This window comes from Pseudophryne corroboree, chromosome 3 (genome assembly GCF_028390025.1).
Source record: "Pseudophryne corroboree isolate aPseCor3 chromosome 3, aPseCor3.hap2, whole genome shotgun sequence".
Classification (NCBI taxonomy): domain Eukaryota; kingdom Metazoa; phylum Chordata; class Amphibia; order Anura; family Myobatrachidae; genus Pseudophryne; species Pseudophryne corroboree.
Window position 1 is genome coordinate 591572707 of NC_086446.1, and position 72089 is coordinate 591644795.

At 46.4% G+C, this 72089-nt stretch overlaps 1 long non-coding RNA gene across 1 annotated transcript; it reads left to right on the forward strand.

Annotated features, from left to right (window-relative positions):
- Positions 1 to 9439: 9439 nt before the first annotated feature.
- LOC135058056 (uncharacterized) lies at positions 9440 to 60695 on the forward strand. Its single transcript, XR_010244568.1, has 4 exons — positions 9440 to 9542; positions 12057 to 12155; positions 48104 to 48175; positions 60534 to 60695. It is a non-coding gene; the product is annotated as an uncharacterized LOC135058056 (long non-coding RNA).
- The last annotated feature ends 11394 nt before the right edge of the window (positions 60696 to 72089 follow it).

Genomic DNA, 72089 nt, shown 5'->3' on the forward strand with positions numbered 1-72089 from the left:
CCTTTTTGCCCCTAAGATGTTCTTTCTTCTCACCAAGGCCCAGATTTATCAAGCCTTGGAGAGTGATAAATTGCACGGTGATAAAGTACCCGTCAATCAGCTCCTAGCTGCCATTTATATACACAGACTGGGATTAAAAAATGACAGTGAGGAGCTGATTGGCTGGTACTTTATCATTGTACACTCTCCAAGGCTTGCTAAATCTGGGCCCTCATGCGCTACTTCAGAATTGTTGATTTTTTTTATTTACTGGTGTTGCCACATCCACGCATATAGTTTTGTTCCCTTCAGTAATCGGTATTTTTCATAAACCAATATTTTCATTGTCATACCAGGAGCTTGCTACTGTATCTTACTAATGGTGTGTACACACGGTGAGATCCTTGCTATGCCCGATATTCACTTTGCGATTTCCCCTTAACTCCCCGGAGCCCAGCACCACTGATTTTGACTAACTTTTCTTGAGATATGGACTATGTGTGTTTACGATTTTGGCTTATGTGAGATTTTGGCTTATGTGAGATGTAATTGACATGTGAGATGAACTAGATAGTACACCGATCTAGCAAGGATTGACTTGCCTGCACAGTCTATCTTTTCTTGCGATACCGACCTGGCGGGACTGCGCATCGGGATTGCAAGTGGCATAACACCTTGCGATTTGCACTAACTTTTCTTGCGATTTTGACTATATAGTCAAAATCGAAAGAAAAAATTTCACCGTGTGTACACACCATTACTGTGTATTGTTAACTGAATATGTAAGTCATGTGTGTCAGAGCTGGATTAAGGGGGGGGGGGGGGGGATCCAGGGGTAAGTACCCCAGGCCCCCCCTAACTGAAAGGGCCCCCCATCGGAGATCGGATCTCTAATCAGATCCGCTCCGCGGCAGTGCGCTGCGCTTCCCTCCCCACTGCCTCCAGCCGCCGCTCATCACAGCTGCCGGCGCTGCGGCTGCGTGCACAGCTGGCTGGGCAGTTTGCTGAGCGACGGCTCAGCCGCCCAACAGGAATTCAACAATGCAGCCTGCGGCTCAGTTACTGGCTGAGCACGCAGGCTGGAAGAAGGAAGTTCCCCAGCTGCGTGGGGATTTGTGCCGGGGCAGGGTGCAGAGCAACATTCAAGCTCTCACCCTGTATCATTTGTAAGTATGGCTATATTGATGTTTTTATTTAAAGTTATATATTAAATCGAAAATTAGGCTCTGAACTGTGTATGTGTATATATATATATATATATAGTAGAAGTATCCTTCCCCACCTGTGGCTCAGGTGATTAGCAGCGAAGGAAAAGGCGGCACTCCATGGACTTGTGAGAAAACTTTTTAGTGTTTAAGACATGATGGCAACAAATAACATTGTGTCAAAAAAAAGCAAACAAGATGCAGGTATCTTACAACGTTTCAAGGCATGGCAGCCTTTTCATCAGGTAAGTAAACCCTAGTGCTGTGAATAAAACAAACACAGCACTAGGGTTTACTTACCTGATGAAAAGGCTGCCATGCCTTGAAACGTTGTAAGATACCTGCATCTTGTTTGCTTTTTTTTGACACAATGTTATTTGTTGCCATCATGTTTTAAACATTAAAAAGTTTTCTCACAAGTCCATGGAGTGCCGCCTTTTCCTTCGCTGCTAATCACCTGAGCCACAGGTGGGGAAGGATACTTCTACTATATGATTATTAGGAGGGCACCCTGGCATTTTTTCATTTAATCAGAGTGCCGGATGTTTTTTTCTGTTTTTTTCTGTATATATATATATATATATATATATATATATATACACACACACACATTAGTTGAGATACGGCACTCCCAGCTGACTCAAATAAGACACAATACCACGGATACCGTATCAACGTTTCAATTCAACAGAATTGTCATCAGGATACGAAAAACCCTTGTATTGAATTGAAACGTTGATGCGGTATCCGTGGTATTGTGTCTTATTTGAATCAGCTGGGAGTGCCGCATCTCACGTATGTGTGTATATGTATGTATGTATATATATATATATATATATATATAAAAATTGAACGTCACTCCACATACCGTAAATGTTATAATACCTGGGTGCCTTCCCATGCAATGTACTGAAGGAAACGGGCGGCACTCCACGGTTTTTTAACAAATGTTGTAGCTGTCTTCATTTCTTGCAACACCATGGAGTGCCGTCCGTTACCTTCAGTACAATACATATATATATATATATATATATATATATATATATACATACATATGGGATCAAGCCTGGATCCTGGTGGTCGGGATCCCAGCAGTCGACACTGATGCCGGAATCCTGACATTGCTTGAATCCCGAATGAATGTTTGCCGAAACACCGGAAGGTTAAGTCACAGGAAGGGGGAAGGGGGGGGGGGGGGGGTCTAGGTTAGGGTTAGGCTGCGGTGGAGGATTAGGTTTAGGCTGCGGAAAGGGGAGGTTAGATTTTGGCACCACCCAGGAAGGATTAGGGTTAGGCTGCAGGGGTGGGGGAGGGTTGGTTTTAGACTGTGCGAAGGAAGGGTTACGGGGGCATTGGGGAAAGGTAAGTGCCATGATTGGTATTCTGACTGCCAGCATATCAGACCCAGCCCATATGTGTGTGTGTGTGTGTTTGTGTGTGTGTGTGTGTGTATATATATATATATATATATATATATATATAATCAGTAGCAGATCTTGGTACGGGCACACGGTACTTTTGCCTGGGGCGCCGCCTTCCGGAGGGCACCCTGCCGCCGTGGCAAGATCCGATACTGGTGGTCCCCCCCTCCACCCGTGCCGGTACTGCTGTGCAGTGCGCAATGCACCGCACAGCATTGTGGGAGCGGCACTTCGACACTAGGGGTCATGATTGACCTCTAGTGTCTATGCGGTTCTATGGGAGATACGTCATGACGTCTCTCCCATAGATCAGAGGAGCGGCGCCAGCAGCCAGAGACGGAGGGCAGCAGCGGTCGGGAATCTGGAACGGGGATGGTAAGTATTATTTTTTTTTATTTTTAAAAACCACACAAATGGGGGCAATACTACTGGGGGCACAAATGGGGGCAATACTACTGGGGGCACAAACGGGGGCAGTACTATTGGGGGCACATTGACCACGCCCATTATGAAGCAACGTCCCTATTTTCGCCCAGGGCGCCACAAGGGATAGAACCGGCCCTGATATATACACACATATATATATATATATATATATATATATATATATATATACACTGATATATATACACTGCTCAAAAAAATAAAGGGAACACTAAAATAACACATCCTAGATCTGAATGAATGAAATATTCTTATTAAATACTTTGTTCTTTACATAGTTGAATGTGCTGACAACAAAATCACAGAAAAATTATCAATGGAAATCAAATTTATTAACCCATGGAGGTCTGGATTTGGAATCACACTCAAAATGAAAGTGGAAAAACACACTACAGGCTGATCCAACTTTGATGTAATGTCCTTAAAACAAGTCAAAATGAGGCTCAGTAGTGTGTGCGGCCTCCATGGGTTAATAAATTTGATTTCCATTGATAATTTTTGTGTTATTTTGTTGTCAGCACATTCAACTATGCAAAGAACAAAGTATTTAATAAGAATATTTCATTCATTCAGATCTAGGATGTGTTATTTTAGTGTTCCCTTTACTTTTTTGAGCAGTGCCCAGGTGGCGACCTAGGGTTTTCAAGTAGAAGAGAGAAAGAGAGTTCGGCACTCACGGGTCTTGTAACATTGGTGTAACCGCTCAAAAAGTTAGCATTCCAGCTAAAGAGACAGCCTCTGTTAACGTTTTATTTTAATTTGATAAAATTTTGTGAGGACATACCAAATGCTAACTTTGTGAGCGGCTACACCGATGTTACAAGACCCGTGAGTGCCGAACTCTTATATTGGGGAAAGGTAAGTGCCGCGATTGGTATTCTGACCGCCAGCAAATCAGACCCAACCCATATATATATATATATATATATATATATATCTAAAAACAAAGGAAGAAACGAGAGAGCGCCTATGGTGTAGTATTCGTCAATAAGTTCTGTCACACGCAAGAATAATATTGCGTACCGGATTACGGCTTGACATAAGGCTCGTCAGTCCCCCATTCTTTAGTCCAGGTCTCTACTGGGATCTAAATATGTTTAGGCGACATAAAAAATCGCTATATAGCGTAGTAGTTTTCCGTATGTAGGGTTAAATTATCACACAAATTTGCATGCGTACCAGATGAATAAATAATTTATGCATATCCAATACAGGTACTGTGTCCAGGTATTCGTCGCGGAACTGGTGACTGGACAACAAGAGGTCACAAATATAAAGGCTTATCTGTCCAAGGTGGCATTCCTGGATACAGCAAAAGTCCCAATGCGTTTTGTCCTTAGTGTGGACTTCATCAAGAGGATATATATATACAGTGGGGATTCTTTTTGCACATTAAAATGAATTTTTGCCTGGGGTGCCCAAACTTTCAATCCCCACTGTATATATAGCATAGAGAGACATGCAAGAATAAGCTCAGATCGACACACCTGTCTTCTTTCAACGTTTTGGTTTATTTCAACCTTTGTCATTCCTGATGAAGGTTGAAATAAGTAAAAACCTTGAAAGAAGACAGGTGTGTCGACCTGAGCTTATTCTTGCAAGTCCGTGAGTGCCGGCAATACTCTATGCTATATTGCTTCTGCTGTGGAGGGCACCAGGCGAGGTGGAATTTATTGTGCGGGAGTGCTGAGCATCTGCTTTGTATAAAGTATAATTTATCCAAACTACCCGATACGCTATACTTTTAATTTTAGACGTTAGGGCCCCCCTGTCTTAAGTAGCCCGGGCCCCCCAAAGCCTTAATCCAGCTCTGATGTGTGTACTCCCCTGACCCTAGCCTTCCCCATTTTTATTCTGCACCCTTACTGCCCCTTTCATTATATCTTCAATAAAAACGAATATTGAACAAATAATAATTGTAATATTTCTTCTGAGCAAATGCCACACCATAGAAGATAATCAGAAATTATAAACTATCTGTTGACTCTATGGTAAAATGCCAAGAACCAGAGACATGCACTGCAGTTAGTTAATATGCCCAGCTGTCTTTAGAAATAATGAATATTGTTGTTTTCCTTTCACACCGTATTCTTTGATTTCAGGATCACTAAAAACTCTCCCTTTTGGAAGACATCAATAGGAATCCACAGGGGAACATAGCAAGGATAGGAATACATTTGCTGGCAGATCCTTCACAGGATTAAGGGATACAAACTGACAATACAAATGCTTGAGGGCAAAACGAATAAAGAAGCATAAAAACAGAGCATCAATCTGTCAAAGGATTCTTCATTCTTCAAAGTCATATAGAATGAGATTTTCAAACTCAATGTTATCTCTATTAGAAATGACTTTTCACTCCAGTCAGTCACAAGCAGATTCTCATTGGATGACAATATACAATTAATAAATTGCAAAAAAAACTTTTTTTTTCTTTTTTTTTAACGCTTTGCTCTCTAAGATTTGCTTGTTGTGTGCCCAACAATAACAGGATATCAATATGGTCATCATCCACAATGTAGCATTCTCCCAACAATAAAAAGTAATTACATTATTAAGATATTTTGGATTAGGACAGTGCGTATAAGGATTACGGAGTACATGTGAGTGGCCAGTTTATAAGATATGTGAACATTTTGGGCCTGATTCTGAGTCATATGCAAGTGCAAAGGCAACACATCCTGCAAATTTCTGCATGTGGCACATGCATAGAAAACAGCAGAAGGGTCTATGTACTATGGGGTCTATGTATTAAGCCTTGGAAAGAGATAAAATGAACAGAGATAAATTACCAGCAATTGGCTCATGCCATTTTTTAAACCCATCCTGTAACATGGCAGTTAGGAACTGATTGGCTGGTACTTTATCTCTGTCCAAGTGGTTCTTATCTGCCATCAAATTCTATTACCACTTTATCTCTCTCCAAGGCTCAGTACATAGACACCAGAGTCTGTGCATGCATCACACAAAGCATCTGCAGTGACAAAGAACTCAGGGGGTCATTCCGAGTTGATCGCTCGCTAGCAGTTTTTAGCAGCCGTGCAAATGCTATGCCGCCGCCCACTGGGAGTGTATTTTAGGTTAGCAGAAGTGCATACGTTTTTATCGCAGAGCGCCTGCAAAAAGTTTTTGTGTAGTTTATAGAGATGAGCGGGTTCGGTTCTCAAAGAACCGAACCCTACCGGACTGTGCCTTCCGAGTCCGGATCTGAGCCGGCCTCGGATTTTCCCTCCTGACTCGGAAACCCGAACTCGGCAAAACGTCATCATCCCGCTGTCAGGTTCTCGCGGGATTTGGATTCCATATAAGGAGCTGCGCGTCCCCGCTATTTTCACTCCAGTCTCGGAGAGTGTATAGAGAGGACGTGTCCTCAGTGTTCAGTGTCTGTGTGTTGGGGCGGGAAAGTGGGGTGGCAAGTGTTGTGCTGCTCAGTCCAGTCCAGTGTAGTCACTCAGTGTATTGTTGTGCTGCATCAGTCCAAGCAGTCACAGTGTTGGTGTTCTCTGCTGCCATATATCCAGTGTAGCTGTAAAGTGGTGCTGTATTGTGCAGACCAGTCCAGTGTAGTCAGTGTATTGTGCTGTATCAGTCCAGGCAGATATATCCAGTGTAGCTGTAAAGTGGTGCTGTGTTGTGCAGACCAGTCCAGTGTAGTCAGTGTATTGTGCTGTATCAGTCCAGCCATTCACAGTGTTGGTGTTCTCTGCTGCCATATATCCAGTGTAGCTATATAAAGTGGTGCTGTGTTGTGCAGACCAGTGGTAGTATTCTGTGTCATCAGTAATTCCAGTGACGATATACGCTGCTGCTATATATCCACTGCTGCAGTATAACAATTATAAAAACCTGTTGGGCTGCATCAGACCAGTGGTAGTGTCCTCTGTCATCAGTAATTCCAGTGACAATATACGCTGCTGCTATATGTCCACTGCTGTTTGTTTCTATATGTCCATGTGCTGTTTGGGGCCTATTTTTTAAATCTGCCATCCTGTCTGCCACTGCAGTGCCACTCCTAGATGGGCCAGATGTTTGTGCAGCACACTTGTGTCGCTTAGCTCAGTCATACAGCTACCTCATTGCACCTCTTTTTCTTCTTTGCATCATGTGCTGTTTGGGGCCTATTTTTTAAATCTGCCATCCTGTCTGTAACTGCAGTTCCACTCCTTGATGGGCAAGGTGTTTGTGCCGCTTAGCTTGGCCATCCAGCTACCTTATTGCACCTCTTTTTCTTCTTTGCATGATGTGCTGTTTGGGGACTAGGTTTTGAATAGTGCCATCATGTCTGCAACTGCAGTGTCACTCCTAGATGGGCCAGGTGTTTGTGCCGCACACTTGTGTCGCTTAGCTTAGTCATACAGCCACCTCGGTGCAACTTTTAGGCCTAACAAAAATATTGTGAGGTGTTCAGAATAGACTGGAAATGAGTGGAAATGATTGTTATTGAGGTTAATAATACTGTAGGAGCAAGATTACCCCCAAATTCTGTGTTTTTAGCTGTTTTTATGGGTTTTTAAAAAAAAACAAAAACATCCAGATCCAAAACCAAAACCCGAAAGGGTGGTTTTGGCAAAACCAAAACACGAAAATGGAATTAGAACCAAAACCAAAACACGAAAAGTGCCCGCCGCACATCTCTAGTAGTTTCAGAGAAGCTCAAAACCTACTCAGCGCTTGCGATCACTTCAGACTATTCAGTTCCGGATTTGACGTCACACACCCGCCCAGTGTTCGGCCAGCCACGCCCAGGGCCGTCTTTTCGTATGGGCTCAATGGGCACTAGCCCAAGGGCCCCAGGAGTATAAGGGCCCTAAGCTGATAACTGAGGGTCCCCTCTTTCCAGGGGTACCAGATTTTTGAAAATCGGCCCTAGGGAACCGGAGATATCTGACTTCAAAGCAGTGGTCCCCATCCGAGTCTGTTAATTGCTCTTTCCAGCCAGATCTCTCAGGCTCTGTCTGACTTACAGTTTTTCTGAGGGTATACTCCAAAAGATGAGACTCTCCACTTTCGGTGGACGCTGGCAGCTTGACTCTTCTATGCACAGAACAAAAGATATCAGCCTTCCAGCAGCTGTTCCCTGCTCCAGCTCCACACGCCTAATATGCAGTTTTATATATTCGTTAGTGGATTACTCTGGCTCCTGAACTCTGATCCCCAAGTCCCCAGTACATCCTGAAAGGTGAGACGCTCTAATTTTTTTATCCCATTCAAAGGTAAGAAATATTTTTTCAGAAACTTGAGATACTGTATCTGTAGTCAAGCAAGCTGCCCTCTCACCAGAAAATGAAGACTATTAAGCCCACTCCACTATCGACCCCTCCCCTACGTATTAAACACCCCCTACCACCCTGGAAGTCATGTACCTGGGCCCCTTCATTCAGCCCAATGCCCCCTTCTACAGTTTAGTGTTCTCCCTCCCACCCCATTTCCCACCATCTGTGCTGTAAAGGAGTAATTAGCAGAAATTACTGCTCCAGGTCCTACATGCTAAGCGTAAGATAGAACACGCCCTACCGCCCGCGGGACAACAAAGCTGCCACTGATAGCACCTCCCACCCCTACCGCTGGAGGATGGGTAAGGGTACCAGTGCTTTGCTGTGCCCAGGGGCCCACACTGCTGTTAAGATGGCCCTGGCCACGCCTGCATTTTCCCTGGCACGCCTGCGTTTTTCCGAACACTCCCTGAAAATGGTCAGTTGCCACCCAGAAACGCCCACTTCATGTCAATCACTCTGCGGCAACCAGTGCGACTGAAATGCATCGCTAGACCCTGTACAAAACTGCATCGTTCGTTGTGCCCGTACATCACGCGTGCGCATTGCGCCGCATACGCATGCACAGAACTGCCGTTTTTTAGCCTGATCGCTGCGCTGCGAACAAATGCAGCTAGCGATCAACTGAGAATGACCACCTCCGTACGAGTTCGATCTCGAGCAGACTTCTGTGAAATGCCCATTTTTGAGCAGGAACTGGGCAGATACCATGTGGATGCATGGAAAAAATTTAAGTTGTGGGAGCTACTTTGTGTTAGGCCGACTTCCATTCTTGTTTGAGGCATGCTGCTACAGACGGGATGCCTGGATTAGATGGATCGTTCGCAACTGGCATGTGGTGGGAACAACTGGCAATACTAAGGATGACAGCTGTGTGTATAAAAAACAGTGAGTGATGTGAACATATGCATCGAGCTACATGGATGCTCGCACTAGCATAATGTATCAGACTTTTGGTGCCTAGGCAGCAGGCATATGAGAGAATGGTTAAATTCAGTGGTGCAAGTATGGCAGTATGGGCCAGTATGGTGTACTATTAAGAAATTGGCAGCTGGTACACCGTACAGCCTGTCCCCCTTGCAGCTGCTGTTTATATATCACCTCCAAGCGACGTGCTTGGTGGGTGCATGGAAGCTAGCTCAGCCTCCAGCCAGGGCTGCATTGTCACAACAGGAAGGAAGAGCCTGCTGCCTCCATCTGCCGGTGCCTAAAGCCTGGAGGTGAGAGGCGCAGAGTGAAAAGGGGGGGAGGGGGGAGACGCAGGCTGAGAGGCACAAAGTAAAGGAGGGGGGACGCAGGCTGAGAGACACAGAGTGAGGGAGGGGAGGCACAGGCTGCGAGACACAGCGTGAAGGAGGGGGGATGCAGGCTGGGAGACACAGAATGAAAGGGGGCAGACTGAGAGACACAGAGTGAAGGGGGGGCTCAGGCTGAGAGACACAGAATCAAAGGGCGCAGGCTGAGAGAATCAGTGAAGGGGTCATGCTGTGAGACGCTGAGTGAATGGGGGGCAGGCTGAGAGACACAGACCTAAAGGAGGTAGGCTGAGAGATGCTGGCGGAAGTTGATTGTGTGGCTGAGAAATGCATGGGGAGATGACAGTGTGGCTGACAGTAGCAGGGGGGAGATGATGGTGTGGCTGGGAGCAGGGCCGGTGCTAGGGTGTTCGGCGCCTCCCTGCAAACTATTAATTTGCGCCCTCCCATGTGTTTGATGGTGCAGTGGTGGCAGGTCCATGAGGCTACTGCCAGCGGCTCTGTGCCCACAGTGCATATGCACTGTGCCAGGCACCATTGGCACAGTGTTAGTTACGGCCCTGTGCAGGGAATCTAGGGGAGGGCGGCACAGTGGCTGTGAGAGAACACGTGGGGGTGGGATCGACACAGCAACTGAGTGACACAGTGACTGAACACAGAGGGGGGGATTGTGACACAATGACATAACACAAACTGGGGGAGGGGGGTGACAGAGTGACGTGACAGGGCACAGAGGGAGGTGTGACATAGTGACAGAACACGTGGGGGGGCACAGTGACAGAACGTTGGGGGTGACAGAACACGGGGGGGGGGGGTCGTGACACAGTGGGGGTAATTCCAAGTTGATCGCAGCAGGAATTTTGTTAGGAGTTGGGCAAAACCATGTGCACTGCAGGGGTGGCAGATTTAACATGTGCAGAGAGAGATAGATTTGGGTGTGGTGTGTTCAATCTGCAATCTAAATTGCAGTGTAAAAATAAAGCAGCCAGTATTTACCCTGCACAGAAACAAAATAACCCACCCAAATCTAACTCTCTCTGCACATGTTATATCTGCCTCCCCTGCAGTGCACATGGTTTTGCCCAACTGCTAACAAAATTCCTGCTGCAATCAACTTGGAATTACCCCCACTGTGTCACGCCCCCCCCCCCCCCCCCCCCCCGTGTTCTGTCACTGTCACCCCCAACGTTCTGTGCTGACACAGTGACAGAGCACGGGGGGGGGGGGGGGGGTGACGAAGTGACAGAACACGAGGGGGGGTGACGCATTGGCAGAACATGGGGGAAAACACAGTGTGACAGAACACGGGGAGGGGGAACACAGTGACAGAGCATGGGGGGAAACACAGTTACAGAACATGGGGGGGATACACAGTGACAGAACACGGGGGGGGGGTGACACAGTGACAGAACACAGTGGAGGAGAGGGTACAGCGTGACATTAGGGTGTCTGTAATATCACGAGATCCTGGAGTCTCAGTGAGTATGTTACCCTAGGAGCTGGCAGCCCGGGCCGTACCCTCCCCCTGGCGAATGACCTGACCGGCTGTGCATCGCTCAGAGCCGCCCACTCGGGATACCAGATATCTGCCTCAGCGCTGCCTGTCTCTCTCTGCCCACAGCGGCCACCACAATGCTGGTCTACTTACATGGGGCCAGGCGAGCACGTTTCCCCTTGTGCGCCGATCACTGCAGCTGTAAAGACTCTGGGGGGGGGGGGGGGGGGGGGGGTGCTTCATGGCGGCAGCGGAGGGGCACAGCATGGCTGATTGCAGCAGCAGCAATATGAGGTTCTTGAGGGGGCGGTGCTTGCTGCAATCACACTGGGTGAGCTGGAGGGGTGGGGTTTGCTGAATGCTGACCTGGCCCACTCTGGACTCCGGAGAGGACATGGTTTGTTGTAAAAAAAAAATACATATCACACATAGCTGTCGGCCCCCTTACACACACACCCACACCCCTCCCCCCACATACACACACACACACACACCCCACACACACACACACACACACACTTTTTCAATCACTCTCCCCCAATTTACCATTCTGTTTGTCCTCCTCTGCAGCCTGGTCCCATGTAGCTCCGCCCCCTTTTCGGGCTGGCCCGTGGAGTGTGACATAACGCTGTCATAGGAAGGAGGAGGCTTCATCATGCTGCCGGCAGCAGCAGCAGGGTCCCAGGTGCAGCACAGGGATGCAAAGCAGGCAGAGCGCCTCTCCTACTCGGCGCCTACCTGCTTTGCATCCCTTTGCTGAGCGGGTAGCACCGGGCCTGCTGGGAGACAGCGGGACGAAGATGATGTTGTGGCTGGGAGATGCATGGGCAAAGATAATGGTGTGGCTGAGACACGCAGGTGCGAAGATAATGGTGTACTGTATGTATCTGAGAGACGCAGGGGGTAGAAGGTGACAGGCGGCATGAATCTGGTTGAATCTCTGTTTTACGATTATGACTTTTATTCTATTCCTACACAAACAGGCATCTTCAGGACCATGTGAATACCGACTGAAGACGCCTGTCTGACCAGGGAGGATACATTTTTTCATAGGATCCCCTTTGTGAGAAACCACCATATAGGTAAAGTGCATATGGATTGAAAATGAATGTTCTCAGAGTGACGAGAAATGGGGGCGCATTGGCCACGCCCTTTGTGGCATGTGGTCACTCACATTTTTTATGCGCGATGACGGCCCTCACACACAGTACCACTAAGAGATTTTTTCTACTTGCACCACTGTGTGTCACGATCCGGACTACTGGACATTATTTTTTACCTTTCAGGTGTCTTCTGAGGTGGGGTCTTCTTAGTGTTCCAGGGCCGGGTCTCAGTCATGTTGTTAATGTCCTTACTTCATATTTCCTCCCTATTAGTCTGCAGGTGCTGTCACAGGTAACTCTTAAATGGAATGGCGTTTCAAGCTCATTGCGGCCTCCGCTGCCATTGCCGGACTCTCAGCATTTGGACGGCTCTGCATAGCATCCCCTGACAGTTGCGGCCTCTGCCGCCTTTGCTGTGCTTCCAGCTTGTGGACGGATCTGTGTGGCGTCTCCTGTCAGCTGCGGCCTCTTGCCGCGATTACTATGTAAAGCACTGCAGGTCCGTGCGGCGCCTCTCGCCTGCTGAGGCTTCTGTCGCTGGCGCTGGAAGATGCTGTGCAGTCTTAACATTCTCTAGGTCCTGCGGCCGCTGCCGCCATTACTGTGAAAGTTCCATATAGAATTACAAGCCAGGTTTCCCTCCAAGAATCAGTATGGGCGCAGCCATGTTGCTTCTGATCATGTGATACTGTTTCTACCAATCTACAGGCCTGCTGAGCTCAGCCTGATTGCTGATCCAATCCCTGCACTGCTGAGGGTATAAAGGGACTGATCTTAGACCAGGAAATCGTCAGTGCTTTGGTTGTCATCACCAAGTGTATCCTGTCTCTGCTCTCTGTGATTCTAACTGTGTTCCAGGTATTTCAGCTCCTGAAGTATCCAGTTCTACAGAGACCTGCACCAACTACCACCCTGCGGTGCCTGCCTGACTTCATAGCCTTCTCAGTGTATTCTGCTATTGGCAGTGCTCTAAAAAAACACACACTTCCAGCATTGGGCTTCCAGTGGTGTTCAAGCTACCTATCATCATCGGTGCTCCGCCATCGGTGTTCCTATTATCTACAGTATCAAGTCATCTGTTTCTCAATTCATCGTTCTCTAGCATCATCAGTGTTATTCAACCTCATCATCCATTTCATCCGGATCTGCACTTCATTCACAGTTCTTCAACATCCGTTCCATCCGGCAAATCCGTCAGTTTCAAATACCATTCATTCTGCAGTACGCTCAGCCTCTGTATTACATCTGCTGACCAGTTCCAGCTTTCATCCATTCTACAGCATCTAGGTGTTGGTAAAGACTGACCATCTCCTTATTTCCCCAGCTAGTCTTGTGCGGATACCACACCTAAAGGAACATTACAGCTGTTACTGTTTGTGGAACTATGTACTGTTTTTAACCATTTCTCATATCATCTTGTTCAACTGCCGGTGTACCACCAGAACTGTGTTTAATAAACAAACATTTATTTTATCTTTGTTGTCGTGGTCACATCTTCGGGCATTGGTGGAAGAAGTCCTTTATGTCTAGGAGTCCTATTCAGCCACCCAGATTCATCTTTACACCAGCCCCTACAACTGAGGTAGTCTCACACCATACCAGCCCTCAGTTGTGACACTGTGGTTAATACAGTACAATTGAAAGCTACATCTTACATACAGTTAATAACATAACACTCTAGCGTTAAGTCTCTATAACACTTGACCAGGTATACAGTCCTCTCTCATAATGACCAGATTACTATCAGGCAGGCCAGTACTAAAGACAGTGCGACCGATGCTGCAACCCAGGGTTTGAGGCCTATGGGGCTGCCCATCCATAAATAGAGGCTCCCTGCTTTCAGCCGCTGGCTCATTACTCCCTTCATCACAATGCTGTCCATTGAGAGGAGCAAGAAGAACATCAAGTTGGAGTGAAGGTGCTGGAAAGAAGAATAGGTGGGGGAGAGATTTGGTGCCAGGTACTTTTGGCCTATTTCATGTTTGCACGCAAATGCAATTGCGATTTTCGAGGCTGTGGAGCTGATAATGTTAAGTGAAGCTGCCATCCATGAATGGAAATAGACGCCCACTGGATCCATTGTAAACCCATTCGCAGCTGCGTACATATTTGCAGACTATATACAAATACAGGGAACATCGGGGCTAAGGGTTGGTCTATGGCTATGCAGACTGGACATGGCAGTAGAGACGCAGCCGCCATTTTTTAGCACATATACGAGTTTGCAGCTGATGATAGATACACACACCCGTAAACACATTGTTAACACTTCCAAATGGTCACTTCCTGTCAAGGACTTTTCCTTTAAATCCTCATTGCTAGTGAGATCGCAGCGGCATCTTGGCGCATGTGCAATGCAACTGCAGCACATGCATAGTCTGCCGATAATTGCGCTATTGCGTACAAACTTTGTCTGACTGCCAGAACCGACAGCTAGGGATTGTGCATTCAAAAAATAATATATTTATATTTTTTAAATACAGTCACTGGTGCCGCTGGGAGGATTTGACCGGCACATGTGCAGTACGCATGCAAGCGCAGTTACTGCCAGAGACCCCACTAAAAGAGGGAGATTGGAAATAGCCAGAGAGGTGAATTAACACTATCCCTCTTTAGCAAAATACATAATAATACATGCCACCGACACAGGAACCTGCTTCACCACGCTAAATGTGCGAAGCCGGCACTGTCAGATATCATCAGAAAGGGAAGAGATGATACATTTCCCCTATTGTTCAGAGTCCTGACTAAACTGCACACAATACCTCCACATGACTGTACAAGGGGGTTTCTGTGGTCAGAGAGACATTCATAGTGTTATGAGTGATCATATTTGCTCATAGCCATCAAATGAATAGAAGTACAGGTTGAGTATCCCATATCCAAATATTCCGAAATACGGAATATTCTGAAATACGGAATTTTTTGAGCGAGACTGTGATAGTGAAACCTTTGTTTTCTGATGGCTCAATGTACACACACTTAATACACAAAGTTATTAAAAATATTGTATTAAATTAGCTTCAGGCTGTGTGTATAAGGTGTATATGAAACATAAATGAATTGTGTGAATGTACACAAACTTTGTTTAATGCACAAAGTTATCAAAAATATTGGCTAAAATGACCTTCAGGCTGTGTGTATAAGATGTATATGAAACATAAATGCATTCTGTGCTTAGACTTGGGTCCCATCGCCATGATATCTCATTATGGTATGCAATTATTCCAAAATATGGAAAAATCCGATATCCAAAAAACTTCTGGTCCCAAGCATTTTGGATATGGGATACTCAACCTGTAGATGTATTGTTGGCTAAAGGTAATTCAGAAATGGGACAGTGAGAGGGAAATTCTCTGTGCAACTGAATTGGATGCACAATGGGGGATGTTACTGCAAAAGGTTGATTCCTATGCTATCGGCGAGGGGGATCTCTATGGCCTTCATTCCGAGTTGTTCGCTCGCTAGCTGCTTTTAGCAGCATTGCACACGCTAAGCCGCCGCCCTCTGGGAGTGTATCTTAGCATAGCAGAATTGCGAATGAAAGATTAGCAGAATTGCGAATAGAAATTTCTTAGCAGTTTCTGAGTAGCTCCAGACTTACTCCTACATTGTGATCAGTTCAGTCAGTTTCGTTCCTGGTTTGACGTCACAAACATCCCCAGCGTTTGCCCAGACACTCCCCCGTTTCTCCAGCCACTGCCGCGTTTTTCCCTGAAACGGCTGCGTTTTTTCCTGAAACGCCTGCGTTTTTCCGCACACTCCCAGAAAACGGTCAGTTTCCGCCCAGAAACACCCACTTCCTGTCAATCACTCACCGATCAGCAGAACGATGAAAAAGCTTTGTTATGCCGTGAGTAAAATACCTAACTTTTGAGTAAAATAACAAAGCGCATGCGCTCTGCGAACCTTGCGCATGCGCAGTAAGCGACTAATCGCAGTATATCGAAAATCGGCAACGAGCGAACAACTCGGAATGACCCCCTATGTGCAATGAGTGAGGGAGGACAATGTGCAAATAGTAGGGTGTCTAGATTAGGGAGATTCCTGTGTGGGAATTGGGTATTTGTGCAATAATAATAATAATAATAATAATAATAATTTTATTTATATAGCGCTCTTTCTCCAATAGGAATCAAGGCGCTTAACAGATACATAGCCTAATATAGTACAGAAAATAATGAAGTACATTTTCATAAAATACAGAAGCATGAAGATACTAAAAGGACATTATGGAAATGCTTGAGTAAACAGAAAAGTCTTGAGTCTACGTTTGAAGGATTCTATAGTTGGGGCCTCTCGCACTGTGCGGAGAAGTGAGTTCCATAGAGTCGGAGCCGCATGACTAAAAGCTCGACCCCCAGATGAATTACGGTAGATTCTAGGTACTGCTAAAAGTCCTTCATCTACAGATCGCAGTAATCGAGTGGGGCAGTATGGGGTCAGAAGCTGTTTCAGGTACCTTGGGCCTTGGTCATGTAATGCTTTGAAACTCAGTAAGCCAATCTTGAAGATGATTTGCCATCTTACAGGCAGCCAGTGAAGGGAGTAGAGGATGGGTGTTATGTGGCTAGAACAGGGCTGGTTGGTTAATAGCCTGGCAGCTGTGTTTTGCACCAGATGTAAGCGCTGCAATTCTTTTGCTAGTAGACCAAGGTAGAGGGCATTACAGTAGTCTAAACGAGATGATACAAATGCATGTATGACTTTTGGCATATCATCTGAGGGAATTAAGTGCTTGATTCTGGCTATGTTCCTCAGGTGAAAGAATGAGGATTTGATTGTGGCTGATATCTGATGTTTAAGTGTCAAGCCACCATCCAGGACAACGCCAAGATTCCGCACTGGTCTGTAATTCTGAATCCCCGAGTGTAAATCCAGTTGGTTGGCTATGCTGCAGTCTTGTCTTTTGATGTTGCGGTCGTATCATAAGGACCTCTGTTTTATCCGGGTTCAGTCGCAGCCAACTGGCGCTCATCCACTCCTGTAGTTCAGCTAGACAGCCATTTAGGGTTGCTATTGGGTTATCAGTGCCCGGAGCAAAGGACAAGTACAGTTGTGTATCATCTGCATAGCAGTGGTAGACCAGGCCATGGCGCCTGATTATTTCACCCAATGGGAGCATGTATACTGCAAAAAGCATGGGGGATAGTATAGAACCTTGTGGGACACCACATGGCAATGGCACTGGTGGTGATGAGTATAATCCAGATGATACTCTCTGTGACCTGCCTGTGAGAAATGATTTGAACCAGCTTAGGACTGTGCCATCCAGACCACAGAAATGTATCAGTCGCTCAATCAGAAGCCCATGGTCCACGGTATCAAATGCTGCTCCAGAAGGATTAATATTGAACAGTCACCTCTGTCTTTTGCCATCAGAAGATCATTTAACACACACACCACGGCTGTTTCAGTGCTATGTCTTCTCCTGAATCCTGATTGAAATGGATCATAAATATCATGGGTTGTCAGGCGGGTTTCCAGTTGATTTGCAACGACTTTCTCAATAACCTTTCCTAGGAAAGGAAGGTTTGATACAGGTCTGTAGTTGGTCATGCAGTCGGGATCTAAATTAGGTTTTTTAAGAAGCGGTCTAACAATTGCTTCCTTTAGGGGTCCAGGAAAAATGCCTGTCTGCAAAGAGCATTGAACAATTTTTGTAAAGACAGGACCAATTATAACCATACAACCTATTAGAAGCTTGGTTGAGGCTGGGTCCAGATCGCAGGTGGTGGGACGCAAAATCCGAGCAATTTCAGCAGTGTCCTTTACATCCACTGGATCAAAGCTGGTCCATGAAGGCAGGTAGCTTATATTGGCAGGCTTTGTAGTTTGGCACTCCTTTGATGGCACTGTGGAGATTCCAGCCCGGATGGGGGATATTTTATCTGCAAAGAAGTTTGCAAACTCGTTGCATCTTGCCTGGGAGAGGGTCTCATCAGTCTGCAGGCATGCTGGCTTGCAAAGCATCTCCACTGTGCGGAAAAGTTGAGCTGGCCTATTGTTTGCTGCTGTGATCTCATTTGACAGGAACTGTGCTTTCTTACGAGTGATTGTCGATTGATATTCTTCGTTATGCTTTATTAGTTTTATTTTGTCATCCACTAGGTTAGTCTTCCTCCATCGTCTTTCCAGTCTACGCCCCCTTTTCTTGAGCTCACTAACACTGTGTCACGATCCGGGTATCTGGACGCCATTTCTTACCCATCAGATGCCTCCTAAGGCTGGCTCAGCGCTCCAGGACCGGATCCCATCTGTTATCCTGATGTGTACATTCCTGTATCCTCTCCTGTCACTCTGGGACGCTGTCACAGTAAACGCCATATTACACCTGGCATGGCGTCCCCCGCGGCCTCCGCCGCCGTCCCTGAACTTCTGCATGCAGAGTGTCTGAGTGGCGATTACGTCAGCCGCGGCCTACGCTGTGTCCGCGTGGTTGGATGTGCATCTGTCAGCCTGGCGCCTCCTGTCTCCGGTGGCCGGCGCCGCCATTACTGTTTTCATTACCACATGGATTACAAACCAAACTTCCCTCCAAGTGTCTGCATGGGCGCAGCCATCTTGGATTCTGTCAGCTGATCATTTCCACCAATCTGTTCTCAGTATTGATAATCTGCATAATTGCCTAGCCAATCCCTTCCTTGCTGCAGGTATAAATACACTGTGCCTGAGCAAGGAAGGCGTCAGTGCTTTGGTTGTCAAACCTAGTTCCTGTTTGTCTCTCTCCTGTGATTGTCTTCCAGGTTCCAGCTCCTGTCTCAAGACTTCCACCATAGAGACCCGCACCAGCATTCCACCTGCGGTGTAGCCTGACTCTCCAATCCATTGTGGATTCATCTGTTTCCAGCTACAACATTACCTGCTTCCAGCTCAGCTTCCAGCAGAGTACAGCTTCTCTTAAAGGGCCGGTGTCCTTTCTACACTTTACCACTCTCCACCGGTATTATTATTTCTCCGCTCTCAAGTTCTACATTTCAGTTCATATTTCATCGCTCCCAAGTTCATTTATTATTTAACTGGTTCCAGCCAGTATCCACTCCGTGCTAACAACAGTCTGGTTCCAGCCAGTATCCACAGCAGCCGTTTTATCTTCAGCAACCCAGCTTTTCCTGGAACACCAGCTGGCACAATCCTGGGTTATCTCCATTGCTACAGTCGGGCCTGGTAAGGACTTTCCATCTAGAAGATTATAAGAACTATCTCACACTACCAGTGCCCTGTGGCTCCTGCCATCCTGTAGTACCCAGGAACTGTATTTATTCTTTGCTGACTTTTACGTTTTCTTTTACTGCTGCTGTGTTGCGGAGTTGTCATAATAAACATCATTGACTTTTATCCAAGTTGTCGTGGTCACGCCTTCGGGCAGTTATTATTCATGTTACTTACATGTTCAGGGGTCTGATACAACCTCCCAGGTTCCGGTACATCTCAGCCCCTACAACTGAGGCTGCCTCCCGTCAGCTCAGGCCCTCAGTTGTGACAGTAAGCACTGACCAAATGAATCCAGCCGGAGACCAGGATCAAGCGGCCAGGCCGATGCAAGAACTGGCAGCCCGACTAGAACATCAGGAGGCTGCACAGGGCCACATCATCCGCTGTCTCCAGGATCTCTCTACTCGGCTGGATGGGATTCAGACAACTCTCCGTGGATCAGGCGCGTCTGGTGCGTCAACCACAGTGACTCCAGCTATAACCCCACCCACCTTACCCATTTCTGCTCCACGTCTTCATCTTCCAACGCCAGCAAAATTTGACGGATCTCCAAGATTCTGCAGGGGATTTCTCAACCAGTGTGAGATTCAGTTTGAGCTACAACCTGGCAATTTTCCCAGTGACCGTACAAAAATTGCCAACATTATTTCTCTTCTCAGTGGCTCAGCCCTTGATTGGGCATCACCGTTATGGGAGAGGTCCGACACCCTGCTATCTTCCTACACTGCCTTCGTGTCAACATTCAGGCGCATCTTCGACGAGCCAGGCCGGGTAACCTCAGCTTCATCCGAGATTCTCCGTTTACGCCAGGGGTCACGTACTGTAGGACAATATCTGATACAGTTCCAGATCCTGGCATCCGAACTGGCATGGAACGACGAGGCCCTGTATGCTGCATTCTGGCATGGCTTATCTGAGCGTATTAAAGATGAGTTAGCTACCAGAGACTTACCTTCTAAGTTAGATGAGCTAATCTCACTCTGCACGAAAGTTGATTTACGTTTCAGAGAGAGAGCAACTGAGCGTGGAAGATCATCTGCTCCAAAATCTTCTGCTCCTCCTCCTCGTCAACTGTCACCATCTAAAGATGAGCCCATGCAACTTGGCCGTTCCCGTTTAACTCCTGCTGAGCGCCGAAGACGTCTCTCCGAGTCTCTCTGTCTCTATTGTGCAGCTCCGTCTCACACCATTAATGCCTGTCCCAAACGTCCGGGAAACTCCAAATCCTAGCTCGCCAAGGAGAGGGCCGGCTAGGAGTAATGATCTCCTCTCCATCTCCTCAAGATTGTAATCTCCCAGTCTCGCTTCAAGTTGCTCAACGTTATCGGAACGTCATTGCCCTCCTTGATTCCGGAGCAGCTGGGAACTTTATTACCGAAGCCTATGTTAAACGGTGGTCCCTACCCACCGAGAGACTTCCTTCGTCCATTTCTTTAACTGCCGTGGATGGCAGCAAAATTTTTGATGCAGTTATTTCTTTAAGGACTCTACCAGTTCGTCTGAGAGTGGGAGTTCTTCATTCCGAACTTATTTCTTTTTTAGTGATTCCAAGAGCCACACATCCTGTGGTCCTGGGCCTTCCATGGCTCCGTCTTCACAATCCTACAATTGATTGGACGACTACGCAAATCCTGGCATGGGGTTCCTCCTGTGCTGAGACATGTTTGTTTAAAGTATTGCCTGCCTGTTCTTCCTCCCCCAGGTCGTCTGATGTTCCACCTCCTCCATATCAAGATTTCACGGATGTGTTCAGTAAAGCTTCTGCTGATATCCTTCCTCCTCATAGAGAATGGGACTGCCCGATTGATCTCGTTCCAGGGAAGGTTCCACCTCGAGGCCGAACTTATCCGTTGTCTCTGCCTGAGACGCATTCTATGGAGGAATATATTAAAGAGAACCTAGCAAAGGGGTTCATTCGACCTTCTTCTTCTCCAGCCGGCGCAGGCTTCTTTTTTGTAAAAAAGAAAGATGGTGGTCTGCGGCCGTGCATCGACTACAGAGGTTTGAACGACATTACCATCAAGAACCGTTATCCTTTACCCCTGATTACTGAGCTCTTTGACAGAGTTAGCGGAGCTACCATCTTTACAAAGCTGGACTTGAGAGGTGCATACAATCTCATCCGGATCCGTGAGGGTGACGAGTGGAAGACCGCCTTTAACACCCGTGACGGACATTATGAGTACCTCGTCATGCCCTTCGGATTGAGCAATGCTCCAGCTGTCTTCCAGCATTTTGTCAATGAGATCTTCAGAGACATTCTATACCGTCATGTCGTGGTCTATCTAGACGATATCCTCATTTTTGCCAACGATTTAGAGGAACATCGTTTTTGGGTTAAAGAGGTTCTGTCCCGTCTCCGTGTCAATCATCTCTATTGCAAATTAGAAAAATGCGTCTTTGAAGTCAAGTCCATTCCGTTTCTAGGGTACATTGTGTCCGGTTCCGGACTAGAGATGGATCCTGAGAAACTACAAGCAATCCAAAATTGGCCGGTACCCTTAACCCTCAAAGGGGTCCAGAGGTTCTTAGGGTTCGCCAACTATTACCGAAAGTTTATACAAGACTTTTCCACCATTGTGGCGCCTATTACTGCTTTCACTAAGAAGGGTGCTAACCCGTCCAAGTGGTCTGAAGAAGCCATGCAAGCATTTCATCTTTTAAAACAAAGGTTCATCTCTGCGCCTGTTCTGAAACAGCCTGACATCGACTCTCCTTTCATCTTAGAGGTGGATGCCTCCTCCGTTGGACTAGGAGCGGTGTTATCTCAGAGGGCTAAAGATGGCCATTTACACCCTTGCAGTTTCTTCTCCCGGAAGTTCTCCCCAGCTGAGCGCAACTATGCCATTGGCGACCAGGAGTTGCTAGCCATCAAGCTCGCTCTAGAAGAGTGGAGGTATCTGTTGGAGGGAGCTTCTCATTCAATCACCATACTTACAGACCACAAGAACCTTTTATATCTGAAAGGCGCACAATGTCTCAACCCTCGTCAGGCCAGATGGGCACTTTTCTTTTCCAGGTTCGACTTTAAACTCCAGTTCTGTCCGGGCTCTCAGAATCGCAAGGCCGATGCCCTTTCCCGCTCATGGGAGCAAGAAAATGAGTCAGAGTCTTCAGACAAGCATCCTATTATAAATCCGTTGGCATTCTCCACGGTAGGGATGGACTCTACGCCCCCATCAGGGAAAAGTTTTGTGAAACCGATGCTAAGGAAGAAGCTCATGCATTGGGCCCATGCTTCCCGTTTTGCCGGACATACAGGTATCCAAAAAACCCTGGAGTTTATCTCTAGGTCCTATTGGTGGCCAACTCTGAAAAAGGACGTCTTGGAGTTTATTGCATCTTGCCCAAAGTGTGCTCAACATAAGGTATCCCGCCAGTCGCCTGCGGGGCAACTGGTTCCACTATCTGTTCCCCGTCGACCTTGGACCCATTTGTCGATGGATTTTATTACAGATTTACCCATGTGCAACAAGTTCAATACCATCTGGGTGGTAGTTGACCGGTTCACCAAGATGGCACACTTCATTCCTCTCACCGGTCTTCCGTCAGCTTCCAAGTTGGCTCAAGTATTCATACAAGAGATCTTCCGACTCCACGGTCTTCCTGAAGAAATTATCTCAGATCGAGGAGTTCAATTCACAGCCAAATTCTGGCGAAGTTTATGTCAAGTCCTCCAAGTCAAGCTAAAGTTTTCCACGGCTTACCATCCTCAGACCAATGGTCAAACCGAGAGGGTGAATCAGGACTTGGAGGCCTTCCTCCGCATCTATGTGTCCTCCTCTCAAGATGACTGGGTTCAATTACTTCCCTGGGCCGAGTTCTGTCATAACAACCAGTATCATTCTTCATCTGCTTCAACACCATTCTTCACTAACTTTGGATTCCACCCTAAAGTCCCTGAGTTCCAACCGCTTCCAGCAACTTCTGTTCCCGCAGTGGATATCACCTTGCATCAGTTTGCCAATATCTGGAAGAGCGTACGATCAGCTCTGCTCAAGGCATCGTTCAGGTACAAGAAGTTTGCGGATAAGAAGCGTCGAGCAGTTCCTGCTCTCAAGGTGGGTGATCGGGTATGGTTATCCACGAAGAATTTGAGGTTAAGAGTTCCCAGTATGAAGTTTGCACCTCGCTATATCGGTCCTTTCAAGATTGAACAAGTCATCAATCCTGTTGCTTACAGACTCCAGTTGCCTCCCTTCTTAAAAATACCCAGGACATTCCATGTTTCCCTGTTGAAACCGCTGATCTTGAATCGGTTTCATTCCTCACTTCCTCCAACTCCGAAAGTCCAAACTCAACGAGGCGTTGAGTATGAAGTGGCCAAGATCCTGGACTCACGTCACCGTTACGGTCAACTACAATATCTTATTGACTGGAAGGGTTATGGTCCTGAGGAACGTTCATGGACCAATGCTTCTGATGTCCATGCTCCTGCCTTGGTCCGGAGATTCCATTCCAAGTTTCCTCAAAAGCCAAAGAAGTGTCCTGGGGCCACTCCTAAAGGGGGGGGTGCTGTCACGATCCGGGTATCTGGACGCCATTTCTTACCCATCAGATGCCTCCTAAGGCTGGCTCAGCGCTCCAGGACCGGATCCCATCTGTTATCCTGATGTGTACATTCCTGTATCCTCTCCTGTCACTCTGGGACGCTGTCACAGTAAACGCCATATTACACCTGGCATGGCGTCCCCCGCGGCCTCCGCCGCCGTCCCTGAACTTCTGCATGCAGAGTGTCTGAGTGGCGATTACGTCAGCCGCGGCCTACGCTGTGTCCGCGTGGTTGGATGTGCATCTGTCAGCCTGGCGCCTCCTGTCTCCGGTGGCCGGCGCCGCCATTACTGTTTTCATTACCACATGGATTACAAACCAAACTTCCCTCCAAGTGTCTGCATGGGCGCAGCCATCTTGGATTCTGTCAGCTGATCATTTCCACCAATCTGTTCTCAGTATTGATAATCTGCATAATTGCCTAGCCAATCCCTTCCTTGCTGCAGGTATAAATACACTGTGCCTGAGCAAGGAAGGCGTCAGTGCTTTGGTTGTCAAACCTAGTTCCTGTTTGTCTCTCTCCTGTGATTGTCTTCCAGGTTCCAGCTCCTGTCTCAAGACTTCCACCATAGAGACCCGCACCAGCATTCCACCTGCGGTGTAGCCTGACTCTCCAATCCATTGTGGATTCATCTGTTTCCAGCTACAACATTACCTGCTTCCAGCTCAGCTTCCAGCAGAGTACAGCTTCTCTTAAAGGGCCGGTGTCCTTTCTACACTTTACCACTCTCCACCGGTATTATTATTTCTCCGCTCTCAAGTTCTACATTTCAGTTCATATTTCATCGCTCCCAAGTTCATTTATTATTTAACTGGTTCCAGCCAGTATCCACTCCGTGCTAACAACAGTCTGGTTCCAGCCAGTAAAAGAGAAAATTACCAAGGTAATAAGTTCGGCGCTTATGAGGTGTGGTGCTTCTCGTTAAGCAGCTGTAAAAGGAGGGGTAGTTAGCCCCTGAGGATAACAGAAAAAAGGTGCAATATACAGCGCTTGGAAAACTGGATATGGAAAAGAACAATTAAATTTTATTTAATAAGTTATGTTGCAACACATTAATTAAAAGTTCATAGATGTACATCAATTAAAAAATATACTGATATATAGGCTTATTGGGCAAGCACAGCACAGCAAAATGGTTTGGTATATTACCATATGAGAAGTTGAGAGATCAATTGGTGTATATACTCCTTGGAACTTGTGCCACAGTCCTGGGGGCAATTTGCAATGCAGGCAGATGTGAGTCCACAAATTTCTTTTAGAAACCGACCTTTTGCTTTGTTCCGAGCGGCAGCTCAGTCCTATTTGTAGCTTGGTCTTCTTTCGTTAGAGTGGATATCTGTCAATTCCCCATTTGAGCAGGTAAATGGACTTCTAGGCTTGTTCCAGGTGTTTGGCAAGGTATATACCTTGAGAAAGCTGTTGTTACAGTGAAACGCGTTGGTCTGGAGAAGTTGGGCATACAGACTCCAATTGCCAAACACCTGGAACAAGCCTAGAAGTCCATTTACCTGCTCAAATGGGGAATTGACAGATATCCACTCTAACGAAAGAAGACCAAGCTACAAATAGGACTGAGCTGCCGCTCGGAACAAAGCAAAAGGTCGGTTTCTAAAAGAAATTTGTGGACTCACATCTGCCTGCATTGCAAATTGCCCCCAGGACTGTGGCACAAGTTCCAAGGAGTATATACACCAATTGATCTCTCAACTTCTCATATGGTAATATACCAAACCATTTTGCTGTGCTGTGCTTGCCCAATAAGCCTATATATCAGTATATTTTTTAATTGATGTACATCTATGAACTTTTAATTAATGTGTTGCAACATAACTTATTAAATAAAATTTAATTGTTCTTTTCCATATCCAGTTTTCCAAGCGCTGTATATTGCACCTTTTTTCTGGTTCCAGCCAGTATCCACAGCAGCCGTTTTATCTTCAGCAACCCAGCTTTTCCTGGAACACCAGCTGGCACAATCCTGGGTTATCTCCATTGCTACAGTCGGGCCTGGTAAGGACTTTCCATCTAGAAGATTATAAGAACTATCTCACACTACCAGTGCCCTGTGGCTCCTGCCATCCTGTAGTACCCAGGAACTGTATTTATTCTTTGCTGACTTTTACGTTTTCTTTTACTGCTGCTGTGTTGCGGAGTTGTCATAATAAACATCATTGACTTTTATCCAAGTTGTCGTGGTCACGCCTTCGGGCAGTTATTATTCATGTTACTTACATGTCCAGGGGTCTGATACAACCTCCCAGGTTCCGGTACATCTCAGCCCCTACAACTGAGGCTGCCTCCCGTCAGCTCAGGCCCTCAGTTGTGACACACTGTTGTCGAACCATGGAGCTTGACGTTGTGGTTTACGAGGTCTTAAACGCACAGGGGCGATAATATCAATTGCAGCCATAACATCCCTATTATAATAACGGACTAGGGAGCAGGGATCTTCACAGGCACCCAGTATAGCAGAGAGATCCAGATTTGCTGCAAGACACCACCAATAAGGTGGTGTCTCTGTCCGAAGCTACTGTATGGACAATATAAATTAGTCTTTTTTCTTAAATGATATGACATCTGTCAGTTTTGTCTGGGACATCCATATTTATAGTAAATCCACCACTAATAATAACCCTTCTTGCCTAGTGACATGAAACTGCTGCTTATGTTGAGAATAAAGTTATGTAATGGTTAGCTAACACTTCATTTTCTCAGTTCTAAAGTAAGTCTTCAAATATACTACATCATTGTGACTGGCAAACCTGACTGACTAAGATGTAACCATAACTTATTCTCAAAATACTAACTGGAGTTTCATTCTACCTTGCAAGTCTATTTTGAAGATCTGGCAAGAATCCTTCCATCTGTTCTATACCACAAATAGACCCTTAATGAGAAGGATTGGTCATGCTGCCATTTCTGGTCATTTGAAGTTTCCAATTATGACCAAAAACATATAAACTTTGTTTAAAAAGTAAATAAAGAGTTCAGAAGAACAGATGTTAACAAGCCATGTATAGAATCAGAGTATGTTACATTGCCAGGGTTAAAATTTAGATGCTTTCCACTGTTTGTGTTGAACATAAAAAATTACCCAACATAATCATAGGTTAGAAAAGGGAGGATTTCAAATGTAGCCCAAAGCTGCAATATCCACACAAGTAGTATATTTATATCTTTTCAGTTCCCACTTACTGGAATCATTGCACTCGTTATTCCAAATAACGGTACAGTACATGACCGTAGTGTCCCTAACGTGAAAATAACTTCTTCCATCATAGACAAGGGCAAAATCAGTTCATTGTCCTAGGAGGTAATAGTGTGAATGTAGAAAACAAACACTCAAATATCTCTCTACTACGATACATAAGATAACTTAAATACAGGCGGCTTGACAGTCAGTTGCTGTTTGGGGGGCTGGGAGGGGAATGGTGATGACCTCCGTTTGTGAAAATGGAGGCATGTTACTGCTGTTTAGGGGTGACTTGCATGTAAGCTTCCCGATGGTGGGAGAGAGATTCGATACTGCGTCCATTAGACCAAACCATCTAAACCATTAGATATCTAGTACTGGAGCCTACATAAGATGATGTTGTCTATCACACTGGGTTCAGTATGATATTGCTTTTTTAACAATTAAACTGGTGTTAAAACTTTATTACACTATTTCGGCTACCTTCTTTCTTTTCATTGGTGATCATTGAGCATTAGAAGTACCATGAGGTTCTGGAGCTGAAGGGAGAAATCTATCCAGTTCGGGAATTCCCATTTTGAGAGCGTGCGATTTAATTAAGTGGTTAACTCCACTCATGATGGTACTTGCGTTTTTCTAAGGGTGTTATTGAACTGGTGGAGGTTTTCATTTGAAGGATCCTAATATACTGCACTAGTAGGTGCTGTTTTCACCTTCTTTATATATATATATATATATATATACACAGTGGGGCAAAAAAGTATTTGGACAGCCACTGATTGTGCTAGTTGACCCACTTAAAAATATGAGAGAGGTCTGTAATTTCCATCATAGGTTCATAGGTACACTTCATACACTAGCATACAGCTGTTCCCTCGGTGGTACCCAATTACCTCATGGTGAGGGGTGGTAAAAAGAAGGGCCCACCAGGGGTGGGGAATTCCTCACACAAGGGAACCCCTGCACATCTCATTGGAACCCCTTCCTCAGCAGACATGAGGCAGTTTCTCCTCCCTCAAGGCTCTGCCCCTGTTGTTGATGATACTTCTACGCCCTCCACTCCACGCCTCTCGCCTGTCTCGGACTCTCGAGTCGAAGATCGGGACATGGCCCCGAATTTGACGCCAGAGAGACGGTGGGTGTTTCACAGATCCTACACCTACTCCGTTCCATGCTGACAAAGCAAGATTTCGGATGCCTGGAAAGTAGTCTCAGGGAAACTTTGCAAAGCAAGTCCGGGATACCGACATTGGGCTGATCACCTGGCCAGACCACGCTCCAGTATCCCTGACTTTGGAGACATCCTGCCCTCATTTCAAACTTTGGAGACGTCCTGCCCTCATTTCAAACACAGTACTTGGCGACTAAATGAGCAACTTTTGATGGACTCAAGGATTACGCCTCAATTAACTGAGGCCATCAAGGATTACTTTGAGATTAACGAGGGTCCGGACGTCTCCTACGTGGGAAACTCATTCAAATAGGCTTCCTGAGGAGAAAGGAAAAAATGGGGGGGGGGGGGGGGAATTGCGCTGCTTCATCGGCTGAAAGACCTGGAGACTGCGCATAAAATTTAACTGTTCCCCCCAACTTTTAATTGAACTACACGAGACGAGGTTAGCCCATAACGCCTTGCTCCTTTGAGGATGTTAGGAAGGATTACAGGATATGTAGAAACCGCTTTTTCCAATGGGGTAACAAACCGGGTGTCACAATCCTGACTGTAGGTTTCATATTTGGTGACTTACCCCTGCCATCTGTCCTGGATCCTGTGTCTTTTCACTCACGGAGTTAAACAGCTTGTCAGCACTGTGAGTTTTCCTGAGTTCTCTGCCTGAAAGGTAGTAGTTAATTAGCTCCACCTGTGGTGATCTCCTGTGTGAGGCTGAATTCAGTAATCTGAACTTTAGGCCTAAAAGCCAGCATCCTGTGTTTTGCAGAAGTTCAGGCTTCAGTGTTCTCTCAGCCTGCTAGGCCTCATTCTACATCACAGCCTTGTCTAGAGTAGTCACATGACAGTGACTGTTCACCTGACCCAGAGTTGTCCAATCCTCTGCCAGCCTGAGACTCTCTGCATCATCTAATCCTGCTCACCAATCACCAAGGACCAGGAAGTATAAGTTTGGAGGCTGAGTTGGAAACTGGGCCAGTTCCTTGTGTCACACTCACAGCTATGTGTGAGTCTTCAAGCTGAGCTCCCTAAAGGTAACCTTTATACTCTGGTTCCTGTGAAAACTCTGTTCCTTGTTACCCTGTTTGGTTTACTTTTGTGTTGCCACTGATGATCACTATTTCCTCGAGTCTCAAAGTAAAGGCACAGCTGCAGTGGTTCATCTTAAAGGCACAGTATTATATTCCATAGTCTCAACTGTAAACCACAGCTGCCGTGGTTCATCTTTACTGCTGTTGTAGTTGTGATCTCCAGAGCTCCCGTATCCCTGCAGCATCTCCGTGCCTCAGCATCTCCGTGCCTCAGTGCCTCAGCATCTCCGTGCCTCAGTGCCTCAGCATCTCAGTACCTCAGTGCCTCGGCATCTCCGTGCCTCCCAGCACCTCCGTGCCTCAGCACCTCCGTGCCTCAGTACCTCCGTGCCTCAGTACCTCCGTGCCTCAGTACCTCCCAGCACCTCCGTGCCTCAGCACCTCGTGCTTCCAGCATCTCCGTGTCTCAGCACCTCGTGCCTCCAGTACCTCCGTGCCTCAGCGCCTCCGTGCTTCCAGCACCTCGTGCCTCAGCACCCCCGTGCCTCAGCACCTCGTGCCTCCAGCGTCTCCGTGCTTCAGCATCTCAGTGCCTCCAAGCACCTCAGTGCCTCCAAGCACCTCAGTGCCTCCAAGCACCCCAGTGTCACTACGCACCCCAGTGTCTCTACGCACCCCAGTGTCTCCAAGCACTTCCGTGCCTCCTAGCACCTCAGTGTCTCCAAGCATCCAGTGCACTTTAGCGCAGTTGTACCTGGTATTCTTCACTGATTCATCAGCGCCTTTCCAGTTCTGTCTTTCAGGAGACCTTCAGCGCCCACACGTGCTTCCTGTCTGCCGACCTAATCCTGCATGAGAAGAACCTAGATTCGGCCATCTCTGCCGCGGTTCCTCTTCCCAGTCACCGGAAGAAACCCTGAGTCCACAACATTCCCAAACCAGGTCAGTGGTAGTATTCATATAATCCTCCAGTCGCCCGCACAGACTTCACTAACACCGGGTTCACAAAACCTCAGTCATGACAGTAGGAACTGGCCACATGGACCCGGCTGAAAGTGTTTGTCTGACGCAGGACCTCCTAAGCAATATTGCAGGACGCTTAGAAGGTCTGGAGTCGACTCAGCATCAATTAGCACAGTGTCTGCAGCGGAATTCTTTCTCCGGAGATTCTCTGACCTTCTGCACTAAGACTCCTGACCAACTGCAGATTTTCTTCCAGATGTTATTACAGTTACAAGAACTTTTGTCTAGTATTCTTTCTGTGATGCCTGATCTCTTCAGGAATACTGCCAACGTTGTTGATCCTGTTTTGTCCCAACCAGTTAATAGAGTCTCTTCCTCTGTGCAAGGAAAAGTTGTTCCTCAGAGCTATCCACGGCCCAAACTCTCTGAAGCTGAACGTCAGCGGCGTAGGGAGCTACACCTCTGTCTTTACTGTGGAAATTCCGGTCATTTTGTTAAAGACTGCATTCTTCGTAAGCCAGGGAATGGTGACAAATCTCAGTATCACAGTGCTCATGTCTACAAGTCATCCACAGTAGCCGATCCTGCTACTGCTGACAGGGGTATCAAGATGGCTACTCTGAAAGAGACTCAAATTTATGACTGGGGTCCGGTGATTAAACGACCTTATCCCAAGTTGGGTGTCCAGAGAAGAATATTCAAGCCATTTAGAGTCACAGAGGAGTCTGTGTCATTAGCCCAAGGAGGGGCGTCCGTGTCATTAGCCCAAGGAGGGGCGTCCGTGTTTTTAGCCCAAGGAGGGGCGTCCGTGCCTACAGCCCAAGGAGGGGCGTCCGTGTCTTCAGCCCAAGGAGGGGCGTCCGTGTCTTCAGCCCAAGGAAGGGCGTCCGTGTCTTCAGCCCAAGGAGGGGCGTCCGTGTCTACAGCCCAAGGAGGGGCGTCCGTGTCTTCAACCCCAGTGAGGGGTTCAGAGCGTCCAGCCCCAGTGAGGGGTTCAGAGGGTCCAGCCCCAGGGAGACTACAGAGCGCTGCCCAGCCAGAGAGACTACAGAGCGCTGCCCAGCCAGAGAGACTACAGAGCGCTGACCAGCCAGAGAGACTACAGAGCGCTGCCCAGCCAGAGAGTCTACAGAGTGCTGCCCAGCCAGAGAGACTACAGAGTGCTGCCCAGCCAGAGAGTCTACAGAGTGCTGCCCAGCCAGAGAGTCTACAGAGTGCTGCCCAGCCAGAGAGTCTACAGAGTGCTGCCCAGCCAGAGAGTCTACAGAGTGCTGCCCAGCCAGAGAGTCTACAGAGTGCTGCCCAGCCAGAGAGTCTACAGAGTGCTGCCCAGCCCCGTGAAGTGGGGGCTCTTGCCTCAACCCAGCCCCATGAAGAGGGGGCTATTGCCTTAGCCCAGCCCTGTGAAGAGGGGGGCTCCTGCCTTAGTACAGCCCCGTGAAGAAAGGGCTCAGCCCGTCCCGGTTCCAGCCGGTCCAGCAATATTCCAGGCTCCACCTGGTCAGTCCGTCCCGGTTCCAGCCGGTCCAGCAATACTCCAGGCCCAGCCTGGTCAGTCCGTCCCGGTTCCAGCCGGTCCAGCAATACTCCAGGCCCACCCTGCTCAGTCCGTCCCGGTTCCAGCCGGTCCAGCAATATTCCAGGCTCCACCTGGTCAGTCCGTCCCGGTTCCAGCCGGTCCAGCTATACTCCAGGCCCAGCCTGGTCAGTCCGTCCCAGTTCCAGCCGGTCCAGCAAAACTCCAGGCCCAGCCTGGTCAGTCCGTCCCGGTTCCAGCCGGTCCAGCAATACTCCAGGCCCAGCCTGGTCAGTCCGTCCCGGTTCCAGCCGGTCCAGCAATACTCCAGGCCCAGCCTGGTCAGTCCGTCCCGGTTCCAGCCGGTCCAGCAATATTCCAGGCTCCACCTGGTCAGTCCGTCCCGGTTCCAGCCGGTCCAGCTATACTCCAGGCCCAGCCTGGTCAGTCCGTCCCGGTTCCAGCCGGTCCAGCAATACTCCAGGCCCAGCCTGGTCAGTCCGTCCCGGTTCCAGCCGGTCCAGCAATACTCCAGGCCCTGCCTGGTCAGTCCGTCCCAGTTCCATCTGGTCCAGCGATACTCCAGGACCAGTCTGGTCAGTCTTCGTTGGCTCCAGCCAATTCAAGTATCCTCGGATCCAATCCAGTCCTACTCGTCCAGCCAAAGCTTTCTTCAGCTTCAGCCTCTAAGCTTTCGTCTGATGGTTTTCCACCTATTTACTTTGATGGAGATTTATTGCAATATGCCGCTCTGGTTGAACAATTTCTCTCTCGGATGGAGTATGATCCTTTAGGTGCAGTAACTCCTTCCAACGTTACTCGATATCTGTTCCTGGCATTCAGAGGAAGAGCTTTGGAGTGGGCCAACATGCTTTTTGAGAGTAATGATCCTGTGTTCCATGACTTACAGACTTTTAGTAATGCTGTGGTTAAAGAATTTGGTCCTAAACCTTTGGAATCTGACTCGGTAAAAAATCATGCTCTAAAGGGAATGCAGAAGGAAGTTTGTGCTGTCCTCCCAGGGATAATCTAAGAATCTCCTTCGGACATTCCGCTGTCCTTGGTTAAAACCAAATATTCCCGTAAGAAGAAGAGGCATCAACGAAGGTCCTAAATTCTTCTGTATGAATTTCTCAAGTTCCTCTAAGATTCAAGATGGGTGTCCGGAGTCCACCTTTGAAGAGGGGGATACTGTCACAATCCTGACTGTAGGTTTCATATTTGGTGACTTACCCCTGCCATCTGTCCTGGATCCTGTGTCTTTTCACTCACGGAGTTAAACAGCTTGTCAGCACTGTGAGTTTTCCTGAGTTCTCTGCCTGAAAGGTAGTAGTTAATTAGCTCCACCTGTGGTGATCTCCTGTGTGAGGCTGAATTCAGTAATCTGAACTTTAGGCCTAAAAGCCAGCATCCTGTGTTTTGCAGAAGTTCAGGCTTCAGTGTTCTCTCGGCCTGCTAGGCCTCATTCTACATCACAGCCTTGTCTAGAGTAGTCACATGACAGTGACTGTTCACCTGACCCAGAGTTGTCCAATCCTCTGCCAGCCTGAGACTCTCTGCATCATCTAATCCTGCTCACCAATCACCAAGGACCAGGAAGTATAAGTTGGGAGGCTGAGTTGGAAACTGGGCCAGTTTCTTGTGTCACACTCACAGCTATGTGTGAGTCTTCAAGCTGAGCTCCCTAAAGGTAACCTTTATACTCTGGTTCCTGTGAAAACTCTGTTCCTTGTTACCCTGTTTGGTTTACTTTTGTGTTGCCACTGATGATCACTATTTCCTCGAGTCTCAAAGTAAAGGCACAGCTGCAGTGGTTCATCTTAAAGGCACAGTATTATATTCCATAGTCTCAACTGTAAACCACAGCTGCCGTGGTTCATCTTTACTGCTGTTGTAGTTGTGATCTCCAGAGCTCCCGTATCCCTGCAGCATCTCCGTGCCTCAGCATCTCCGTGCCTCAGTACCTCAGTGCCTCAGCATCTAAGTACCTCAGTGCCTCGGCATCTCCGTGCCTCCCAGCACCTCCGTGCCTCAGTACCTCCGTGCCTCAGCACCTCCGTGCCTCAGTACCTCCCAGCACCTCCGTGCCTCAGCACCTTGTGCTTCCAGCATCTCCGTGTCTCAGCACCTCGTGCCTCCAGTACCTCCGTGCCTCAGCGCCTCCGTGCTTCCAGCACCTCGTGCCGTGCCTCAGCACCCCCGTGCCTCCAGCATCTCCGTGCTTCAGCATCTCAGCGCCTCCAAGCACCCCAGTGTCACTACGCACCCCAGTGTCACTACGCACCCCAGTGTCTCTACGCACCCCAGTGTCTCTACGCACCCCAGTGTCTCCAAGCACTTCCGTGCCTCCTAGCACCTCAGTGTCTCCAAGCATCCAGTGCACTTTAGCGCAGTTGTACCTGGTATTCTTCACTGATTCATCAGCGCCTTTCCAGTTCTGTCTTTCAGGAGACCTTCAGCGCCCACACGTGCTTCCTGTCTGCCGACCTAATCCTGCATGAGAAGAACCTAGATTCGGCCATCTCTGCCGCGGTTCCTCTTCCCAGTCACCGGAAGAAACCCTGAGTCCACAACATTCCCAAACCAGGTCAGTGGTAGTATTCATATAATCCTCCAGTCGCCCGCACACACTTCACTAACACCGGGTTCACAAAACCTCAGTCATGACACCGGGGAAATTATTGGCTAGAGCGCTACCTTCACAAAGGGCTACCCTATATATTCAAACGATAGCGGACGCAAAAGGGACTCATCACACCCTGACAAGAGACATAGCCCACACGTTTCAATCCTACTATACTTGCCCCAAGTCCCCGGAGTCCTTAATGGTCATTAAAGACCTGGTAGATAAATATCTCTGCGACTCAGGCCTTCCAAGGTTGTCTAACGATGACAGTGCTTGGATGGACTCCCTGTTCTCCCTACCAGAACTAGAACAGGCTCTGAAAGAAACGCCTTCTGGGAAGAGTCCAGGACCAGATGGCTTCACAATCTTGTATCATAAATTATTTAGAGACTACCCAAAATGCTGATGGCCTTCAATTAAATCTCTGGAGAGTGTGGGTTTTCACCCCATGCTTTGGAGGCCTTCATCACAGTCATACCTACGGAGGGAAAATATCTGTTGCAATGTGCAAGCTACCATCCAATCTCACTCCTCAACGCAGACATCAAACTGTTTGCAAAACTTATAGCAAACAGGCTGAAGCTGTTGCTCACAAATATTAGCAATTCAGATCAGGTGAGATTTGTCCCTGGGAGAGAGGCAGGAGACAATACAACCAAAATGATTGACCTGATACACCAAGCCTCCTCGAGCCGTGTCCCCACAGTTGTGCTGTGTACCGATGCAGAGAAGGCATTTGAAAGGATCAGCTGGGTCTTCATGGAAGGGGTTTTGCGACATTTAGGAGTGGATGCGGTCAGTCTTGGCCGCATTCTGGCACTCTATAGCTCCCCCACAGCTAAGATTAGAATCAATGGGCCTTATCTGGACCAGTTTTAATCAGAAACGGCACCAGACAGGGCTGCCCCCTCTTGCCCCTCATCTTTATTCTAGGCATGGAGGCCTTGGCTGGTTCTGTTAGACGCAATCCCGATATTTCTGGCCTGGAGGTGGATGGCAGGAAATATAAGCTAGCATTGTTTGCGGACGATCTGTTGGTTGTCCTATGGAATTCGACAGTCTCGATTCCCAATCTCATGCTGTTATGAACCACAGGTAGTGGTTCATTCCTGTTTTCCGGTTATGTATCTTATAGTTCTCTTGCAGGCCAGGATTTCCCGTTGCTCTGGTTTAAGAAGACTCTTGTTTGCTGCCGGTGGTGAGTCTGTGTAATTGCAGCTTGTTCCCATGTGTTCAGCCTCACCTGTCTGTTAATTGCACCTCTCAGTTGTGCAGCAGGGCAGCTGCACGACATAATTAATTAGGGCTCTCTGTTATATTCTGGCTCAGTGCAATACACAGACGCCGGTGATAGTTCTTGAGATCGGAGCTAGTTTCTGCCAGTTCCTGAGTGTCGGTTCCTGAGTGTCGGTTCCTGAGTGTCGGTTCCAGTGTCTGATCCCATGTCCTGCCGTGAAGCGTTCCTGTCCAGAAGTCCTGTGGCTTTGTCTGCGCCAGGTCGAGTATCTGGCTTCTTGGTGTCCACCGGTCTGTCGTTTGGGATTCTGCCTGTCCTCCGGTTCTGAGAGCCTGTGTCGGCTACATTGGGGGTTCCTGTCCGTTTGCCAGTATTTGTACCGGTTCTGTGAGTAGCGGCTTTGCCGCATCCGTCAGCCTAGGCCGCTGTATTCCTTGGTTATATCTGTTACTGGTGTTTTGCAGAGGGTTCTGCATATGCTGTCACCGCCAGTATAGTGTCGGCGTGTGGACAGCATTTCCTTTGTTGTTCTTTTCCTTTGGCGGCGTGCCGCACATGTATTTAGTTTTAGGGTTGTTAGTAGCCCCTAGCCTTCTGTTTGCTTCAGTTAGAGGTCCCCTTGTTATTATCCTGTCTCGGTTCACACCTTGTCTCACTCTAAGACCTGGGGGCATCGGAGTTGGGCAGACCTAATCCGCCCTTCAAACGTGGCTGCCGTGGGCCCAAGAAACCATAGTCACGCAGGCGGGAACTGACCACACGGGTGAAACAATGGAGGTAGGGTGCTAGGGGCTATTTCCATACCACACCTTATTTCAGCGTCACGTCCTGGTGCTCTGGACTCACTACGCAACATCTCTCTTGTTCTGAGCACCAGGAACGTAACACGTGCATGAATTTAATAATTCTGGTTCCCTGTCAAATATTAAAATTAATTTTTCTAAGTCGGTGGCAGTGAATGTCTTAGCTCCTTCTCAATCCCTGGCGAGTCTCAAACAGTCCTTTCCATTTAGCTGGCACCCCAATAGTTTTAAGTACCTGGGAGTCATAATACATACAGACCTTACACGCATCTTCGACGAAAATTTCAAAACCCTACTCACCACACTTCGCTCAGAATTTAGAGACTGGGGCAACAGAAGGCTCTCTTGGCTGGGGAGGCTCAGTGTAATTAAGATGAATGTTCTCCCCAGAGTCCTATATCTTCTACAGATGTTACCAGTACATATTTCTAAGACTTGGTTTAGGGACCTACAGAATGCAGTCAGAGACTCTGTGTGGAGCAGCAAGAGGCCACATTTTCAACATGCCATACTTTTTCGTTGAAAACACATGGGAGGCCTTCAGTTGCCCCATTTCTCTTTATATTATGACACCATTATCCTTAATAGCATAATGGAGTGGTCTCGCACGACTGACACCAAACAATGGGTGCTTATAGAAAACACCACCCTAACCTCACCAATACACCCCTGTCCTTGGCGTTCACGACTCCCTGCTGTCACTCACCTCACTGTTGGCCCTACACTAAAACATTTGGAGCAGATTAAGGGCCATTCCATGTGTCTTCCAAATTTTCCCCCCTGACCCCACTATTCCTTAACCCAGATTTTCCTCCGGGGGTCTCCGGTCGAGGGTTTGAGGCTTGGTCCTTGAAGGAGATCTCACATGTTGGCCAGCTGGTGGAGAGCGGGGAGATACTCCCTTTCCCTACCTTACAGCGGAAATGGAGTTTTCTGTCGTCGGAGATTTAGAGGTACCTTCAGTTGAAGCACTTTGTAGCAAGGAGCAAAGTTCGCTCTGACGCCGTTAGACCCACGACAATATTTGAGAGTATGTGTCTCGATTTATCCCGTCCAGCGCCCTTCCTCTCCAAATGCTACAAACTCCTGATTGAAAATAAGTTCCCGGCCCTCCCCAAATACACTAGTGATTGGGTTAAGGATCTGAAGGTTGAGCTGATGGAGGAGGACTGGACTAATTGTTTTCAGGCCACCTCTGTTAATTTGATTAGTTACTCTGTGCTCGAGACGCAATTCAAAGTTTTAACGCGTTGGTACAGGTGCCCTCTGACACTTGCCAAAATGTTTCCGGGTGTACCAGATCTACAGTATGTTGGCACTGTAATACCGAAACGGGCTCCCCGCTACATATCTGGTGGGATTGTCAATTGCTTCGCCCCATTTGGAATAATGTAATTTAAATTTTTAAACTAATTGTGGTACCCGAGGTCTCCTCTGAACATGCTTTCTGGCTTATTTTAGTTGCAAATCCCACCCCTACATTTCCCTTCAGCACACTAAAAAATTACCTGTAACCATACCTGAACCTATCCGGTAATAGAAAATCAGAGAATTAGTTTACACATATTTGTAGAGGTGGGATTTGCAACCCCCCCCCCTCTCTGTCTGTTTGTCTGTGACCCCTCCCCCTTTCCAGCACCTGATACATAATTATTTTCAGGAATGACCGAGCAACTACCAATGTTTGTCTGCTTGTGTGCTAGAGGCATTGAATGGGAGCAGTATTTGGAAGACATGCTGTTCCTTGTAGTGCCAATGGGAGATCCTAGGGGTGGCTCCTGGGTAAGTTAGCTCTCTGTCTGGATGTGTTTTAGTAATAGCCTTTATCATGAGGCCTACTGTGACAAATTACATGGCCCTATGTGGGTACTGCTATCATGTAATGTTAGGACTGCTGACATCTGAGAAGCCTTGAAAGTGGCTCAGCAGCTTAAATATGTGTTTGCAACAATGTGTAAACTAATTCTCTGAATTTCTATTACCAGATAGGTTCAGGTATGGTTACAGGTAATTTTTTAGTGTGCAGAAGGGAAATGTAGGGGTGGGATTTGCAAACCTCCCCCCCTCTGTCTGTTTGTCTGTGACCCCTCTCCCTTTCCAGCACCTGATACATAATTATTTCCAGGAATGACTGAGCAACTACCAATGTTTGCCTTCTTAATTTAGTTACTGGCTCTCTGACGACTTATAAAAAATCCCTTCTGAAATTTTTTAATAGTGCAGCTAAGGCGGTGATTCCTGTCCGTTGGTGTAATATTGCCCCTCCACGGTCAAAGAGTGGTTTACTAGAATAGCCATGTATATGTCAATGGAGAAACTACGGCTGACATCTGAAAACCAAAAGGGGTTTATAGCTACTTGGTCTCCCTGGCTTGACTTCAAGTCCTCACAGACATATTTACTGCATGTGCACTGAGAACGAATCTCAAATACTGGGTCCTCCTTTGGGATCCTGTTAGTTTTTTGACATTACAAGGAGACTCTTATCCTTGTCGGTTCAATTTGATAAATTGATATTCCGAACAACGCTTTTCCCTCCCGCCTCCCTCTTCTTCCTATTTCCCTGTTGTGCGCTGCTCTTCTTTTCTGTCTTCTTTCTCTTTTTTGGTTTGTTTGTTAGATTTAATAATGAATAGGCAGGATTTGTTTGCGTGATCTACAGGTCAATAGTTTTATGGGGACCATTGCTTTTGATTACTGGATATTAATCTATGTCTGATTTAGTTTTGCTCAAAAGTTGCTGCTGTTTTTATGTGTTCCTTTGATATGCCTGCTCATATGTTTACATGTCTAATGTTGTTTTGTATATTAAAAACCAATAAACACTTATTACAAAAAAAAAATTGATGTTTCTAACTTATCATCCTGCCGATAACACAGGCTATGCCCTGATGCAATTTGAAGACATCCCAGCCATCCTAGAGTCCCAGTCCAGCTTCCGCCATCCCCAAGATTTGACCTATTGCTCAGTTCCTTATCTGTGCATCTTACAGATCAGCAGTATATTGCTTTTGGAATGTGGTCAGACTACCTCAGGCTCTGACCACATTCCGGGGAGCTGACTCTACCTCTACAGCAGTGCTGTTCATGGCAAACCTCACAAACCCATGTCCTCCAAACCCTTATTTCCCCCTGGTGACTAGTGACATCCTCAGTGCCCAAAAACACAAGCGACTCCAGACATTTCATTTGCGGAGGATAGTGAAATCCTGGCTCTCTGCTGGCTTACCTCACCTGCTGGAGTATACTTCAGCTCTCCTGTAGCTGCACTGTGGTCTGTCTGCAAGCCCGAAGCAAGGCACTCCCCTCCACTGCTGTTGGCACACTGGACTCAAAATCCACTCAACACCAGTAGCTCCTGCACATGTTGCCTATTGACTCTCCTGGGCTAGGATTCATGGACCTGCTCTATTACAGATACCATCTTAATTTTCACTGGCCAGGTGGTCTGTCTTTAAATGTTTGGTCTCCTTATCCACCAACACCCCAGCATATTTGGTAGTAGACTTCTCCATATTGAATAGCAACAAGCTTCTGTGGTTACATTTCCATTTCTTTCTTACACTCTGGACCACATATTCCTGTAAGGCCTAATACTTACCCACTAGATGGTGGGAGCAGGAGACTAAGTCAATTCAATATTGTAAACAGTGCTCAGTGCACTCTGATCTTTATTTTAGCTTTCTTCTCCATCTTTCATTGCCTGCTAGGTTGTGGTCTGATACACGCATTATTACCTTTTCTTCTGACTAAAGTTCTTCCTTCTTTACATGTCCAAGGACAAGAAATAAAGTCAAGGTCCTTCCTCAGAACTTCTCAAAAAAATCAATCCATAGTGCCGGGATTGACATTGTGGACTGTTTTCAAACTTCTGATTCTGACTCAGGTGACAAATACTCAGCTCCTTTCACTAGACAGACTTTGTAAACATTAATCTTAAACTTAACCCTTGAACACAGTCTGAAGCCCAAAATGCTCTCCACTCACTATGTACTGATCTGTCTTACACTGGCGATGACCAGGGGGAAGGATCACTCTAGGGGATGTAATGGCTTCTCAAACCAACATGGAGGATGACATTATGCAAGCTAAGACCAAACTGACCTCTTTAACAAGACCACCAATGGGACCCAGATAATCGGGTGAGGTGGAACATAATGAGGATTAAACGTATCCCAGAAACCATCTAACCTGTTCACCTGTATCTGTATTTCAACAAATTGTTCCGATGACTAGCTCCTGAAATCCAAGAGGATTACTTACTTTTGTACAGAGCACATAGACTTCTGAAGCCAAGGACGTCAGACCAGACTTGTTTAAGTAATGTAATACTTCGATTCCACTATTGTCTTATGTGGGTCCTGGAAACTTTCCCTCATAAAGTATGAGGGCAACAACTTTCAGACCTTTCTCATACATCAGGACTGCCAGCCCTCAGCAAGGACTGTTATTGAGGCTCAGACACCTACCACAGGATTGACCTACGGTACCTCCTGAGCATCCTCAAACTTGCCATTAATGTACCTCCCAATGCTGCTTCTAGAACCAATAAAAGAGTGGAAAGTGTGGTCAGTGATCCCCAAATCTACTGATCAGCACTACCCAGCTGTCAGACATTAGGGTTCCATGCCCCATTACCTGCCCGCCGGTTCTACTTCCGGCTGCCAGAGGCATCCCTGAGCTATATGTTCGCCAACCAGCTGGATGGTTGGCATCCATCTCAATGTCATCTCCACACTAGTGGAGAATGGGCACCACCATCTTGGCTGATATTAACTTACTGACAAACTACAAACCAGTGTCCACTGCCTGCAAACCTAATCTACTCAGTACATCTCAGACAAGGGTGCCCTATTTAAACCAGCTCTGGCACTGAACTCATTGCCAGAACAACTTATCTCCTGAGACCTGCTTCCTGGCTCCTGGCAGTGTACCTGTGCATCTGTTCCAGTTCTGGTTCCTCGTTGTGCATTTTCTCCTGACCTTGCTATCACTTCCAGGCTGTGCGCTATACACAGCAAGCTCCAACATCAAATCGGAGCACTGCATTATATACAGCAAACCCCAACACCAGTTACAGGATGTGCACTATACACAGCATACTTCAACATCTATTCCAGGTTGTGAGCTAAATAGAGCACACATCAACATCAATTCCGGATGTACATCAAAATTAATTCCTGACTCCGCTTTATATACAGTTCACTCCAACATCAATTCCAGGATGTGTGCCATACTCGGTGAAATCTGGTTACGCACTACTCCCAGCAAGACTCTATCACCAGCAACAGGCTGTTCTCTGACTGTTTAGAAGCCAATATTCATCTGTCTCAGCAGCGTACTATACTTTCTAAGACTCATCTACCTGCCTCCCGTGGCTCTGATGTCTTCCACACTCACTGGCCTAATACAGCCTGTGCTGTCTGCTCGGTGTATCTATTTATTCTCCTTGAATAAGAGACTCAGTTCCAGAGACTGATCCCAGTTTGTCTCAGTTACTCCAAGTCTGTCATGATCCGTGCCATATATCCTTTCTGCCTCTAGGTGTCACTCTCTACCTCCTGGTCTGTCTAGCAGTTCCCACTCTGTGACCTGGCAGCATTGATTATCTAGTTATGTGCAGCTGTGGTTTGCACCTGGGAAGCTGCTATTTATCCTCTGTTCACAAGCACTCCTGTGCCAGTTCATCAAGTCTATCTTTGAGGCTGCAATATCTCAGCTCATAGTTAATGGACTACTGAGCAGCTGACCGGCATTCTCCCAGTACTCAGGTAACCTGTATTCCTTCAGCTTGTTGTTAAAGAACTGAGTAGCTGGCCTGCATTCTCCCAGTACTCAGGTAACCTGTATTCCTTCAGCTTGTTGTTAAAGAACTGAGTAGCTGGCCTGCATTCTCCCAGTACTCAGGTAACCTGTATTCCCTCAGCTTGTTGTTAAAGAACTGAGTAGCTTGCCTGCATTCTCCCAGTACTCAGGTAACCTGTATTCTCTCAGCCTATGGTTAAAGAACTGAGTAGCTGGCCTGCATTCTCCCAGTACTCAGGTAATCTGTATTCTCTCAGCCTATGGTTAAAGAACTGAGTAGCTGGCCTGCATTCTCCCAGTACTCAGGTAATCTGTATTCTCTCAGCCCATGGATATAGAACTGAGTAGCTGGCCTACATTCTCCCAGTACTCAGGTAATCTGTATTCTCTCAGCCTATGGTTAAAGAACTGAGTAGCTGGCCTGCATTCTCCCAGTACTCAGGTAACCTGTATTTCCTCAGCTTGTTGCTATCCTGTGATCCAACTACCATAGTGCAATCCTGGCATCCTGTGTATTCACAGTCTCCTGGTATCCTATGTTCCCTCAGTTTTCCCTTTCTTTTTGAGTTCTCTAGTTACTCCTGGTTTATATTTATTGTTTACAGTTGTACAGTGCTTAATAAACTTGCTATTATACCATGAACATCAGTCCCTGCTAACATGTTCTCACAATGGGAGATCCAAACGGATTCTGACAAAGTCTAGCCTGCTGTACATTCTGCTTCAAAACTGTATTACTACCAACGTGCATGAAAAGGAGCTTCTTCAAGTTAGCTAGCTTCATCCACTTTCCTAATACAGAATCCAGCACTAGGATTCCTGACCTGGGTCAACAAAACCCCAGAGACCTGACACCAGCTTCCTATCTTCAGTCCGCATGACCTGTGTATCCTGTTGTTTTTTTTTCGTCATGACTCTGCCTGTCTGGATTTGATTCCACCTTCTTCTGTATGGTTATTGGGAATATTGGGGGTTATTCAGCATCAGTAGCAAAATGCATGGATGATTATCGTCCATCTGTGCATGCGCTACACCCACATTGCGCATGTTCAAACTTTCACAATGCGAACGCATTCCCGGCATGATGCGATTCCATAGTGATTGACAGCCGGCGGGCATTTGGGGGCGGCAACACGGCATTGGTGGGGAGTGGTGCGGGAAACGCAGGTGTGTCATGGCCATTTTTCGGGGTGGCCGGGTGATGTTACCTGTGATTCCTGCAACAGGAAACATGGCGCCAATGCGCCAGCATACGCAGACTGGCTCTGTATTCAGGGGGGTAACCAGTATTTCCAATGTTTCTCAATTTCTGCGATGTGAATGCATTTGAAATGCGATCACATTGCAGGGCGGAGCTTTACATGCTGGGCGGCTTTGCCCTGTGCTGGGCGGCTCTCAGCATGTGATTTTTACCAGTAGCAGTTTTGCGATTTTAGCAAAAATGCTACTGATGCTGAATAACCCCCTTTGTCTGATGTTAATTTGTAGGCGGACTCCTCCCTTATGGCTTACCTTGCGCCTTTCATCCATTGCTCATTACTGTAACTATGGGATTATACTTCGAATACATGCTCTTCTGTTCTAATCTATGCAACCTTTACAGTGATTCTCATATATGCTGTTGCTATTCTGCTTTGTTGTTGTCCTTGTTCCTACATTAGTTCTGTAGAAATACCTCTGTTGACATCAGTCTAAACTTTAGACTCTAAAGTAATCGCTGTACAGTTGACCCGCCATTAGCTTTTCAGTCTTTGACTGTTATAGTTTGTGCCATCAATATTATACTTCATGTATTGGTTTTATTGCCATTGTTTTGTTTTGTTTTACACCTGTGAGCTTGTGCATTTCAAACACTTTCACTCAAGAACCTCCATTTCTAGCCCACCACAGGGTTATTATCTCCACCTCCATGTACTCTCTTATCTTGGCCTCTTCCCAGGGTCGGACTGGCCCACGGGGAACAGGGGAAACCACCGGCGGGCCCCACTGCCTGTGGGCCCTCCTCCTCCTCTAGGGATCAGGTTTCAGACTCTATCCTAGTGCACTTGAATTATGCATGTTACATTATACTTCACAAGAATATGGTTTATTATATATTTACTAAGGGGCACAGAACATGTACTCTGTAATGGTTAGCAAAACCTCTGTGGTGGCGGTGTGAGCCTGCCCACATCCTTTAGCATGGACCCCAACAACAGCATTCCCCCGGTGGGCCCTTCATGCTCCAGTCTGACACTGCCTTTTCCCCTTGATAGTTGTCTTCAAACTATCCCCCCACCCTCCCCCACCTCTGGAGCTGTAGCTGGCTCCTGGATACCCATGGCACCATCCTTCTTTACACACAAGACTTGACCACTTTCACTTTCACTGCCACAAACCCAAATCTTACCTTACCCCTCTCCTCTTGTATCTTTCCTCCTGTGCACTTCTGACTTCTACTATCCATGTTTTGGTTTTCTGTCCCCCGTTAAAAAGAAAATGATAAACATGAGTTAAAAGATGTCAAACTGAGAAAGTTTCCTTAAACACACCTACAGTAATAGGCCCTTTAAACATAGTGCATCATATTATAGATACATACCATATAAGTCCATTTGTCACTAGATCAAAAGGTGCTACAGATGTACTGTAGCAGCGTTCATCATTGCTGCGATGCGTATGCACGCGCTTACATAACGCAGCAATGACTAGCTGCGCCAGGCTGCGTCTATTCACACCTGCGACAATGCAATGTCTATGATTCACAGGTGCGAATATACGCACGCACACGCCAGCGTGCACACGTACCATGAAAACAAGTCACGGGTGCGAATAGTCGCAACTCAGATGAGCGCAGCCACATTTGTATATTGCTGTAGGATTGCACTGTAAATATACAAATGCGCTCATCCTCATCCTTACTATTCATGGCAATGCGATCGCAATAAGTGTGCCCATGAATAGGCACATGCGTTGCATACACGCACACGCTCTATAGGGAATGCATTACGTGTTCGCACCCACGACTATTCACGGACGGCTGCAAATAGTCGCTGCCACAATGCATGCGCATGTGAAAATGCATTGCGGCAAGGGTGAGTGAGGGCCCATCTGTTAATATGCATTCTTTTCTCTTGACTTGTCCATTTCATTTTACAGATACTGTAGTACAGTAGCTGATTGTAAGTATTATATGTCTGGTTTCCTTCAACGAACAAATAGACTGTGACCTCAGGAAATATCTGCTTTTCCATTGTTTCTTTCCTTGTATTGTCATGGCGATAGTTTGTATTACCATGGATAGGTAAGGGGTAACAGTAAGGTAAGGGGTAACAGTAAGGGGGGAATTCAAATGTTATCGCACCCGATCTCCCGTCTAAAGTGACAGGAGATCGCAGAGGGTGATATACAATTGATGTCCCCTATCGCACTGATCACGCGCATTAGTGTCAGGTTTAGCTGCGTAAAGACTAAATTAATGGGCACAATCTGGAAAAGTGCTGTCAATTTTCACACATTTCAGCTCGCCACCCTCGGCAGTTGCAAGCTGAAATGTAGACTCCGGCAGCCAATTGCGCACAAACGGAGCTATTCAATAGCTCCGTTGGGTGCCATCTACTGGCTGCCAGTGTACTAAACATTTGAATCTTGCCTAAAGTGTTAATTGTTTTTGTTGCTACAAATGTAACTATGTAACAGCTTTCAATGCTATACTGTATATGTTGTCATCTTGTTTCTACTCCAAAGCAAAGATAGGTATCACATGGGGTCTGGCATGATATACCAGCAGACTGGATGTCGGCTGTCAGTATACCGACAGCAGCATCCCGTCTCTCGGAATACCGACTCCTTGCAGGCTCTCAGTGCTCGCCATGTAGCAGGCCTGGTGGCGAGCTTTGCTCACCACAGGTTCTACTCCCACTAAGTTGGTGGCATGGACCCACCAATCGAGTGAGAATTAGGGGAGGGAGTTGATATGCCGCCAGTCGGCAAAATGCCAGCTGTCGGGATTCTGCTGTCAGTCTCCTGAACACCGGGATCCCAACTGCCGGCATTTTGACTGCATCCCATCACAGGTATTATTATCCTTTTCCTTTGAAAGATTATCATGTATGTTTCCTGAGGGTTTTCCAGGTACTGCGATTAATTTTTTGACGTTTGTGCTCGTCACATTTCCATAATTTTACTACCCATACAAAGTACCTTTTTTCAGAAGGCATTGCATTTTCAGAAGATACTGTATTATATATTCTTTTTGCACCATCTAACATAACAGACAAAATCTAACTAAAATGGCCAAAAAGGTGTTCTGTTTTCTATTTGAAATTCACCAAAAAGAACAAATGTGATTTCTGTTTATTATAAACACCAAACTTAAGGCCTAATTCAGCATGGATTGCAGAAGTGCTGAAAATGCTATTTGCCGATTTCAGCACTTTTGCGCATGCGTGAATGCCACTGTCCAAGTCCTGTTGGGGGGGGGGGGGGGCGGGAATGGGGTGTCGATGCAGCGTTTTGTAGGCGTCAACAGAGGGCACGGCCGGGAGAACGGTGTGTGGGGTGGGCCGCAGCGGCTGTGTGACATCATTATTTATTATCTGTTCTGTGTTTCTTCTCAGCATGTCTGAGTCTGAGGTGAGTGAGGTTGGGGAGGTGCAGGAGGATAGTGAGGTTGAGGAGGTTAGTGAGGGAAGTGAGGCGGAGGAGGTGGCAGAGGAGGCGCCTGAGTCCTCTAGTGAGAGCGATGTGGCTCCGCAGCCACGTGTGAGGACCAAGTCTGGGCGTAACGTTAAATTTACTTATGCAGAGAATGTTGCCCTGGTGAGGGAGATAATGAAGTATCATCGTCAGTTGTTTGGTCAGGATGCTGGTAAGGTGTCAGCTAGGAAAAAAGCTGTAATGTGGCAGAAGGTGGTAGTCGCTGTGAATAGTGAGGGGGTTGTGAGGCGAACAGAGGAGACCTGCAGAAAGCGCTATTATGATATTAAGTGGCGTGTGAAAGCCAAAATGTCGAAGGAGGCCAAGTCTGCATGCAAAACAGGAGGTGGACCCCCATTTGTAGCTACCTATTTGGAATATGAGGGGCCGCTGCAGAGACTGATTCACCCGGAGGTAGTGCGGGCCACATATGTGCGGGACTCTGATCGCCCCAGTGTGTCTGGTAAGTTCTTTTTTGTGTGTTCTTATTTTTGTAAACAAACAGTATGTGTTGTCTAGTCTATTATTAACTCTTAAATTGTGTATGCTCTGTTGTCCTAAATGTTAAATTAGTTATCTATTTAAATTGCGGTTTTGTTTAAACTTGATTCTTTGCCCTTATCCTTAGTCAGTTTCGGTGTGGGGCATGATGGGCCCACCGGTGTTTTAATAAAATGTGGTTTTATTTTTTGGTTTTTTTATTTAATTTTTTTTATTTTTTTGGCCTGTTAAGGCCACATATGCTGATGTATGTGTGCAAAATGGACTTTGCCCATCTTTGTAGTTATGTATTTACTTCTATTGTATGTTTTTTGGATGTGTAGTGTAAAACATATTTCAGTCCTAAAGGTGATCATTATATATATTAAAGTATGTTTTGTATTATGAGAATGTTAAATATTGGATCAAGTTGTGTTTGTAGGATGAGTTTGTCAAGATATTTTCTTTTGCATGCTGGAATAGAGTTTAGACATGTTTTTTTTTTTATTCTTTAAAACTTTACTAAAGGTATTTTTCGGGATAAATACTTTTGCCATGCACAATATTTAAACTAATATAAATGGTGATTTTTATTGACAAAACATTTCAAAACAAAATACAGAATAAGAGTAACATGTGAAATCCTTTATGTTTGCAGTGACAAAAAAAATACATACACCTTCTGGCCATGCTAGCACATTGTCTGAAACAGAGGATGATGCTGATGGAGGTAAATTCATTACCCTTTGTTGTGTTTCACACTCTATGGGGTAAATTTACTAAGATGGAAGTTCTATTATAGATAGTATGTTGCCCATAGTAACCAATCAGACTCCAGGTTCTTTCTTCTAGAACTGTCAAAGTCGAAAAATATTCCAGTACACACATCACGTACTAACCACACACACATGCCCGCTGCGCGTGCACTTGTTCCACCGTGCGTGCACATATCCGCAATTTGCGTATGGTCGCTCCCGCGGTCCTGCGCGAGGTATGGGTATTTACGGCGGAGTTTGTGAGCGCATAGAGGGTTATCAAAACATTACATATTTAATCCAAATAGTGCACATTGTACACAAAGCCCCCCTGCACCACATCAGCAAGTATCAACAGTTTAAATGATTCTAGGACTAAGGGATTCGCCTTTGCATGATAGGAAGGGACAGACTAAGGTTATAAGGTGATGTCTGGTATAGCTGTAGGGTATTTTAAGGGTAACATTCCGGTGTTGCTTAGAGGAAGATCACATGTTCCTGCGTATAGTTATGTGCAGAAGTAGAATATAGATATAAACTGTATTTACTGTAAATTATGTATGCGGCGGGAATCCAGAGGAGACCACAAACAAGAGCAGTTGAGAAAGACATCGCCCACCTTTTCAAATCAACCTATGACCTCTCCTGTAATGTAAAGATGCATCTCTGTGTCCAATGGACAAAGGGATTACAGTATCCATTGTATTGCTTTTGGAAGTAGTGTATAAAAAGCATGTTGCTGCCTGGCCGGTCAGAAGACTCTTAACGCTATCTACCTGATTAGCGGAGGACTGGACCAGGAAGCGCATGCGAATATTCTCACGTATGTACATTGACTGTAGCCATTTACTCTGTTGTATTGTAGTGTATAAATTGTATTGTTATCCCCTTCCAGATATATACGCTGTGGTGTCGGAGCCCAGTGTTTAACTACAAATCGGTGTTGTGTCCTCTTTTCCCTGCTAGGGTTTAAAGCGTATTACATTACCTAACTGTATAAGGTTTGAAAGTGTATTGATAAGGTGTGTACGCGCTGCGGGTACTTTGTGCCATCAGCGCTGCATAAGGTTTAAGGTGTAACATCATTGCATTGCATTACTACTAAGGTGTAAAGTATAACTCTGGATGTGTGCGCGCTGTGTGTACTTTGTACCTCCAGCGCGGCGTTTGCACGCTAAGTCCATACACGGTACGGGACTCTGTACGCAAATAGCGTACAAAGTACGTAGAGTGCATATTAAGTCTAACGGCCACAGCGGCTCCATGGTAAAAGTGTGTTTAAAGGTATAGCTTTATGGTTTAAGATAATATCGACATTATCAATTAGGGGCATCGTCCGGTTTTTCCTCATACCCGTAGCCGAGCAGGTTAAAGCAAACTTTATCTATCAGCAAAGGGCGGAAGGGTATCCTATGTGGACCTTTTCCTGGCCGTAGAATACACTGGAAACCCTAAGTTATTGCTGATTAGATGGTGTCTGCTCTGCATGGTTTGTAGGGATGCTGGTAGGACCCATAAAGTAAATACACAAAGCTATTTTAAAAAATCTGTGAATTTCTATTTTGGCGCCAAATGCGCACACAACACAAGCATACACCTGTACTTTGTATTTGTATACCTGCTCGCATTGTTGCCATAAGTACTGATTACTAGATTCATTTAGACCTGTGCAGAGAAATTTGTTGCTATTTAGTTAAAACATAGACTAAATATTAAGGAAGTAAACGTAAAACACAAATACAGTCTGGCCTAGTTAAACAGGTTTATACAGAAAGAAACTGTGTTGTGTTAAGTAAACGATTATAGGTAATATCGCTTACATTTATAGAAGTGTGGGATTTGTACTATTGCGGACGTACGGTTTTTGTACACGTGTCTCGGACAAAGTACGGGACTGCGTACGCAACGTAAAGACATACGCACGGTCACGTGTTTACGCAACGTGCGTAACGGTACGACCGCTAAGTACAAATTACGCATTGTTTAGTTTAGGGGCGGAACAGTAGCCACGCTACAATAGCACAAATTACTCGGTTTCCAAAATTTAGTTTAAATAAAACCTTTTTTACTGTATTACCTCTGGTACTAAGGCTGTTTATCTGAATGAAAGTTAATTTTCTGTACAGAAAAACCAAAGTGTATTTGAGTGAACGAACGTGAGTGTGCAAACATAATAAAGGTTTTGTGGACCCAGTGAATTCGGGATCCCGTAGAAGTGGTACACCAGGTGAGTGGAGACCTGGTGGCGTGAGAATAACTGGCTCACGTTTCTAGAGATTGAAGTACAAAGGAGCAAGGTAGCAGAGTACCGCGGCCCAAGAGGTCAGCAAGGTTTAGAGTACCGCAGCCCAGGGGGTTAGCGAGGTTGACCCATATAGGCCAGTTTTTTATACGCTCTGGCTGAGGTTTCGCAGCCTGAAAAATCGATTCCATTGGTCGTACGGCGGATAAGTAACAAGTACCTATACGCTGTGCTATTGGACCGCGCGTGAGTGGGTGCAATAGTTAGCGTAACGTGATACTCTTTTTACGAGCTTTGCGTAAAATCGCAGAATCATTAGCGCTGAATATAGCATACGCAAGCGTGATTTGTGTATCATAAAGGTTTAGGGAGTTTTCGCTGGTCTCTCTCAGGAAATCTCCAACAACGTATATTTACTGTAAAGGGTAAGTCACTCCCAGAAACTTCCAGTGAATAGAGGTTACACAGGGCCCTAGGTTGGGTACATACCTTCGCTAACGACAGTGTATGGTAGTATTGGCCAACGTGGGCGGTGAGTGGGTGAAAGCACTCTGAGGACTTTCACCGTTGCCTTATATTGAGTATTTTGGTTATTTTTGTGGGATTAGCCAAAAGGACTATACCTGCAAAATATGGGGGCCAGTTGCTCAAGTAAGGGACGGTCAACCAGGGTTCAGGTTGACATTCCGCGGCCCAGGGGGTCGGCGAGGTACATAATGTGTGAGAAGCATGGACCACACACAGAAGTTTTTTGCAATGAATGGGAACGTATGACTGCGGAAGATAGGGAACCATTCCCTAAGGTAGGCAGTTTTGAACCAGAGGTATTGCAGAATTTAAGGATTAGGATATGTCTGATAAAATCCCGAAAGCAAAGGATCAGACACACAAACTGTTTAAATTTATGGCAGCAAGAGGGCGATATGCAAAGGGAACTAGCTTACGCAGCAGGTTCCAAACCTAGCAGGAAAATGATGGCAACCGCACCACCACCACCGTATATTGTAGGGGAGAAAGTGGCTACAGACAATGGCATATTGGTATCTGATAAGAGTATAGTTGATAAATGTACTAATGCTAACCCGTGCAAGTTGTATCCCATTTTAAACTTTCCTCAGGAATGCGAGCAAGAAGATGAGCCCAGCACGATATCGGCACTCTCTCTAGCAGCCACCATACAGAACACTCAGGTGGGCACGGCCCAACCAGTAAGATCAGTTGCAAGGCCCCCTAGTGGAGGGATAAGTGAGGTCATGTCCACAGGTAAGTACGATACCATACAATAGCACCTCAGATTGTGAAGTCAACTCAGAATGATGTATTTGAATTAAATCCTGTCAGGGTGATCGCAGTCCCCAATGGGAAGACTGACGCTCAGGGAGTCACTCCCATCAGGAACATTGCTTTGCATTGTCCTTGGTTCCGGACAGAATTGAGGACAATTATGTCTGAATTTCCCAATCCCAGAAAGGATCTAGTCGCATGCCAGAGGTTTATTAAAGAATTAGGTAACGCCACCGAACCCACAAACAAAGATTGGCGAACAGTGCTACGAGTATGTTTACCTACCAATATTGACCCTGCGAAATTCATTACTGATTGCAAATTAGACGCAGAAGTACCTCTCACTGATGAGTACACTCAGGAGAATGTACGACAGATCAATCTGCAGTTAGGAGTATATTTCCCTACTGTTGTCAAATGGAATAAAATCTTTTCCATAAGACAAAAAGAAGGTGAAATGGCATCTGAATATTTCCATCGAGCACTGCAGGAAATGGCTAGATACACCGGGGTCGAGGACATTAAGGAAAATGTACATCACAGGGAGGTAGCTGTGTCAGTATTACTGGACGGGTTAAAAGAGACATTAAGAACAAGGGTACAAACCTCTCTACCTAACTGGAGAGGTATCTCGGTGGCTGCATTAAGAGAGTCCGCTATCGAGCACGATCGGAAATCATTAAGCACAGGGAGTCACAGGGGGATAAGCTGATGACAGTAAGTATAAATGCCCTTACAACCAAACCACATCAGCCAAAACCCCAGACCCCTGATGGTAAGTCGCATGTAGTAGTATGCTATAACTGCCGGAAGGAAGGACATTTTGCACGAAACTGTAGTTATAAAGGCACACATAAGGTATATCGACCCCCTAGACCAGGATATGAACCACATTATAATACACATGATAGGGATCAGGGATCACATAGGAGAAGTTATGAGCCGCATGCAGGGGAAACAAGGAGGTACCCACCAAGGAGGGACTGGCAGACCTCTGAAAATTCTCAGTTACCCCCCTCACATATTGTAGCTACCAGCGCGCTGCGGGAGGGTCACAATATACAATAGGGGTTGGGCCACACCTGTAGTCTGCAGCCAGTGAAGTTGATTGCTAGCCTTGGTAGTGAACCTGAGGTCACAGTTGATGTAGCTGGTAGATCACTACCTTTTCTTGTAGATACAGGGGCGGCCAGGTCAGTGTTAAATTCAACGGTAGGTATAAAAACCACGGGTAAAACTATTTCGGCAATGGGAGTATCAGGAGTAGTACAACACTACCCTTTGAGTAGACCTGCGGAGATTACGATAGGGCCCTTGCAGACCAAGCATTCCTTTTTGTTAGCTGCATCGGCTCCGACTAATCTACTTGGGAGAGATCTATTGTGTAAAATGGGGTGTGTCATATATTGTACTCCTGAGGGTGTCTTCTTGGATATACCCGAGAATCACGTTCAGGAAGTGCAGGATATGTTAGACACCCCACAAAGGCTAATGTCACACTCTGCTGGTATAGACAGGTGTCCATCCAAGGTAGAGGAAATTATCTCACAAATACTGGGATCCCTCTGGACCAAAGATGGACAAGACACTGGATTGATGGCGAATGTAGCTCCCGTAGTAGTGCACATAAAAGATGGTAGGATAGCTCCAAAAATCCCACAGTATCCTCTGAAGCCAGAGGTGGAATTAGGAGTGTACCCAGTCATAGAGCGCTTGCTACAACAGGGCATCCTAGTTAGGACATCCAGCACTGCCAATAGTCCCATCTTCCCTGTGAAAAAGAGTGGGGGGAGGGGTTACAGGCTAGTGCAGGATCTAAGAGGGATAAACAAGATAGTTGAGAGCCAATTCCCAGTAGTGCCAAATCCAGCTGTCATCCTCATGCAAATTCCCCCTACTGCAAAATTTTTTACTGTCATTGACCTCTGTTCTGCTTTCTTTTCTGTCCCTCTGCACCCTGACAGCCAATACCTGTTTGCATTCACATACAGGGGAGTACAGTACACCTGGACTCACCTACCCCAAGGTTTCATTGACAGCCCAAGTATTTTCTCCCAGGCTCTGCATGACTGTTTACAATCCTTTCAACCTGAGAGCGGATCAGTATTAATACAGTATGTAGATGACTTACTGCTGTGTTCTGATTCACTCGAATCGTCCTTGAAAGACACGAAACAGCTTCTGTTTCACCTTTCTAATACGGGACACAAGGTTTCAAAGGATAAGTTGCAGTTGTGCCAGACCAGGGTAAAATATTTGGGACATTGCTTGACGCAAGGCCTTAGACACCTTACCACTGATAGAATACAGGCGATTCGCGCCATGACTCTGCCACAAACCCAGCAACAGATCCGCACTTTTCTTGGAATGTGTGGGTACTGCCGAAACTGGATCCCAAGGTTCTCCATACTGGCTTTACCTTTGCAAGAAATGGTCTCTTCAAACAAACCAGATCGGATCTCGCACACAGATGAGTCCGAACTGGCATTTGAGAGACTCAAACAGTGCTTATCACAGGCACCTGCATTAGGCATGCCAGATTATGGGAAACCCATTGAACTGTACGGTACGGAAAGTGCTGGGTGTGCGGCAGGTGTCCTAACCCAGAGACATGGTGATGCCAGCAGGCCGGTAGCTCACTACAGTGCACAGTTGGACACCATAGCGCGGTCTCTCCCCACATGCTTGCGAAGTGTTGCAGCGATGGCTTTGCTAGTGAGTAAAAGCGAAGACGTAGTGTTAGGACACAACCTGACAGTCCTTACGCCTCATGCAGTGTCAGCCTTACTGAACTCCGCCCAAACCAGACATGTCTCATCAGCGCGGTTTACAAGGTGGGAATTAGCACTAATGGCCCCTGTAAACATCACCATAAAGAGATGCAGCGCACTAAATCCTGCAACTTATCTGCCAGGTGTGCCTGGACAGGCACAAAGGGTGGAGGATGAGAATGATGGTGAAGGAGGATTTAGTGCAGATACTGACACGCATGATTGTATGGAATATCTGAACCAGACTTTCACCGCGAGACCTGACATTAGTGACAACCCACTGGAAGGCGTAGATTTTACTTTTTACACTGACGGTAGTTGCCACAGACAGACGGACTCGGGAGACTTGTGTACTGGATACGCAGTTGTAGATGACAGAGGTATCATAGAAGTTGAACCCCTGGGCCCACCGCACTCAGCACAAGTTGCTGAGCTGGTCGCCCTAACCAGAGCGTGTGAATTGGCCAAGGGTAAGTCAGACAATATATATACAGATTCTAGGTATGCCTTTGGAGTAGTGCATGATTTCGGGGGCCCTATGGCGCCTCAGAAATTTCATGACGGCAGCTGGCACACCTGTAGCGCATGCATCCCACATAAAAAGGCTTCTAACAGCGATACAAGAACCAGACAGAGTGGCTGTTATCAAGTGTAAAGCACATACTTACAACCAAGATCCAATCTCACTTGGTAACAGCCGGGCAGACGAAGCTGCTAAATCAGCAGCCAGCACCCCCATACAAACAGATATCACATCACTGATGATATTCAACACCATCAACACACAAAAATTAAGTGAAATGCAAAATTTGTGTTCTCCACAGGAAAAGGCGGTCTGGAGGTCAAAGGGATATGGCCAGGAGTCCTCAGGACTCTGGACAGGGTAAGCCAGTGGCCCCCAGAGCATATCTTCCAAGCTTAGCTGAGGCGGCACACGGTCTGACTCATCTGGGTAAAGAGGGTATGTGTAAGCTGGTGAGAGCCTACTGGTGTGCGCCAGGATTCTCTTCTCATGCGGGTAAGAGAGCAATGACATGTCTTATTTGCTTGAGGAAGAATATTGGAAAGTCAATACCAACAGAACCATCCCATATCCCGCCGACAGACGGCCCTTTTCAGGTAATACAAATTGATTTCATACAGTTACCACCCTGTAGGAATTTAAAATATGTGTTATTCTGTATTGATGTGTTTTCCAATTGGGTAGAAGCGTTCCCTGCTGCCACAAATACTGCTACGTTCACTGCAAAGAAAATTGTGCAGGAATTTGTGTGTAGATATGGTATCCCTAGAATAATTGAAAGCGATAGGGGTACCCATTTTACAGGTGAAGTCTTTCAGGTTATGTGCAAACTGATGGGAATTAATAGCAAGCTGCACACTCCGTACCGCCCACAGGCGAGTGCAAAGGTGGAGAGAGTAAACAGCACTATTAAGAATAAGCTGAGCAAAGTGATGGCTGAAACTGGATTGTTGTGGCCAGAAGCTTTGCCACTAGTATTGTACAGCATCAGAACCACTCCCAGGTCCCCCCTTAACCTATCACCCTTTGAGATTCTTTTTGGTCGATAGCCCCATGTAATGATAGACCCCCAGGATGATTTGAAATGCAATAACGAAGTGACTGTAATATATTTGGTTAAGATGAGCCAACAGCTGAGGAATCAAAACAAAAATCTAAAGCTGGTGATTCCTGACCTACCAAACAGTAATTGTCATGACATTGAACCTGGGGATTATGTAATGATTCGAAATTTTCTACGCTCAGGTTGCCTCATTGACAGGTGGGAAGGACCGTACCAAGTCTTACTAACCAGAACGACAGCGTTAAAGGTTGCCGAAAGAGAGACTTGGGTCCACTCGTCCCACTGTAAGAAGGTCGCTGACCCAGAGAGAACCCGTGACAAAGAGCAGAGTGTAGAGAACATCGTATCACTGGAGTGTCTGTCCTGGGAAGGTTGGAAGGCAGGACTGTTGTCACGGCACCTGAGCGCGGAGAACAACAAGACCAGAGGCGGTTGTCGCACCAGTTTTTCTTTTTTATTATTTTCTCCATCTCCCACTACCCTCCTTCTCTCCTTCCCTTTTCCTCCCCCTTCTTGTTTCCTTTCTCTCCCCTTAACAAGATGGACTTACCCCAAGAGACTGCGTTCCGGGTTTTCCTGTTAACCCTGTTGTTGACCAGAACAGTCTGTTTCGGTGAGAGTCCCAGAGAGGTCGAGAAAGGATCTGGAATGGGTTCTGATGGCGAGGACGGATTTGTAAAATTCCAAGAGCAACACATCACTCGAGCAAAGGCGAGTATCAGAAAATGATCTGGTAGTCAGGGAGCTCAGAGGCACTGTGAAGGGTTATTGGCTGAGGAAAATTGCATTTGTAAAAATTGTGAGAACAGAGTTGAGGATGGGTGCATCCAGAGATGTCAGTCCAGCCTTAATATCAACATGGACCGTCATCCATTGAGTGATTACCACTCACTAGTGGGTAAGGTTTTAAACCAAACAGAATGCTGGGTGTGCTCACAAGTACCTCAAGGTCAGAGCAAGTCAGGATTAGTACCGTACCCTTTAGCAATAGATGAGGTACTCAAATTACGGGGTGGGAGACCGGTGGACAAGAAATTTAATATTTCTAGGCCCCCTAGTTTGAAGCTCCACCAGTATCATGTAGATAGAGCCTTATTATGCTTCAACATTTCCAATTTCCAAAAACCAGGAAATTGGGAGGTGACATGGAATAACTAGACCATGGCCTTTTCGCATAGAGATGATAGGATACCCATAGACTCTGAACTTGTACGCCAAATAGCCAACAGTGGAGGTATTTTCGGTATAGGTATACTCGAGGAAGCAAGACCATGTGGGTTGGAGAAGTATCACCAGGGTACTGTGCTCATATCATCCAGCCTGATACTTGTACTGAGCAGATGGGAAAACTAGGGATTGGGTTTTTCACTTGGAAAGTTTGTAATATGGTAATGTCATATTCTGTCCCATATGTTCTCCCCGATGATGCCTATTTCATATGTGGGAGGAAGGCGTATAAGTGGCTTGCCCCAAACTCAGAGGGATTGTGTTGTGTTGGAAGAGTGTGGCCAGAGGTCATGACCATAACCCATGATAAGATGAAAGATGTTCACCGCAGTGCTCAGGCTCCTTATACTCATACTCACTATGAACACATCGTTAAGAGACACCTCATAGATAGGACAGAGCACGTAGCCTCTGATTTGATCCACGAATCCACCGGGATTCAATTCCTTCTCGCATTAGACATCACCCGTACTATCAGAGGAATTATAAATTATAGGTACATCCATGCGCTAGCGAACTTGATAGATAATATCACTGAGATGTATGACGACACCTTCAGGTATACGGGTAGGGAGTTGCAAGCTTACAAAACAGAACTGATCCAGCATAGGATGGTCCTCAATTATATCACAGCCGTGACGGGTGGGTACTGTGTCACTTTGGCAACTCAATATGGTGTGAAGTGCTGCACGTATATTACAAACAGCACTGACGACCCAACCGAGGTCATCGATCAATAGATGGATGATATCTTGCAGTTGAAGTGGGAGTTCCGAAGGAGACACAACCTTACCCTGACTGCTGTGAATAATGAACTGACCGGCTGGGTCTCATGGTTGAACCCACGAAATTGGTTCTCAGGTTTAGGAGAGTGGGCTCAAAATGTTATCATGAGTGTAGGGAAGTTTCTCCTTTGTATCCTGGGAGTCGTCATAATTATTGGTTTGATATTTAGGTGTGTTCGAATCCTAATGCGGCGCAAGCACGGCACAAAATTGATGAGTTTAAGGAGCGGGGGCATTGTCACAGCAGCAGATTTAATTTACGACCCATCCATAGAGACAATGTTATGATAAGGATTGCAAATTAATTCCATGGCCTGTTTCTTTCACCCGTTTTTCCTTTGTCTCCCCTTTTGCCCAGATACACCGATCCGGAAAAGACATCGACTATACCCAAGAATGATTACGAAAATGTTATGTGAATGTATTTTAGATATGTGTCTTATCTTCATCTCTACAACCTTCAGTTAGTGACACACATAGTCGACAGGTGATATCCACATATATTAGCACTCACATATGTTCCCCCTCCATGTATCATCAACTAAATGTGCACCCCATTTGTTGGAACAAGAAGCCGAAAAGAGCTCGGTAGTGATTTGTTGGCCCACTTACAGACCCTTAATACGGGATAAGAAGGATTTAATGTATACTTCGCAATACCTCGAAGCTTATCTAGAACATATACGGCACGATGATACATGCCCCTCAGACATGGATTCATACATACATGCTTTTACTATCCCACTAGGTCATACGTTTCCCGCCTACACCTCTCCTCCTACCATCCAACCATCTGTAGATATTGTATTGTATATTTTTCTGTTTAGTGTTTAGATAGTGGCAGTTATTGTTGACTGCCAAAGGGTGGACTGTCAAAGTCGAAAAATATTCCAGTACACACATCACGTACTAACCACACACACATGCCCGCTGCGCGTGCACTTGTTCCGCCATGCGTGCACATATCCGCAATTTGCGTATGATCGCTCCCGCGGTCCTGCGCGTGGTATGGGTATTTACGGTGGAGTTTGTGAGCGCATAGTGGGTTATCAAAACATTACATATTTAATCCAAATAGTGCACATTGTACACATAGCCCCCCTGCACCACATCAGCAAGTATCAACAGTTTAAATGATTCCAGGACTAAGGGATTCGCCTTTGCATGATAGGAAGGGACAGACTAAGGTTATAAGGTGATGTCTGGTATCCAGCTGTAGGGTATTTTAAGGGTAACATTCCGGTGTTGGTTAGAGGAAGATCGCATGTTCCTGCGTATAGTTATGTGCAGAAGTAGAATATAGATATAAACTGTATTTACTGTATATTATGTATGCGGCGGGAATCCAGAGGAGACCACCCACAAGAGCAGTTGAGAAAGACATCGCCCACCTTTTCAAATCAACCTATGACCTCTCCTGTAATGTAAAGATGCATCTCTGTGTCCAATGGACAAAGGGATTACAGTATCCATTGTATTGCTTTTGGAAGTAGTGTATAAAAAGCCTGTTGCTGCCTGGCCGGTCAGAAGACTCTTAACGCTATCTACCTGATTAGCGGAGGACTGGACCAGGAAGCGCATGCGAATATTCTCACGTATGTACATTGACTGTAGCCATTTACTCTGTTGTATTGTAGTGTATAAATTGTATTGTTATCCCCTTCCAGATATATACGCTGTGGTGTCGGAGCCCAGTGTTTAACTACAAATCGGTGTTGTGTCCTCTTTTCCCTGCTAGGGTTTAAAGCGTATTACAGTACCTAACTGTATAAGGTTTGAAAGTGTATTGATAAGGTGTGTACGCACTGCGGGTACTTTGTACCGTCAGCGCTGCATAAGGTTTAAGGTGTAACATCATTGCATTGCATTACTACTAAGGTGTAAAGTATAACTCTGAGTGTGTGTGCGCTGTGTGTACTTTGTACCCCCAGCACGGCGTTTGTACGCTAAGTCCGTACACGGTACGGGACTCTGTACGCAAATAGCGTACAAAGTACGTAGAGTGCATATTAAGTCTAACGGCCGCAGCGGCTCCATGGTAAAAGTGTGTTTAAAGGTATAGCTTTATGGTTTAAGATAATATCGACATTATCAGAACATAGGTTCTCAAACTTGGTCCTCAGGACCCCACACAGTGCATGTTTTGCAGGTCTCCTCACAGAATTACAAGTGAAATAATTAACTCCACCTGTGGACCTTTTTAAAATGTGTCAGTGAGTAATTAATTCACCTGTGCACCTGCTGGGTTACCTGCAAAACATGCAGTGTGGGGTCCTGAGGACCGAGTTTGAGTACCTGTGTTCTAGAAGGTGCTAGATACATGAGAATTCGAATATGTTTGTTTGCTATGGGCAACAAACCATTTTAAATGGAACTCCTATCTTTGGAAATTTACCCCTATGTTTCTTCCTAATTTATGCAAACACTTCTCTCAACAGGAACATCCTCTGCCGTTGTGCCCCCGCGAAGGCGAAGCCTAGGTGTGACTAGCAGGCCACCACTTCAGGCATCACCCCCACGCCGCATATAGGTGGTTTCACCCGTGCCCCCACAACAACTGCTGGACAGTCCCCCACGCATGCCCCCACAATCACCACATTTGCCAGGTGAGTTGATGTGTGTAATCCATCATTTATAAGTTTAGGAATAATTTAGTAAATTATCTAAGTATTGTGAATGCTGTGAAATGTAGATGTTAAACTGCAGTTGTCAAGTTAGCCACATAATAATTAGAGATGAGCGGGTTCGGTTCCTCAGAATCCGAACCCCCCCGAACTTCAGCCTTTTTACACGGGTCCGAGGCAGACTCGGATCTTCCCGCCTTGCTCGGTTAACCCGAGCGCGCCCGAACGTCATCATCCCGCTGTCGGATTCTCGCGAGGCTCGGATTCTATCGCGAGACTCGGATTCTATATATGGAGCCGCGCGTCGCCGCCATTTTCACACGTGCATTGAGATTGATAGGGAGAGGACGTGGCTGGCGTCCTCTCCGTTAGAATAGATAGAGACACTTGAGTTGATTTACTACTAACTTAGTAATTTTGGGGAGCATTAGGAGTACTCAGAGTGCAGAGTTTTGCTGATAGTTACTAGTGACCACCACCAGTTTTATTTATTATTTAATATAATCCGTTCTCTGCCTGAAAAAAAACGATACACAGTCACATACCATATCTGTGCTCAGCCTCAGTGTGCTGCATGATAATATCATCTATGTATATCTGACTGTGCTGAGTGCTCACTGCTCACACAGCTGAATTGTGGGGGAGACTGGGGTGCAGTTATAGCAGGAGTACAGTGCACACTTTTGCTGCCAGTGTGACTGACCAGTGACCACCAGTATATTGTCTGCCTGAAAAAGTTAAACACTCCTGTGGTGTTTTTTTTTTTATAAACGCATTCTGCTGACAGTGTCCAGCAGGTCCGTCATTCATTATATTATATAAATATTTACCTGCAGTAGTGTTATATTTTTTTTGTTCATCTCTATCATCTTTATCATCTCTATATTAGCAGACGCAGTACGGTAGTCCACGGCTGTGGCTACCTCTGTGTCGTCAGTGCATGTCCATAATTGTATACCTACCTATGGTGGTTTTTTTTTTTCTATCTTCTTCATACTAGTAGTTTAGGAGTCTGCTGACAGTGTCCAGCATGTCCGTCATTATATTATATATACCTGCAGTAGTGATATATATATATTTTTTATATCATTATCATTTCTATACTAGCAGACGCAGTACGGTAGTCCACGGCTGTAGCTACCTCTGTGTCGTCAGTGCTCGTCCATAATTGTATACCTACCTGTGGTGGGTTTTTTTTTTTATCTTCTTCATACTAGTAGTTTAGGAGTCTGCTGACAGTGTCCAGCAGGTCCGTCATTATATTATATATACCTGCAGTAGTGATATATATATATATTTTTTATATCATTATCATCTCTATACTAGCAGACGCAGTACGGTAGTCCACGGCTGTAGCTACCTCTGTGTCGTCAGTGCTCGTCCATAATTGTATACCTACCTGTGGTGGGGTTTTTTTTTCTATCTTCTTCATACTAGTAGTAGGAGTCTGCTGACAGTGTCCAGCAGGTCCGTCATTATATTATATATACCTGCAGTAGTGATATATATATATTTTTTATATCATTATCATCTCTATACTAGCAGACGCAGTACGGTAGTCCACGGCTGTAGCTACCTCTGTGTCGTCAGTCACTCGTCATCCATAAGTATACTAGTATCCATCCATCTCCATTGTTTACCTGAGGTGCCTTTTAGTTGTGCCTATTAAAATATGGAGAACAAAAATGTTGAGGTTCCAAAAATAGGGAAAGATCAAGATCCACTTCCACCTCGTGCTGAAGCTGCTGCCACTAGTCATGGCCGAGACGATGAAATTCCATCAACGTCGTCTGCCAAGGCCGATGCCCAATGTCATAGTACAGAGCATGTAAAATCCAAAACACAAAATATCAGTAAAAAAAGGACTCAAAAATCTAAAATAAAATCGTCGGAGGAGAAGCGTAAACTTGCCAATATGCCATTTACCACACAGAGTGGCAAGGAACGGCTGAGGCCCTGGCCTATGTTCATGGCTAGTGGTTCAGCTTCACATGAGGATGGAAGCACTCAGCCTCTCGCTAGAAAAATGAAAAGACTTAAGCTGGCAAAAGCACAGCAAAGAACTGTGCGTTCTTCGAAATCACAAATCCACAAGGAGAGTCCAATTGTGTCGGTTGCGATGCCTGACCTTCCCAACACTGGACGTGAAGAGCATGCGCCTTCCACCATTTGCACGCCCCCTGCAAGTGCTGGAAGGAGCACCCGCAGTCCAGTTCCTGATAGTCAGATTGAAGATGTCAGTGTTGAAGTACACCAGGATGAGGAGGATATGGGTGTTGCTGGCGCTGGGGAGGAAATTGACAAGGAGGATTCTGATGGTGAGGTGGTTTGTTTAAGTCAGGCACCCGGGGAGACACCTGTTGTCCGTGGGAGGAATATGGCCATTGACATGCCTGGTGAAAATACCAAAAAAATCAGCTCTTCGGTGTGGAAGTATTTCAACAGAAATGCGGACAACAGGTGTCAAGCCGTGTGTTGCCTTTGTCAAGCTGTAATAAGTAGGGGTAAGGACGTTAACCACCTCGGAACATCCTCCCTTATACGTCACCTGCAGCGCATTCATCATAAGTCAGTGACAAGTTCAAAAACTTTGGGCGACAGCGGAAGCAGTCCACTGACCAGTAAATCCCTTCCTCTTGTAACCAAGCTCACGCAAACCACCCCACCAACTCCCTCAGTGTCAATTTCCTCCTTCCCCAGGAATGCCAATAGTCCTGAAGGCCATGTCACTGGCAATTCTGACGAGTCCTCTCCTGCCTGGGATTCCTCTGATGCATCCTTGAGTGTAATGCCTACTGCTGCTGGCGCTGCTGTTGTTGCTGCTGGGAGTCGATGGTCATCCCAGAGGGGAAGTCGTAAGACCACTTTTACTACTTCCACCAAGCAATTGACTGTCCAACAGTCCTTTGCGAGGAAGATGAAATATCACAGCAGTCATCCTGCTGCAAAGCGGATAACTGAGGCCTTGGCATCCTGGGCGGTGAGAAACGTGGTTCCGGTATCCTTCATTACTGCAGAGCCAACTATAGACTTGTTTGAGGTACTGCGTCCCCGGTACCAAATACCATCTAGGTTCCATTTCTCTAGGCAGGCGATACCGAAAATGTACACAGACCTCAGAAAAAGACTCACCAGTGTCCTAAAAAATGCAGTTGTACCCAATGTCCACTTAACCACGGACATGTGGACAAGTGGAGCAGGGCAGACTCAGGACTATATGACTGTGACAGCCCACTGGGTAGATGTATTGACTCCCGCCGCAAGAACAGCAGCGGCGGCACCAGTAGCAGCATCTCGCAAACGCCAACTCTTTCCTAGGCAGGCTACGCTTTGTATCACCGCTTTCCAGAATACGCACACAGCTGAAAACCTCTTACGGCAACTGAGGAAGATCATCGCAGAATGGCTTACCCCAATTGGACTCTCCTGTGGATTTGTGGCATCGGACAACGCCAGCAATATTGTGTGTGCATTAAATCTGGGCAAATTCCAGCACGTCCCATGTTTTGCACATACCTTGAATTTGGTGGTGCAGAATTATTTAAAAAACGACAGGGGCGTGCAAGAGATGCTGTCGGTGGCCAGAAGAATTGCGGGACACTTTCGGCGTACAGGCACCATGTACAGAAGACTGGAGCAACACCAAAAACGCCTGAACCTGCCCTGCCATCATCTGAAGCAAGAAGTGGTAACGAGGTGGAATTCAACCCTCTATATGCTTCAGAGGTTGGAGGAGCAGCAAAAGGCCATTCAAGCCTATACAACTGACCACGATATAGGAGGTGGAATGCACCTGTCTCAAGCGCAGTGGAGAATGATTTCAACGTTGTGAAAGGTTCTGCAACCTTTTGAACTTGCCACACGTGAAGTCAGTTCAGACACTGCCAGCCTGAGTCAGGTCATTCCCCTCATCAGGCTATTGCAGAAGAAGCTGGAGACATTGAAGGAGGAGCTAACACAGAGCGATTCCGCTAGGCATGTGGGACTTGTGGATGGAGCCCTTAATTCGCTTAACAAGGATTCACGGGTGGTCAATCTGTTGAAATCAGAGCACTACATTTTGGCCACCGTGCTCGATCCTAGATTTAAAACCTACGTTGTATCTCTCTTTCCGGCAGACACAAGTCTGCAGGGGTTCAAAGAACTGCTGGTGAGAAAATTGTCAAGTCAAGCGGAACGCGACCTGTCAACATCTCCTCCTTCACATTCTCCCGCAACTGGGGGTGCGAGGAAAAGGCTCAGAATTCCGAGCCCACCCGCTGGCGGTGATGCAGGGCAGTCTGGAGCGACTGCTGATGCTGACATCTGGTCCGGACTGAAGGACCTGCCAACGATTACGGACATGTCGTCTACTGTCACTGCATATGATTCTCTCACCATTGAAAGAATGGTGGAGGATTATTTGAGTGACCGCATCCAAGTAGGCACGTCAGACAGTCCGTACGTATACTGGCAGGAAAAAGAGGCAATTTGGAGGCCCTTGCACAAACTGGCTTTATTCTACCTAAATTGCCCTCCCACAAGTGTGTACTCCGAAAGAGTGTTTAGTGCCGCCGCTCACCTTGTCAGCAATCGGCGTACGAGGTTACTTCCAGAAAATGTGGAGAAGATGATGTTCATTAAAATGAATTATAATCAATTCCTCCGTGGAGACATTCACCAGCAGCAATTGCCTCCACAAAGTACACAGGGAGCTGTGATGGTGGATTCCAGTGGGGACGAATTGATAATCTGTGAGGAGGGGGATGTACACGGTGATGAATCGGAGGATGATGATGAGGTGGACATCTTGCCTCTGTAGAGCCAGTTTGTGCAAGGAGAGATTAATTGCTTCTTTTTTGGTGGGGGTCCAAACCAACCCGTCATTTCAGTCACAGTCGTGTGGCAGACCCTGTCACTGAAATGATGGGTTGGTTAAAGTGTGCATGTCCTGTTTATACAACATAAGGGTGGGTGGGAGGGCCCAAGGACAATTCCATCTTGCACCTCTTTTTTCTTTCATTTTTCTTTGCGTCATGTGCTGTTTGGGGAGTGTTTTTTGGAAGGGCCATCCTGAGTGACACTGCAGTGCCACTCCTAGATGGGCCAGGTGTTTGTGTCGGCCACTAGGGTCGCTTATCTTAGTCACACAGCTACCTCATTGCTCCTCTTTTTTTTCTTCTTTGCGTCATGTGCTGTTTGGGGAGTATTTTTTGGAAGGGCCATCCTGCGTGACACTGCAGTGACACTCCTAGATGGGCCAGGTGTTTGTGTCGGCCACTAGGGTCACTTATCTTAGTCACACAGCTACCTCATTGCGCCTCTTTTTTTTCTTCTTTGCGTCATGTGCTGTTTGGGGAGTATTTTTTGGAAGGGCCATCCGGCCTGACACTGCAGTGCCACTCCTAGATGGGCCAGGTGTTTGTGTCGGCCACTAGGGTCGCTTAGCTTACTCACACAGCTACCTCATTGCGCCTCTTTTTTTCTTTGCGTCATGTGCTGTTTGGGGGGTGTTTTTTGGAAGGGCCATCCTGCGTGACACTGCAGTGCCACTCCTAGATGGGCCAGGTGTTTGTGTCGGCCACTTGGGTCGCTGAGCTTAGTCATCCAGCGACCTCGGTGCAAATTTTAGGACTAAAAATAATATTGTGAGGTGTGAGGTGTTCAGAATAGACTGAAAATGAGTGGAAATTATGGTTATTGAGGTTAATAATACTTTGGGATCAAAATGACCCCCAAATTCTATGATTTAAGCTGTTTTTTAGGGCTTTTTGAAAAAAAAACACCCGAATCCAAAACACACCCGAATCCGACAAAACAAATTCGGTGAGGTTTTGCCAAAACGCGTTCGAACCCAAAACACGGCCACGGAACCGAACCCAAAACCAAAACACAAAACCCGAAAAATTTCCGGTGCACATCTCTAATAATAATAGCACAGATAAACACATAAAGACATTGCATCATCACAATATGTGCACAATGCATATATTAGCAATTCCAACACATACAATATTACGGAAAGCCAAACTCCAAAAATGCAATGCGTAAATCCAAATGCAAACAAGCTCATATTGCGCTACTGACTCCAAGTATAGTTTAGTTCCTAAAATTAAAAAAAAAAAAACAATCAAAAATGTACTTCACAATATCTAACAAAAAATCACTGCTTTATATTTTCAGCAGACACCAGTCAACATGAAAGTGACATACAACAGCAACAAACTGAGGACACATTTACCCTTCAACTTACAACAACGGCCCTCATTCCGAGTCGTTCGCTCGGTAATTTTCTTCGCATCGCAGTGAAATTCCGCTTAGTACGCATGCGCAATATTCGCACTGCGACTGCGCCAAGTAATTTTACAATGAAGATAGTATTTTTACTCACGGCTTTTTCTTCGCTCTGGCGAACGTAGTGTGATTGACAGGAAATGGGTGTTACTGGGCGGAAACACGGCGTTTTCGGGGCGTGTGGATAAAAATGCTACCGTTTCCGGAAAAAACGCAGGAGTGGCCGGAGAAACGGGGGAGTGTCTGGGCGAACGCTGGGTGTGTTTATGACGTCAAACCAGGAACGACAAGCACTGAACTGAACGCAGATGCAGAGTAAGTCTGAAGCTACTCTGAAACTGCTAAGTAGTTTGTAATCGCAATATTGCGAATACATCGGTCGCAATTTTAAGAAGCTAAGATACACTCCCAGTAGGCGTAGGCTTAGCGTGAGCAACTCTGCTAAATTCGCCTTGCGAGCGATCAACTCGGAATGAGGGCCAATACCACCACCATACGCAACACCCACAGATTTACCAACCCAAACACAACCACAAACACCTGAGCAAGACATAAGGCCAAGCATAGCCATGACGCAGTCTTCAGACCAGGCATTTTGGACCACCTGGGCCACACGGTATCCGTTCACATGGTCGATCATGTTATGGTCGACAGTCATTAGGTCGACCACTATTGGTCGACATTGACATGGTCGACATGGACACATGGTCGACACATGAAAATGGTCGACACATGAAAGGTCGACATATGAAAAGGTCGACATGAGTTTTTTAACTTTTTTTTCTTTTGGGGAACTTTTCCATACTTTACGATCCACATGGACTACGATTGGAACGGTAAAGTGTGCCGAGCGAAGCGGTAGCGGAGCGAAGGCACCATGCGAGGGGACGCGGTGCACTAATTGGGGTTCCCAGTCACTTTACGCAAAAAACGACACCCAAAAAAGTAAAAAAAAACTCATGTCGACCTTTTCATATGTCGACCTTTCATGTGTCGACCATTTTCATGTGTCGACCATGTGTCCATGTCGATCATGTCAATGTCGACCAATAGTGGTCGACCTAATGACTGTCGACCATAACATGGTCGACCATTCATACCGGAACCGGGCCACATAGCTCGGCCACACCGCTGAAAGTCTGCAAAAAAACACACAAGCTGTAAGGCAGGCATGTCCAAACTGCGGCCCTCCAGCTGTTGTGAAACTACATATCCCAGCATACCCTGACACAGTTTTCCTATCAGAGGATGCTAAAGTTGTGTCAGGGCATGCTGGGATGTGTAGTTTCTCAACAGCTGGAGGGCCGCAGTTTGGACATGCCTGCTGTAAGGAGTATAGCCCATCACATGCCCTGCCTATGCAGAAGTAACAGCCACCAACATACGGAGCTCACCAGATTGGCCAATACAGTTGAACTAATGCTGACAGACAATACCCGATTGCTAGATACATTTCAAAGAGTCATGGACAACAATATACGACTACATCAAACATACTTGCAAATAATACAAGCCAACCAAATCACACAATACACAATACTGAGAGTCATGGAGAATCACACGGCGGCAACTAGAGACTTACATGCTACTATGACGACGCTTACACAGCATCTAATGCATCAAGAACAACAGACACGCTCGAGTTCCGGAACAACAACCCCCTTGGTTACACCAATAACATCCCCTCTAAGACGCTCGAGCAGAAATCGGCAACACACCAAAGGAAAAGGGCCAGCCCCCTCAAGTGGCAGACCGCATAATTAGATGTGCGTAAGCATGTTGAGGGAATGTTATTTGTTGAGTTACATTATGCAGCATTGGTGTGTATTCACAATTCAGTTAAGATCACAAGTTTACTGTTAAAAAGTGTTTGTTCAACTCGACTAATGTGCCAGTAAAAACAAGGTACTGTACTACATCATATTCTTGCTTTATTTTTGGTGCAATTACATTACACGTATAATTGTATAATGTTATCATATGCAAGCCATAGAAGCAAGCACAATTCACATAACAAACACCAGTGTATTTGTGATTTACAGCAGTAGTTAATCAACCACTAATCCAAAGTCAAATGGTAACAGTAGCAGGGGAATACAGTAATGCATGTTCAAAAATGAAAAACAAAAACCAGTACAGCATTAATGTATGGTACCTACACTGTGTGCATTGACAGGACATACAATGTTAAACAACATAAAAGTAAGCAAGGACACAACAAAGTGTATTGTTGGGGTTACAATACAGTGAGGTTACAAAACATACACTTACAAACAAACACGTAAAAATTACATACTTAAAGAAAAAATAGTGTTCGCATGCAAACACGCCTGCCAAAAGCAGTTCTATTTGAAAAACGTACTTTACTACGATTCGTGCAGATTTGCGGCAGAGTTGATGGTATTTACGCCTGAAAACACAAATACGAATCAGTAGTAAATTAACGTATTCTATACAATTACTGTCAAAATTGACCAATGGTGTATTCATTCGTATTTGTGTTCGAGTCGAGGAAAAAAAATACGAATGCTGAAAGTCCGGCCGCATATCTGGGTTAGTAAATTACCGATTCCACACTTAGAAGAAATTATTAAAATCGAATCGATTCGATTAAAAACAAAATATTAGTAAATATACCCCCTGTTTTTAAACTAGAAAACCACCACATTAATGATGGGATCCCTTTTTTATTTGAAACAAGATGAGGGAGATCTGGTCTTCAGGTACCCCCCCATCTATGGAAAAAAAAATTCTGTTGGGCACGATGATAATATCTTGTGACTAGCAAACAATAGCTATGAAAATACTTATTTGAAAGAGGGGACTTCCCTCTTCCCAGGGCCGGTTCTACACCTTGTGGCGCCCAGTTTCCACTGGAGCCCCCCCTCCTCCCTCCCCCCGTGGTAAAACAGTTAGTGCGTGCAGCAAAAAAATAGGGGCGTGGCTTCATAGGGGAGGGGCATGGCCACAGTTATGCTCCAAGTAGCTGTTCCCCCAGATTTGCCTCAAGTAGTTGTGCCCCCCAGTTGATTTGCCCCCAGTAGATTTGCCCCCTGTAGCTGTGCCCCCAGTAGCTGTGCCCCCTGTAGCTATGCCCCCAGTAGATTTGCCCCAGTAGTTGTGGCCCCTATAGCTATGCCCCCAGTAGATTTGCCCCAGTAGTTGTGCCCCCTATTGCTTTGCCCCCAGTAGTTGTGCCCTCTGTTGCTGTGCCCCCAGTAGTTGTGCCCCCTGTCGCTGTGCCCCTCCCCCTGTAGCTATGCCCCCAGTAGATTTGCCCCAGTAGTTGTGCCCCTGTTACTTTGCCCTCAGTAGTTGTAACCTCTGTTGCTGTGCCCCGTTGCTTTGCCCCCATTAGTTGTGCCCCCTGTCGCTGTGCCCCTTAGTAGCCGCTTACAAACACACACAATAATAAAAAACAATACTTACCACTGCACCGCTCCTGCTTCCCGACCTCTGCTGCTGCTCCGTCTGGCCTCCCGCGGCTCCTCTCTATGGGAGAGACGTCATGACGTCTCTCCCATAGCAGCGCCGCACAGACACTAGAGGTCAATAATGACCTCTAGTGTCTGTCACTGGAGCCGGCTGCAGCGCACGCCCACACAGCCCACGGCGTCTGCTGCAGCCGGGGTGCGGGTAGGCAGTGGTGCCTGCGTGGTGACTGCGGCCACAGCGCCCCGGGCGCAGGCACTGCTTGCCCGCACCAAGAACCGCTCCTGCCTCTTCCACATGCGGGTGCCCTCATGTGTACAGGTGCAATTACGGAAGTGACAGAGCACGTAATGCCTGGATGTCAAGGGGCAAACGCTGTATTTCTTGGGGGAGGTGGATTGAGTGTAGATCAACCGTGGCCCGCCCATAAGGGGGTCAGCATTTGTACTTAACAAGCTATATCAGAGGTACTCAAACTTGTTCCACAAGGCATCCTAATCGTCCAGGTTTTACGTTTATCTATGCTTGGCCACAGGTGACTTAATTAGCACCTCAGGCAATTTGATTTAATCTGTGCTGAGCCCTGGATATACTCAAAACATGAACCGTTAGGATGCCTTGAGGACCTCTGCCCTAATTAAGCTTACTATACTATCCCTTTAAATTGGGACAATAATAAATGACACAGATTATGTGGCTGGCAGACTTTAATTCTGCATTTCAGCCATAGGCGTGTGCAGAACATTTTATTAGGGGGTGCACCATTGGAGGGGTGTGTTTGGCACCACCTAATGGGTGTGCCTAGCACCACCTTTTGGGCGTGTTTAGCACCTTTGGGATGTCAGCTGTTGGTGCTGGTTTCCTGAGTGGTATCAGGATTCTGGACTCGATCACATGACTTCCCGCATCCAGACCGCCGGGTAGTCCCTTAGCCAGCTCCCTAGCAGTGCTCACACTTCACCAAAAACTGCTCTAAGTAGTTTCCATGATCTTATGATAAGATAGGGAAGGAGGTGCTCATCTACACAACAAAATGAAATACAGTAAGCTCAAACATCCTAACTGGCCTGAGTGATAAATTGTTGAACCACAATTCACTAATGTCACACTCACACACTTTCGTCAGCTCCTTATCTTAGAAATGAGTGGGATAACAAAAGGTCTTATTTTTATGCACCCCTCCAACATTGATTTGCATGTTAGCTGAAGGAGAATAAATATTGTTCACAGACAAGTACGTTTCAATATGGATGACATTTACCAATTTTTGTTCCCCTATCCCCTGTGCTTTTGGGAAATGAACACATTCAGCTAACCTAAAGGCTCCATGCTGCCCCACTATACTGCGGAAAGCTGACAGCAACCCCCCCGCTGCACTCAAACCATACTTACCGACATTCTGGCTGCTCTCTGCGGGAGAGAGCAGCCAGGTCGGCTCAATAGGCGGGCCGGGAGCACTCTGACGAATGGAGGGGGTGGACCGGAGGCGGTATGGGGGCGGAGCAAGGGTGGGACGGGGCGTGGTTACGGTGATGTCTCCTTTAAGCCACGCCCCCACTCTGTAATGCCGCGATCACCGGCATTACAATGCAGGGGGCGTGGCTATGATGACGCGATTCAGCAAGAATCGCGTCATCGTCTGCCTGGACCGCCCACTTTACACAC